Source organism: Phaseolus vulgaris, chromosome 9 (genome assembly GCF_000499845.2).
Source record: "Phaseolus vulgaris cultivar G19833 chromosome 9, P. vulgaris v2.0, whole genome shotgun sequence".
In the NCBI taxonomy this organism is placed as follows: Eukaryota; Viridiplantae; Streptophyta; class Magnoliopsida; order Fabales; family Fabaceae; genus Phaseolus; species Phaseolus vulgaris.
This window is the reverse complement of record NC_023751.2, coordinates 22,029,775-22,096,939: the sequence shown is the minus strand read 5'-3', so window position 1 is coordinate 22,096,939 and position 67,165 is coordinate 22,029,775. Positions and strand designations below refer to the sequence as shown.

General features: G+C 32.0%; 5 protein-coding genes and 1 long non-coding RNA gene across 8 annotated transcripts in view; 4 read left to right on the top strand and 2 right to left on the bottom strand.

The window, feature by feature from the left end:
- The first annotated feature begins 1,373 nt into the window (after positions 1-1,373).
- On the top strand, positions 1,374-2,401 carry LOC137822596 (RING-H2 finger protein ATL78-like). The gene has a single exon (XM_068627505.1). It carries the CDS (start codon positions 1,543-1,545, stop codon positions 2,221-2,223), a length of 681 nt encoding a protein of 226 aa, XP_068483606.1. The 5' UTR covers positions 1,374-1,542; the 3' UTR covers positions 2,224-2,401.
- Positions 2,402-21,698: 19,297 nt separating this feature from the next.
- On the bottom strand, positions 21,699-24,689 carry LOC137820091 (carbamoyl phosphate synthase small chain, chloroplastic). The gene is made up of 10 exons (XM_068623894.1): positions 24,374-24,689; positions 24,042-24,174; positions 23,857-23,945; positions 23,706-23,766; positions 23,544-23,611; positions 23,309-23,437; positions 23,126-23,235; positions 22,695-23,042; positions 22,276-22,441; positions 21,699-22,047 (listed from the first exon to the last, which is right to left on the bottom strand). The coding sequence occupies exons 1-10, from the start codon at positions 24,492-24,494 to the stop codon at positions 21,959-21,961; spliced, it is 1,314 nt and encodes a 437-aa protein (XP_068479995.1). The 5' UTR covers positions 24,495-24,689; the 3' UTR covers positions 21,699-21,958.
- A 16,884-nt stretch (positions 24,690-41,573) lies between these two features.
- Positions 41,574-44,224, top strand: LOC137820572 (trihelix transcription factor DF1-like). Its single transcript, XM_068624717.1, has 2 exons — positions 41,574-42,188; positions 42,383-44,224. The coding sequence occupies exons 1-2, from the start codon at positions 41,959-41,961 to the stop codon at positions 43,695-43,697; spliced, it is 1,545 nt and encodes a 514-aa protein (XP_068480818.1). The 5' UTR covers positions 41,574-41,958; the 3' UTR covers positions 43,698-44,224.
- Positions 44,225-49,911: 5,687 nt separating this feature from the next.
- Positions 49,912-52,187, top strand: LOC137822012 (uncharacterized). The gene has a single exon (XM_068626886.1). The coding sequence runs from the start codon at positions 51,373-51,375 to the stop codon at positions 51,961-51,963; it is 591 nt and encodes a 196-aa protein (XP_068482987.1). The 5' UTR covers positions 49,912-51,372; the 3' UTR covers positions 51,964-52,187.
- Positions 52,188-53,601: 1,414 nt separating this feature from the next.
- Positions 53,602-59,913, bottom strand: LOC137821419 (uncharacterized). The gene is made up of 7 exons (XM_068626006.1): positions 59,549-59,913; positions 59,327-59,356; positions 58,188-58,286; positions 55,915-56,002; positions 55,025-55,325; positions 54,869-54,923; positions 53,602-53,866 (listed from the first exon to the last, which is right to left on the bottom strand). The coding sequence occupies exons 1-7, from the start codon at positions 59,672-59,674 to the stop codon at positions 53,792-53,794; spliced, it is 774 nt and encodes a 257-aa protein (XP_068482107.1). The 5' UTR covers positions 59,675-59,913; the 3' UTR covers positions 53,602-53,791.
- Positions 59,914-65,490: 5,577 nt separating this feature from the next.
- LOC137822555 (uncharacterized) overlaps positions 65,491-67,165 on the top strand; it is a 3,459-nt gene continuing 1,784 nt past the window's right edge. The window contains exons 1-2 of one of the 3 annotated variants that reach the window (XR_011082939.1): positions 65,509-65,941; positions 66,039-67,165. The exon at positions 66,039-67,165 is cut by the window's right edge and continues 86 nt beyond it. This is a non-coding gene — a long non-coding RNA (uncharacterized lncRNA). The other 2 variants (XR_011082938.1, XR_011082937.1) reach the window with 2 other exon arrangements.

The following is a 67,165-nucleotide window of genomic DNA, read 5'->3' as shown; positions in this document are numbered from 1 at the left end:
ATATATAAATAATTATCAAAATATAAATTTTAAAATTTATAAAATAAAATTTACATTTATTGACTTATCCATATTCGATTGATCTCACAGTTTTATTATGTGACTAACTTCCGTACCATTAATGAGTAGAGTGATACTTTATCCAGAGCAGGCAAAGGTAACCAAAAGATAAAAATAAGAAAAAGGGAAGAAGAAAGTAGCATACCCCTTTGACTTGTCTCCGCGTACCTTTCTTCACCACTTTTATAAAACCACACCCCTTAATGCAATTACTTTCCGCCTTTAATACGTGGGTTTTAAGCCTAAAAGTTTAGTCAGACAAACTAAATCAGATCCAGATCAATTTTGGCCTATACATTGCCCAATCAATTCATCAATTCATATCGTTATGGATGTTGCTTTTATCACAAACCACTACTTGTTGCAATATCTAACCACTGGCACACCATGTAAAGATTGTAAAACAAATTTCTTGTGACAACGCAGAAACATCTGGGACCATTTCGGATATAAACGTCTTATGATCTGAGTCTGATAGATGGAGATAGATCACTACCAGACATCCAAACCATACACAACTCACAATGTCAGATTGCAAATACAATAAATGATGCACACACAGGTTGGACTCAAACTTGTATTTCCCTTTCTTAATCTTGTCTTTGTTTTGTTCAAGTTTAGAACCTCCAATTTGTGGTGCCATTGCAACAGTACCTCTAGGTTGTTACACTGAGGCAGAAAGAAAAGATGATCCTTCATCTGAACTCTTTCCTTTGGGCAAGTACGGATAAAATAAAGTATTTGCCTAATCCCTTTTTATTTTGGGGCCCAAAAGATGGGACATAAATGAACATTTGAAGCTCATCCTTTTAGTTGGGACCCAAAAGATGGGACATAAATGAACCTTGGAATCAAAAGCATATATTTTTTTTTCAATTTTGAACTCATCTCCATCAGGAAGCTTCCCAATTCCTTCATGTGCTGGTGGGTCCATTGGGGAACAGCATTATAGAGTATATGAAAACATAAAAAAGGCTCGTTGAGGGATTGTTTTTGAAATAAAAAACCCAAGACAAATCCATGCTAAGTTTAATAATAAAGGTAAACTGTCCTTAGTGAGCTAAGTTTAAGAAAACCTTCCTTCCTCGTATGTAAAATACGAAACTAAAACTGCCACGTGGCAGACCCTGCTGCGTGTAAGGTGGGATTGAAAATGAATGGGACCTTCTTGACAGGGAAAGCCAATCACAAAAGGCTTACAGTGAGTGGAGGATCCTTGTGCTAAGACATCTATCTATCTGCAAGAGGCAACAACTAATTAAAGACAAAGATAAAAACCCTTCAACCTCACCACCACCCTTGGAAATATTCTAATTTACCAACCCAACCATTCTCCAAAAAAACAATACTTTCACATTCCAATCAAAGGTAGCCACCAAAATCTAACCATGTAAACTTCCCTATATATAATTCCCTTAGCCAACCAACCCCTAGAAGCTCTCTGATAACTTTGTTAACACCACACCACACCTTTCAACTAAAATGTATTCTGCTGCAACTTCCTTTACTTCACCACTCCACCATGACCTTCACAGCTTCCACTCAAGAAGGTTACTCCTTCACTCCCCACTCAACCAATCAGCCAAGCCCCCAGCAAGCAGCCACGATTCCACAGAAACATATCTTGGAGATGGAAATTTCGATGCAAATGTTGTCATGGTACTCTCAGTCCTACTATGTGCACTCATCTGCTCCTTAGGTTTGAACTCCATCATCAGGTGTGCACTAAGGTGTTCCAATTTCGTAGTGAGTGACTCGGTGGCAACCAGCAGCCCTCCAGCAAGAGTTGCCAACACAGGAGTGAAGAAGAAAGCCCTCAAGACTTTCCCCACAGTGAGTTACTCAGCTGAGCTGAACCTCCCAAGTTTGGACTCAGAGTGTGTCATATGTTTGTCAGAGTTCTCAAATGGTGACAAGGTGCGCATTTTGCCAAAGTGCAACCACGGGTTCCACGTACGCTGCATTGACATGTGGCTAAGCTCACACTCTTCATGCCCCAAATGCAGACAGTGCCTAATTGAGACTTGCCAAAAGATTGTTGGGTGCAGTCAGCAGCAAGCTAGCTCCTCTCAACAACCAGTGTTGCAGGTGCCAGAAACCATTCTCACCATAACGCCACTGGACCCAGAAGGTTTGGTGCGTAACTATAGGGAACCTCGCTAATTCACTATACTACTACTCTTTAGTGCTTATTATTGGCTAATGTCATAACAGTTGCAGTGGAAATGGACCCTGGTCAGCCATAATTGGTTAAGACTAGTCAGCCACCACCAACTCAATCATAATTAATGTAGTGCTTAATCATAAATGTATATAATTAATCTCCTTTCATCTCTTTCAATTTTACCCTCCCATCCCCACTTAAATGTACAAAACTAGTTCAAAGTCTAATTACCTTAATACCAAAACCAGGAGGTATAATATCATTCTTAAACTACTATTTTCTTTTATAAGCAGTCTCAGAAGTAAAACTTACTTAACCAATTTCTTAGTCATTATATTCTTTCCAAGTTTTGAAAAATATTTATTAAATTAGTCGCTGATCTTTGGTAAAATATATCAATTTAAAAGATAAATTCGTTAATTTTTAGTTGATGATTGTTTATTGGATTTTAAGTTAATTGGCTAGAAAATTTGATCTGCTTGAAGCAGCTCAATTAAGACGCTGAGCTGAGGAGGCAAGCACCATATTTCGTGCCTTTTAAGGAAATTAAGTGTATGATTGTTTATATGATAAAATAAATAGTACTTTTTGTAGATTTTTATTAGAAACAATTCTCTAAATAACAAGTTAATGCAAAGAGGTGTAAGTTACTTTTTGATTGTATGATGTGCCACTACACTACCCTGAGTAATTCGAACCACATGTATTATTAGTAAGACTAATACCTTCCTTATACGGTACATGTAATTCTAACCACATGTATTATTAGTAAGACTAATACCTTCCTTATACGGTACATGTAATTCTAACCACATGTATTATTAGTAAGACTAATACCTTCCTTATACGGTATATTTAATTCTAACCACATGTGTTTGTATCTTCTATTGCATAACGTTACCATTCTCTTGAAAAGACACAATTTTATTAACCACTGAATTTTACAACCAATCATGTTACATTTTTGTTTAATAAAATTAATGTCTTTTTCAGAACAAGACCCATATCTCATTTTCTTTAATTAATGAGAAGAGAGTCAGATAAATCTATTTAAAATTCACTTCGCCAAATGAGTCATTTCTCACAATTAAGTAGTGTTTTACTTGTGCCTGCAAGAGACACCATTTTTTATTTATTTTGTTTGACCAGAGCCTCTAGTGTCATTACTTATTTAAGTTTATAGCTAATTGAACCTAGTTGTGTTCCGACATCAGAAACATGATCCAGTAAAATAAGTGATATTAAGATAATTAATTTCCTGTAATCAAGTTCATGCATCACCACAAAGTTGTGGGATAAATATTTCAAAATTTAAATAAATCACAAGATAATAAGCATTAAAAATATATATGGTTTCTAACACACTCTCTTATCAGTTAAAGTTATATATACTAAAAAAAGAAGTGTTAAATAAGTTGAAAATCTACAATAAATTTAAATGAATAAGAGTTGTAAGATTTATGATGGTTTAGAAAAATATGATTTGGTGGTATTGGTTGTGTCCCATATGAAAAAAATGTCCCCATATTCCATATTGTGGTGTTGATTGGTAGTTAGAGAGAAAAAAGAATGGAAAAAAAGAAAGAAGAATGAAAGTGGTGTACTTTATACAGTCAATGGAGCATATAATAATGAATGGAAGGTGAGGGTGAAAGCACTAATGAAGTAAGAAATGAAAGAAGTGTACTAAAAGTGAGAGGTTGTAGCATATAGTAGTAGCTGACAAAGAGTGTTTGGTTTCATTGCTAATACTGACTAACCACACTATATATATATATATATATATCCCCAACGATTGAAACTTGATTTGCTATAAAGCTCAACGCATTAAGGATATACTATGTTTGCAACATCATATGGTAAATGTGTGTGCCTATAGGACCCCGATACCTGATGAACACCATTATCGTTAAAGCAAATTGTGAGGATATTATTCTTCCAACCGCAAAAAAATTTAGAGAGGGAAAGGAAACCACCAAATCAATATAAATAAATAAAATTCGTGCATATTGAGAAATCATCAATTTCATCTCAATCAAGGTTTCGATACATTTCTCATAACGTCATCAACTCCAACTCAATTGTGATATCGTCAACTCAGTCTCAATTACGATGGTAAAACAGGCAAAGTCCAAGAAACCGATATGCCGGTCTGTCACCATTTAGGTGTGACAGGTTAATTTTTTGAATCTGGCAACTCGTATTAGTCTGGTCAACCTAACCCGTCTAACCCGCCAACACGGTGGATTACGGTCGGAGTGGGACGTCCACCTTTCTATATATTTTGATAGTTTTAAATGTTTTTAGAATTAAAATTGGTGGTAATTAATATTTTATATAAAACTTTATTTACATTAATTTCTTTATACATCATTTTATTCATTAAAGTATTATTATTATTTACTTTATTTTGTTAGACATTAAACCTTCTTTGATTATAATATTAAAAGTTTACTTTAATTTTATTGTTCTTCCTTGCTTTTGATTGTCCAAAAGGTGGTATCATAATTATAACAAAGTAAATAGATTCAAAACAAAATAATTAAAAAAAAAAATGTGAATCAACCTACCCTCTAACAACACGGTTACTAATTTCGGCCTGTATAACATTTATAGAACAAATTAACCTGTTTTATCACTCCTAATCTCAACCTTAATGTCATCAACTTGATATTTTTTTTTGTTTAAGTTACTTAACAATTCTTTCATATAGTAGTAGATCAAAGATATTTATTGGTCTATCTAGAATAATGGTATTTCTCAATTAATATATGTAATGTTTTTCTTGCTTAAAATGGTCGTTTAAATTTTATGTCAATATCAAATTTGATTTTTTTCGTTGGCAATTAAAAATATTTTTTGTTATTATTAGTCAAAAGTTAATTTTCAACCTACATTTAATAAGAGTTTAATTTTTGCAAACATAATTAAGGTTATTTCACTACCAACGTTAGGTAATATTTTCAATCAACATTGGTATGTCTATTTTTTATTTTTTATTTGGCTTATGTGAAATAGGACTTTTATTGGCATCAATGAGACTATTTATTTAATTAGTAATAAATGTTAATAAGCATTATTTTTAAGTTGACTTTGTTGTAATTATTTTTTCGTTGATGTAAACTAAGTTATTTTATGACCATATTAGAGAGATTTAGTTTGGCTAATGTAAACCTGACTAAGTTCACATCTATAGAAGTTTATTATTTTTTTATGTCTATAACGATTATTTTTAATCGACATCACCATAATTATTTTTCGTCATAATTTGGTAAATATGTTATTTAAAATGTGGATTAAGAAAACTTATGATATAATAAAAATTTGGTTGAAAAATTACTAAAAAAATATATATTGACCCCGATTATACAATCTTTAACTTATGATATAATAAAAATGATATTTTTTTATTTCATATAAAAATTGAAATTTTAGGTAGGGTTGTATAGTGAAATAAGATTATCAATGTATATATTTTAAAAATAATATTTATTAATGTCGTTAAGTGAATAGTTCTTGACCCATCGATTAATCGTAATAATTATAGCTGATATATTAGCTTAAAAAATTAATCTCATCTAATCTAAGAGAAAAAAAATTGTCGTTAATTAAAAATATCTCAATAAACATTAGTCGAAAAGTAGTTTCAATAAAAGATTAACCAAAAACATCACTTTGAAAAATATTTTTAAATTAATAAATATTATTTAATATTAAAAATAAATGTTTGTATTTGATGGTGATTCAAACACTTTATCCAAACAAAATATTAAAATTGAATTTAATTAATTCATCTAAATAAAACATTTAAAAAAATAAAATAACTTGAGTGAAAATAATTAAAATTTAATTGTTTTAACTTTTAAAAATTTTAAAAGTTGTTATTCAAAAATAAGATAAAACAATTTTTCTCATTTATGTATTGTTTAATTCTATAGTTTTAGGCAAAAGGGAGACTTTAACTAATTCTTGAGATAAAACCAAATTAGATTCTTACAGTTTTGAGAGTAGGGTAGATGAGATAGGGTGAAGTAATGGCGGCAAGATCTAACTTATGATTGAGCCTCGTATGAATGAAAAAGAGTATATTGGAATAAACTTTCATAGCATTCCCTTTTGCCTTCTTTCCTCACTTTTTACACGTGAAAATCATCATAACGACATTGAGCACAGGTAGATGTTTAAAACTATAATGAATTAAAACACTACTAGGGAATCGTATGTAATGTGGATGAGATGACTCATACCTACCTATGATCTATGCACTAGCACGTAGAATAGGGTAAATAGATTATGAAATTAAATTAACAACCAAATACAATGCATAAATACACATGAAAAATCAAAACCGGCAATATTCTCATACATTATAGATAACATCAAAATTATTGGTTAGGGATATAGAATGTTTTTTTTTTTCCTTCTTCGATTCGATTGGGATAAGATAATTATTTGATGTTATCCTTAATAATACTAATTAGAAAATTTAATATGTGGTTGATATTAATTTTTGGAATGATATTTTGTTTTCTTCTAGATTATATCTTTTATTAGAGGTGTTTCTTATAACAATTGGATTAAACTTTCTTCTAATATTGCACAATCTTGGTTCCTCTTGATCAGTCTCTTATTCCTTTTCTATTTTATCTACAAATTTTAGAATTTAAATTATGTAGTTATCTCTGGTGGGAGGGATGTTCCCAATTGGATGTTTGAAGATTAAGGTATTCTCAATCAGAAAGTTGCTCGGTCTTTTTTCTCTGATACTGGGACTTATATTTGGTCTTTTTCTATCCCGCCAACCAAGACCCTAGTTCTTTGGAAAATTTTACATAAAATTTGTGCTCACTGATGGAGAGGTGCAAGAAAGAGGAGTGAATCTTTGTTATAAGTGTTCATTATGCAATAATCATGAGGAGTCTCCTTCTCATCCTTTTTTAGATTTCCTTGTTGCACAACAAGTTTGGTCTTGGCTTTAGCAAATTTTTTCTACATTTGTTTTTTCTTCTGTTGTATAAGAAAATGATAAAAAAATGGTAAAAAGAAGAGATGTTTCTTATTCTCTTATGTGTATGGTTACATCACCTCCATGTATAGGAAATATATAGGGAGTTTCTCTCTCCAATTAACAATCTAAGTAGCAGGGATACTAATCATGATAATCATGAGATTCTATCATTATTAAATTAATTGCATATAATTGGGTACAATATCGTACAATATTGCATACAATAATTGCATATAATTTGATAATTATTATTTCCTTAATACTCCCCTCAAGTTGGTAGGTGAAGATCATGAACCCCCAACTTGTGTCGTAGCGTCAAAAACCGTTCCTTGCCTAGTGCCTTTGTAAAAATATCTGCGAGCTAATACTGAGTCGGTACATATGAAGGACTAATTATCCCAGCTTGTAATTTTTCTCGCACAATGTGACAGTCTATCTCAATGTGTTTTGTGCGTTCATGAAATACTGGGTTTGCTGCTATATGTAATGCCGCTTGATTGTCACAAAAATGTTGAGCTGACAAGTTACATGGCACCTTTAAATCCTACAACAGATATCGCAACCAAACTATCTCCAAACAAGTATTGGCCATCGCGCGGTATTCTACTTCCGCTGATGATCTTGATACGTTTGTCTGTTTTTTTTTACTTCCATGAGATAATAGAAGAACAAAAAAATGCAATATCCAGATACTGATCTCCGAGTTGTCTGACAACCTCCCCAGTCTGAGTCGCAATAAGCTGTCAATGTCAGATTGTTTTCGGATGGCAATAGCAATCCTTGTCCTGATGATCCTTTGATGTACGTTAGGACTCGAATTGCGGCATCCCAATGAGGTTTCCGTGGATCCTATATATATTGACTTAGGGTCCGAACCGAAAATGCTATGTCAGGCCGAGTAACCGTGAGGTATATTAGTCGTCCCACGAGTCGCCTATATTTGACTGGATCCTTTAATAACTCTCCATCGTCCGGTGTGAGTTTTAGGTATTGTTCCATTGGAAATTTGTCTGGACGAGCACCTGTGAGTCCCATATCCTACAAAATATCAAGAGCATATTTTCTTTGGAACATGTAAATACCAGCTTTGGAACGGGAAAATTCAATCCCTAGAAAATATTTTAGGTCTCCAAGATCTTTAATGCAAAATTGTTGTAATAGACAATCTTTAACACGCTGAATTTCTGTCAAATCATTTCCTGTCAAAAGAATATCATCCACATAAATCAAAAGGGCAGTAAATGATGAGTTATTTTCTCTTGTGAATAAAGAGTAATCTGTCTTGGACTGTTGAAATCCTACAGATTTAATCACATGAGAAAATGTTGAAAACCATGTTCGAGATGCTTGTTTGAGACAATAAAGGGATTTGTTGAGTCGACATACAATGATCTCCCCTGTCGATGATGCCCGGGTGGCAAGTCCATGTAAATAATTTCATGCAATGTGCCATGTAAGAAGGAATTTTGCACATATAGCTGGTGAGTAAACCAATGTATGGTTGTTGTAATGGTGAGGAGACACCTCAAAGTTGTTAATTTTGTTGTTGGTGAAAAAGTTTCAGAATAGTCGACACCTTCAATCTGAGTATACCCCTTTGTGACAAGGCGCGCCTTATATCTGTCAACGCTACCATCTGAGTTGTACTTTATTTTATAGACCCATTTGCATCCGATGGGTTTCTGCCCAGCGGGTTACGGTGTTAAGGTCCACGTTTGATTTAGCTGCAAGGCGAAAATCTCTTCGTCCATTGCTTTTTGCCTGTGAGGATAACCAATGAAGATACATTGTCAGGCGCGCAGATCAAATTTTTGCTTAGGTGAAACAACAGTTGCGTAACAGAGGCAATCAAAAGTTTTTAGCTGAGAAAGTGAAGGTGGTTGATTATATAGTAGCTCAAAAGGTGATTTATTTTTTAGTAAAGGGGATGGCAAGCGATTAATGATATATGTGGCAGTTAGAACGCATTCTCCCCAAAATTCTAATGGTAAATTGGACTGATATAGGAGGGTTCATGCTGTGTTTAAAACGTGTCTATGTTTGCGTTCTACTATTCCATTTTGTTGAGGAGTGTAGACGCAAGTGCGTTGACATTCAATACCTTTTTTGAGAAAAAAATCATACATTGAAATAAATTCCAATCCGTTGTCAACGCGGATGGTTTTAATAGATGCCTGAAATTGATTTTGTGCAAATGTAATGAATGACTCTAAGAGATGTTGGGTTTCAGATTTATGATTCATAAGAAATAGCCAAGTACATCTAGTATAGTCATTGACTATAGTGAGAAAAAATGTTTTCCAAAATGAGTTGGGGTTTTATGAGGACCCCAAATGTCACAATGCAATAGATTAAATGGAGAATGAGATTTTATTGTGCTTAAAAGAAAGGGTAGACTTGTCTGTTTAGCTTTGGGACAAATACTATAATTATTATGAATGGAAATGAGATTTTTACTGATAGGGATAGGTAGTAAGGAAGATACATGTTGTAAACACGCCAGAGAAGGATGTTCGAGGCGCTTGTGCCATAAATCAGGGTCGATCGATATTTGAGATGCGTGAGCTTGGTTTGGAAGAGGGGACATGTAGTATAAGCCTGCGTGTTGTTTACCTGAGCCAATCATCCTTCCCGTAGCCAAGTCCTGTAAAACACAACCATGGAGTAAAAACGACACAACAATTTAGTGAACTGGTTATCTTACTAATGGACATGAGATTTAAATTAAAAGAAGGAACACAAAGAACATATTTGAGAGTGATTTTTTCATTGAATTTAATTGTGCCTGTAGATGAGATGGGCACAGTTGAGACTGTGGGCAGATTAATGATGAAGTGTGTGTGAAAAATTGTGAATCAGATGCAATGTGATCGGTTGCTCCGCTATCCAAAATCCATGGTTTCGTAGTAGAATTAGAATAGGAGTTATGGACAAGCAGACCTCTGTAGAGCTAACAAACGTGTTACTTTTACCGTTATTGTTGAGCGAGTAAATAGCCTTTGTCAATTGCTGAATTTGCTCGGTACTGAAGCCTTGTACGAGATTTCTATCGGACTCGTTACTGATGTCTTCTTTTCCAGACATGATTTTTTATTTAGGGGATAAAAATGAGATCGGTGCTCTGAGACCATATAAGAAAATGATAAAAAATGGTAAGGAAAGAAGAGATGTTTCTTATTCTCTTATGTGTATGGTTACATCACCTTCATGTATAAGAAATATATAGGGAGTTTCTCTCTCCAATTTACAATCTTATTAAATTAATTGCATATAATTGGGTACAATATCGTACAATATTGCATACAATAATTGCATATAATTTGATAATTATTATTTTCTTAATATGTTGAGGATTTAATCCATTATATTAAATCTCCTGGAAATCCCCTACTTAAACTTATTAGACTTGCAACTATTACTTTTTCAGTCTGGATGATTTGAAGGATGAGAAATCATATCAGGTTTCAGCAAGAAATCAATACTCATATGGTTATTGAGATTATAAAGAAGAAATGTCAGCCTTTTTTCCACGCTTTTCCACTCTTAAATACAAACGGACCCTTAAAATTTCTTTATTTTCTAGTCTTCTTATATTTTTATTTTATATTATTTTTCATATGATGACACGTATTGTCTATCATAAATTTTATATAAATAAAAAAAAATAGAAAAGTAGAGAAATACGCTTTGCTATAAAAAAAAACACTCAATTTTAATGAATATATATATATATAGAATTGTTCTCTCTCATTAAATAAATCTTAAAATTTAGAGAATATTAAGGTTAAATTGGATAATGAGGATAAAGATCAAACGTGCAATCATTTCAATACTATATCGTTAAAGTGTCACTGATTCATTGTGATGATAGCTTAGAGATGGCCATAAAACAAAATTATGGCACCCGATATTAGGTCTTATGTCACTAATAAATTAGTCATAGTTTATTGTTCTTTCAAAAGTTTTGAAAAGAAAGTTCTTTCTTAACTTGAATAAGTGAATAGTTCAAGATTAATTATCCTCATACTCTATTTGTATTTTAAAAATAAAATATTAAAGTGCTTATATTCTTACAAATGTCATCACTCTTGCTAAACACCTCGTTAATTCTATTGAGAAATGGTGTAATATTTCATTATCAATATTATAAAAGAATATCATTTTAATATATAGTGTAAAACCAAACAATGATTCAACAAATAATTTCTCATAATATTTTTGTGTCACTGTACGTTTAGAACTGTATATTAATAGAATTAGAAGATAATAAAATTGATACTAATATTCCCAATTATATTTCTTATAACATTCATTTAAAAATGCAATAATAAATATATTTTGAAAATCATCTAGAAACGTTACACTTATTTTTTTATTGAGGAATTTTTATTAAGTGTATTTATATTGAAAACACTTTGAAGAAAAAAGTATTTTTTAACTATATTTAGATGAAAAAAAACACTTTGTAAAGAAAAAAATGTAAGTATATTTAGAATAAATAATTGTTGGGGATTTCCCACACTCACCATGTGCATTCACATGTGATCCAAACATCGAATTATAAATTTATAGACTAAGTAGGAAGAACTTAGATGGTTGAAGACTTCCATGGAGGTGGAGGGATGGAGGAGTCACGCCACTTGGAGGAGAAGGAACCCAAGATAAGTGATGATTGGAGTCGTCACTTGAAACATCTTTGTCAAGATAAGACTCAGAGAAAACTATATACTCATAATTTCACTCAAGGAGAGTTTCTTTACTCGAAATGTGCTATGAATTACAAGAGGGGTGGCCACCTATTTATAGTGTAGGTGTCGTGAGTTTTAGGGAGTGCAGAGAAATTAAAATTAAAATTAAACATGTTTGGACTCCCTAATTTCGTGCCACTAAAAGTGGATCTAAGAGAGTCATGCTTCTCACATTTAAGCATGTGCTTGTGTTTGATCTGATTAAATCTGAAGCAGTTCCTGCAAAAATAGCATTTATATTGTCCAAAGCTTCTTACAGCAGTAAGACAGTTTATTACACATTCAAGGTATAAAACATGATAAACAATCGGTTGTTTACACGAAACAATCGGTTGTTTCTATCAGTAGCAGCAGAAAACACTTTTATATCAGAGATTTTAACATTTTATGCAATACCAGACAAAGATATACAAGAACCAATAATTCTCCCCCTATTTGTCTTCACAAACAGACTTTAACATGTACCAAAAACAGATTTAAGAGAGATTATTAAGATCAAGAATACCTAACTCATCTCTTAAGAAGAAAAACTTCTCTTTTGGTAATGGTTTTGTGAAGGTGTCAGCTAACTGCAGTTTGGTCTCCATAAACTTCACTTCACAGTTCCCATTTAGTACATGATCTCTGATGAAATGATGTCTTATTTCAATATGTTTGGTCCTTGAGTGCTGAATCTGATTTTTGGTGAGATTGATTGCACTTGTGTTATCACACATCAAGGGAACCTTGCTGATTTGTAAACCAAAATCTGCAAGTTGTTGCTTGAGCCATAGAATCTGTGCACAGCAGCTACGAGCAGCTATATATTCAGCCTCAGCAGTAGTGAGAGCAACACATGCTTGCTTCTTGCTATGCCATGAGATTAGGCTTGAGCCAAGAAGGTGACAAGTGTCACTTGTGCTTTTTCTATCTAGCTTGCAACCTGCAAAGTCAGAATCTGAATAACCAATTAAATGTATTGGAGAGTGAGAAGGATACCATAGTCCTACAGATGATGTTCCTTTGAGATATTTCATAATTCTTTTTGCAGCTTTGAAGTGTGACTCTTTAGGATTTGCTTGATATCTTGCACATAGACACACCGCAAACATGATGTCCGGCCTACTAGCTGTTAGATAAAGCAAGGATCCAATCAAACCTCTGTATTTTGTTTGATCTATACTCTTTCCAGCAGCATCCACATCCTTGTAACAGCTTGATGGCATTGGAGTGCTTGCTTCTTTGCAATTCTCCATTTCAAATTTCTTGAGAATCTCCTTGCAATATTTTGATTGACTTAAGAAGATCCCATCCTTTATTTGTTTAACCTGCAATCCAAGAAAGAAAGATAGTTCTCCCATCATAGACATTTCAAACTCACCTTTCATTGCAGCCACAAATTCTTCACACAGTCTATCTTGTGTAGCACCAAAGATGATGTCATCAACATAGATTTGCACAAGAATTATTTCTGCATTTCACTTATTGATGAAGAGAGTCTTGTCTACCATTCCTCTTTCATAACCATGAGATAGCAGAAAGTTGCTAAGCCTCTCATACCACTGCCTTGGAGCTTGTTTCAGTCCATACAAAGCTTTCTTCAACTTGAAGACATGGTTGGGATACTTGTGATCTTCAAAACCCGGTGGTTGATCTACATAGACTTCCTCATTGATGTAGCCATTCAAGAAGGCACTCTTTACATCCATTTAGAAGAGTTTAAAACCACTCATACATGCAAAGGCCAGCAGCAACCTTACAGCCTCCAATCTAGCCACAGGAGCAAAGGTTTCACCATAGTCTATGCCCTCTTCTTGATTGTAGCCTTTGGCAACTAGCCTTGCTCTGTTCCTCGTGATCACTCCATCCTCATCTAGCTTGTTCCTAAAAACCCATTTCGAACCAATAATATTCATTTCATTAGTTTTAGGGACAAGAAACCATACCTCATTCCTTTCAAACTGATTTAGCTCTTCATGCATAGCTTCAACCCACTTCTCATCCTTGAGAGCTTCCTCAATTGACTTTGGTTCAATTTGAGAGACAAAAGTTGTGTGTCTGCAGTAGTTTGAGATGGAGCTACGTGTGGAGACACCTTCCTTTATCTGCCCTATGATGTTATCCACTGACAGATCTCTAGGAATCCTCCACTCTTTGGGCAGCTCACTCTGTTGCAGAATTTCAATCGGTTGTTTCTGCGAATCAACCAGTTGTTTTTCTGCACAGATTTCCAGCTTCTCCAAACTGATGCTCTGTTCATCTTCCTCAGCACTGATCTTTGGGATCTGACTGATTCTGCGATCTACCTCATCAAAGACAACGTGAACTGATTCTTCTACAGTCATCAACTATTTGTTGTAGACTCTATATGAAAATACCAAGGTCAGCTTTTTCATCAAACTTTCCCAAGCTTTCCTTTCCATTGTTGAGAACAAAACAGCTACAGCCAAAGACTTTAAGGTGACTGATGTTGGGCTTCCTTCCATTGAAAAGTTCATATGGAGTTTTCTTCAAAATGGGCCTTATAAGTACCTTATTCATCACATAACAAGAGGTACTCACTGCATCTGCCCAAAAATACTTAGGAAGTGATGATCACTAAGCATTGTTCTTGCAAGCTCTTCAAGAGACATGTTCTTCCTCTCTACAACTCCATTTTGTTGTGGTGTTCTTGGAACAGAGAAATTATGTAGAATCCCCAACTTTTCAAAGAACTTGACAAACTTCTCATTCTGAAATTCTCTTCCATGGTCACTCCTTATAGAACCTATGCTACTGCTCTTTGTGTTTTGTAGTCTTCTTGCTAGCTTTTTGAATGCAGCAAAGGCATCACTCTTTGATTCCAAGAACAAGGTCCAAGTGTACTAACATTACCTCTTTGGTGTTGGGTAGACAGATTTTACATGTGTTTGTCTTGAACATCACTTGATACCCCTTGTCACAGAGTTGGCTAATGCTCAGTAGATTATGCTTTAGGCCTTCAACAAAGAGCACATCATGGATTACCAAGTTGTCCTCATCTCCTATGGATCCTCTTCCAAGAATTCTTCCTTTGTTGTTGTCTCCATAGGTGACATGACCCTCTTGCTTGAAGGATATTCTCAGAAACTTTGATTTGTCCCCTGTCATATGCTTGGAGCATCCACTGTCCAAGTACCAAAGTTGCTTACTCTCCTCCAAGATTTCCTACAAAAGAGATTTTCAAGTACAAAGGTTTGGTCCCCTTATGAATGTGGGTCCATCTAGTTTATACTCATCAATAAAAACTTTATTTACCTTGGGAATCCACTTCATAAGCCCTTTAGGAACAACATGTTTTTCGATTTTACAGAATCTCACATAATGACCTCTTTTCATGCAATAGAAGCATGTAACAATCGGTTGTTTCGATGGTCCAATCGATTGTTTTTCTGGCATTTTCGAAAATGATTTTGAAAATCTATCTTGTTTGTTTTGTGGATTAAAACCCAATCCAGATTTTCCAAAAACACAATTTTGAGATGCTAGCACACTCTCAAAGTTTGATTGGCCTTTAGAAAGCTTATCCACTGTTTTAATAAGATAGTGGACCTTCTTTTCAAGATTTTCACAATTTTCACAAACTAGAGTATCACACTTGCAAGAGGAGTTTTTTGTAAATGATTTCCAAATTTTCAAAATCCATTTTTGAATGTTCTAAATCCTCTTCAAGTATTTTTACTCTATTTTCTAGCCAGCTGTTCTTTTCTTTTAACCGATTGTTCAAGAGAGTCAATCGGTTGGCTTCTTCATGCGTTTCTTGAAAGGCTTGAAGCAATTGGCCATAATTTTCAGAGTTTGAAGAGTTTGATGAACTTACACTACTTGAGTCATCCTCTTTTCTGGCCATGAAGCAAAGATTGAGGCTTTTCTTATTTTGTCTTCTCTTTCTTCTTGCTTGACTTTTTGTCATTGCTTCCTTTGGTTCATGAGCAGCCTTGAGTGTCTCCCACATTTCCTTAGCAGTTTTGCACTTTGATATCCTGAAAAATTCATTAGTATCTAGTGCAGAAGCTATAATGTTTTGAGCATACCTATCAAGCTGAGCCATCTTACATTCATCATCTGTCCATTTGGACAAAGGTTTTGCAATGAAGGAATTATCCTTTTTGAAATTTGGAATGTAAGGACCATTCTCAATTGAGTCCCAAATTCTTTGATCAATAGATTCAATAAAGATTTTCATTCTTGCTTCCCAAAACTTATAATTCAATCCACAGAAAAAAGGTGGTTTGTAGATTGAAGCACCCTCCTCAAAAGATAGTTTTCCAGCCATAAAAAAAATTTTAGATCAACTTGAATAACTTTCAAGAACCAAGCTCTTGATGCCAATTGTTAGAATATATGGCCTTAAACGAGAGGGGGGTGAATTGTTTAAGAAAGATTTTAGTAAACTTTTAAGCTTAGAATGAAAATTCTTTTAGAAAACCTTGATTAAGGATTCAGTTTTTCAAAACAAAAAGAAAAAGCACAAAGCTGGAAAAACAATCGGTTGTTTTAACGAAACAATCGGTTGTTTATACCAGTTTTTAAATGACAAAACTGAATTTAAAGAGTTAGAGATAGAGAGATTATACACAGTTCTTTGTACTGGTTCACTCCAAACCAGAGCTACATCCAGTCTTCTTAGAAACCCTGAGGATATCCACTAAGCAACCACACCTTGATCACTTACACAACAACCAAGAGAATGACCTTGAACACCTCAAGAAACACACTCTCCTTGGCCAACACTAAGATTGTTGATCTTGAACACCTCAAGAACACACAGCCAATCTCAGCAAGCACAGAAACAAATTGTTCAACAGAGTACAAAGATTACACTTGTTACAGATGAATATCTGAAATCAATACAAGTAGAATCCTATTCCAGCACCTTGATCAATCACAAACTCTTAGCAATCTCAGCTCTTTTAAAAACTCTTTAGAAAAACTTTGTCAAAAGATACTTAATTCTCAAATTTGTTTTTCTTAATATATTCAAAGATGTAGTTTGTTATCAAATCTTAACAAACTCTTAAATTGCATTAAAAGATTGGTCAAAGCATTTAATGACTGGAGCGTATACAGTTAAAGCATTTAAAGCTCAGTCAAACACAAAACAGTTTTTCTGTTATGATTCCAAAACAAACAATCGGTTGTTTCCTCGAATCAATCGGTTGTTTTGGTACTTAACAGTTTCAACCATTCAAAAACAGTTTTCAATCTTTCTCAAAACACCTAAGTATAAACAATCGGTTGTTTTGACAAAACAATCGGTTGTTTCAACTTAGTTTGAAAAACATTTTACTTTCATAAAGATTGAGATTCTAATTGCTTGAGATTTAATCAAAGTGTGGATTACAACATATAAACTACCCTAGAACAAAGCTTAAACCAGCACAGCAACATCAAGCAAAGCAGAGGCTTCAACATCCTTCAAAGGATTTGGATTCTTCAAAACATTGAACACCACTTGGTTCAACATATGGGTCATGAACAAACCCAAATTTTATGTTTTTAACACTTCCTATTAAAAAGATTTAAAAAAAAGAATAGTTGATATCCTAGCCCATGTTCTGGTGTTCTTCTGTTGCTGATCTTCTGAGGGATGGTGGTGCCTTGTGTCCTAGCCTGAAATGTTTGACCTACCCTTGAATAGTCTTTTTTTACTCTTTGTCATCTTCTCGTAAAGTTAGGCTAGTTTAGATGGTGATGCTCCTTTCATGGTTACATCAGAATCTCTCACTCCAAATTCGAAACTGAAATCCTCAATCGAGAGTTTTGCATACCCCAACATTGAATGAAGCCACATTCCCATCAAGAGCTTTGCATACCCTAACATTGCTTGTCAGAATAGCTCCATTGATGAATAACACTGTTGTGACACCCTGAATCAGTGGCGAGTTGAAGAATTAAAGGACTCAAATGTTTATTTTAAAGGAGACCTTTAGAGCCATCATTGGTTAGTGTCTTCCTTCCTTTCCTTTTGCTTCATGCACGAAGCGCATTTGAAAAACAACAACAATATGAACAAGTGCAAAAACAACAATAACTGCCCAACAAATAACAAAATGAGCATGAACAACCTCCCAACCAACAACAAAATGAGCATGAAAAATACCAATATCAAGATAGTGATTATGCAGATTATTTGGAACTTCATTTTGGACCATATTTTTACTTTATTTGGATTATGTTTAGATAATTTGCCTTTAAGTTTTGGATCTTAGTAATGTTTAAAGTTCATTTGGATTGTGGATTATATTTCAACTTGACTTGGATTCGGAATTATGTTATGTTTGAATTTGATTATGTTTGACTTGAATTATGTTATGTTTGAATTTGAAATTAATTTTGGATTTTGTTTTATGATTAGGTCATTGTATTGGTTAATGTTTGATTGTTGTAATTAATATTATAAGTGCCATTCATAGAATTAGTGCAACAACTTGTTTCAAATTAATTTGGATTATGTTTGAATTTGTATTGTATGTGCAAATGAAAAGGAATAAAATAAATAATAACATGGATGCTCGCAAGTTTTACCCACGAAATTTGGTTTGGAGATGTACCTATAAATTTGTATGCATGGGTAATATTATTCATGGATGCATCCATGGGTAATTATGAAAATTCTAAAATCCAAGGATTAATGGTAATGGAAAATTTACCTACAAATGTCAACTTGTTGTTAATTGATCACAAATTGTGTGTATTACCTACAAATGAGGGGCGGTGGGTATACATTTACGTATGATAGTGATGTGAGTTGATTTTAGAATTGCACATGTTTTTAGAGTTTTCACTTGGCTTATGATTTTTTTTATTAGCAAGCTATGATGATAATTCAGTAAAGATTGTCACTAGACACAAACTTAACCAAGTGGTTAAGTAAGTGTGAAGATTCTCTTAAAAAGAACAAAAATAAAACACACACTCTATGATGAATGATGAACACGAAACTAAATTAAGACATAATAGAAGGAATTAACCGAATAAAATGAAATAAAATTGAACAAAGGAATGAAGAACATTGGTGGAAAAGAATGGCAAACAAAGGAAAAGAGTAAAGAGATGAAGAAGCTTATAGAGATGGAGAGATGGAGGTGATTCAGGCTACTTGGGGAGGGAGATCCAAGATGAGTGAGGAAGGAAGTCGCCACTTGCAGCCATCTCTGCCAGGATAAGACTTAGAGGAAAATTTAGACACTCGGGAATCACTGAAGCAAAGTTTCTTTACTATTCATTCAATGTGATTTACTAAAGGTAAGGCACTATTTAGGTTTAGCCAAGGTTGTCGCACACATGGAGAGGTTTCTAGAGATTAGGTCAAAAGTGAGAACATTGAGAAGGGGCGGCACATGGGGACTTATTCTAGAAACTAGGTCAAAATGTGGGCTTTGGCATAAACAATTTATGCTAATTAAATCCTAATCTACAAAAATAAAAAGCAAATAAAATAGATGATGCTTAGGTCCAATCATGTGGGCTCTGCTCTTGATAATTCTCTGAGATATAAAAGGCTCTGAGTCACTGATCATGGATTGAGTCTGATCTAGCCCTAAGTCATGTGTCATGCTCCTAGTTTGGTCATCCTTCTGGAAGGTCGGACTAGCTCAATGGATACTCTATCAAATGGGATTTCATCATATAGGTTGTAAAAAATTACCTAAAAAATGTAGTCGATATATAATATCACAATTTTTATTTCTTACAAACATATCATTCATCCAAAAATTATCTACACCCAATATTTATTGTCGGTAATCCACAAATAATGTTAATTTAATTAAAAAAAATTGTTATTTTCTACAAATTTCTATTGTGGAAAATTTTGAATTTTTTTAATGTGTTTTAATTTTGGTTCTTTATAACTTTAGTATGATCTAGTAATGGGGTATAACTTTAGTATATATTGAAAAAACTCATAATATTTATATATTCTTAAATTGGTGTTGGTAACCAAAGTTAAGGATTTTAAATTTTAATAAAAAAAATTATTTAACAGAGATTAAAACCAAAATTCAAGTACTTTTTGAAGATTAAAAACAATGATGTGAAATTTTACAAAAATGAAAAACAAACCGAAATCAAACTTCTTCATTTTACCATAGCTAAAATAATATTTTAAGTTTAGTATAAAAAAATATACTTAAGCCCATAATATATGTGATAATGATAAATGACATAATAGTTGTTAAAATTTATATCGGTGTGATTTGATCTATTTCACACAAAAAGAAATTCTAAATTTCAGTAAAGTTTTCCAATTTTCTGATGCTATTTCTTCCGAACATACAAGTTTAACATGGCGAGGGACGCACTTCTCTCTAATGGGACGTTAACTTGATAGGCTTATCAGCTATATAGAATAAAGACTCACACGAATACTACGGATTCAAAGATACGCATAATTTTTAAAATATAAGATACAGAAATATAAATTTATATATTATATAATTATAAATTATATAAGTTGACAATAAAAATTTATATACATTAAATATGTTTCAGTTTTTTTTTTAAACAGAAAGATATTTTTCATAAATGGTTCAAAAGGATTTGTTTATTATTTTTATAATCATAATAAAAATTTATACAATAAATTTAAATTTTTAGAAAATTAATGTATTTTTTATTTAAAATTATATTAGATCCGTACTAGAATTGTCAGAAACCCAAAAAATATTTTTTGAATTTGACACTTTTTTTATACATGTCATATGTGTGTCCTACGAGTGTCAGTGTCTGATACGTATGTTCAACAATGACACTGTTTAAGAGAAATGTCTAATCTTCACATATTAGTATTAAAAGAGTCTCATTCTAGATAAAGAGTAATCACGTAAAATTTTACATAGAACGCTGTTTTTCTGGTTTTTTCTTCTTACTTCAGGAACAATTTTGTCATACTACTCGTCTTCTCACACTTTCTTTTCTTACGCACATCATCGGATTCAAATGCATAACGCACTCACCAATCCATTCAGATGAACAGTAGTCACATAAATGCAAATAGTGTTAATCTTGTTAACACTCTTTTCTTGGAACTTAAATTATTTTTCATGTTTTAGGATGCATTTAATTAAAAATAATAATAAGATAACTTAAACTAATAAACTAAAAAGCGTTTTTTAACCAGCCACATAAGTCAAGAGTTAAAAATTTAAACGCATAAAAACTAGCAAATTGAATTTTGATTAAAGTAGCTTATAGAAATATGAATAATAAAACGGGTTAGGCCTAATAAGTCAACTGTCCAACCCAAAAAAAATGGTGGAACAAACTCAGTGATTACGTGTAATGTTTAGTTTTCTTACTAATCTCACTAATCTACTAGCCAAATTGAATTGTCTCATTAATCTATTATATATTAATGAATGTTCATATGGCAAATGATTCATCATTTTAGAATTCCAAGTTAATTGGAAGACTAAATCATAGCTTATAAAAAAATGTCAACCTAACATTGATTATAAAAAAATAATTACAAGTCAATTGGTAATTCAGTCCTTAGACTAAACAAATAATATTTAGTCTCTTATTATTTGATAGGCTAACAAGCAATCAACCCATGTCATTCTTGCTATATAATTATATATAGAAGGTAATGAAAAACACTAATCAGTCCAAAGTCCAAACCCTACTATATATTCAAAGTGTGCACAATTTGCCATGATTTGAGGGAAATTTTTCTGAGTTTTCATTCATGAGTTGGAGAGAAGAGCCATAAGACCTGTTTTTGAAAAGAAAACAATTATTAATCTTAACATTAGTAAAGCCAGGAACCAAAGTTTGATGCTGACCGCGAGAAGTAGAAGAATAAGCCTTGTTGAGGTTTATAACAATCATGACCATGCTCACACTCGCACAGAAACTGAAGAGAAAATCTTAATTTATCCCTACAAACCTTAACAAACTCATCTACAAAATCATAAGACACTCGTAACTTCGTAGCAGATGCTTTTATTCTTTCTGCCCGGAGGAGAGCAGCTTGCTTCAACCGCTATGCAGGGTTGAGAATTGGGGTAGACTTTCCTTTGTTCTGTTTTCTCTTTGCTTCATTAGCTCTATAAACTCCTTAAAAGCTGCATTACCAACCACCAATAAAGGTATTTAATTGTTGAACAAATATTAATTTAAAATTTGTGTTATGAAATGAAAAATGTGGGTTTATTGCAAAAGATACATCCTAGATAGCTCACAATTCAGTTAATGAACCTAACATTTCTAAAGACTAGCACATATGGATTAATGATCATATCAAGCCTTTTTTTACTGTATTTTTAATGAACAGAAAGTTCCAAGTGTCTCACCGTAGTCAGAATCATGAGGCCCAGGGGATGCTTCAGGGTGGTATTGAAGAGACATAAGTTGCTGTGCTGGGAAAGCAAGACCGGCACAACTTCCATCATTGAGATTGATATGAGTAACCTTGACTCCTTCCGGAAGTGTGGCAGGGTCAACAGCATAGTTGTGGTTCTGCCAATTTTATATACCAATTTATGATCACACAAGGCCATGAATAAAATAACAAAATACTTAACATGAAAACACTTTTCTTGATAAAAAGAAAAAAGAAAAAATCTCAAGTGATCATGATTTTGAGGCAAAAACATAGGTCTAAAACAAATTCACTTACCTGAGCACACGGCCTAATGCACTCCAATGGATTTTTAAGCATAATTATGGTAAAAATAAGAAGAAACAGATAACCATCCTTTAGTTCACATACCTGAGCACTAATTTCAACATGGCCAGTTTGAAGGTTGCGAACAGGATGATTTCCTCCATGGTGACCAAATTTCATCTTGAATGTTTTCCCTCCTAAAGCCTGGCCTAGCAATTGATGGCCCATGCAAATTCCAAAAACAGGCACCTTTCCAATTATATTCTTTACTGTTTCAACAGCGTACGGAACAGCAGATGGATCTCCAGGGCCATTGCTGAAAAGAACCCCATCTGGCTTCATCTTCAAAGTTTCTGATGCTGGCCATGTAGATGGCACAACAGTGATTTTGCAGCCATAAGAAGCTAGGCGTTTAAGAATATTATGCTTGATTCCAAAATCATAAGCAACTACCTGCATTTTCATTCATCAGCATTCAATATAAATTACCCAATAGTCCACAAAAGTCAGTACTAATAGCATACTGCATTACGTACATGGAAAGTCTCTCCGGGCACTTTACCGGAACTAAACTCCCATTGTTGCTTTGTTTTATCAACCCATTCATGTGGACTTTTGCATGATACTCCACTTATTAGATCAACACCTGGAAAATGAAATAGCATCCATATAATTCCAATTTTAGAAACATGTACATAAACTCAAACTCACATACTTACCAACAATGTCCCATGACTTAGACATCTGAAGCAATTGCTCATCTGTTTTGGAATCGTCCGTGCTCAAGACACCAATAAGACTGCCATCTTGCCGCAGTCTGCGTGTGATTGCACGAGTATCAACATCATCTGTTGCATCACAAAACAACATCAAAATCAGAAACCATAACTTAAGTTATGCAGATTGCAGAGAACAATATTCTTTGGAGAACATATTTTTACATAAACTACTCACAGATTCCCATGATATTCCTTTCAGCTAAGTAATCACCCAGAGATTTCGCACATCTCCAGTTAGAGGTACTGAATAAACAAGCATTGCAAAGAGACAGAGAGAGTTAGTAGACTATGTAAACCTCAGTCAATCATGAAACATTTCAAAGCACGAGAACAGAACCTGATGCTCAAACTTCTAATTACAAGACCAGCAAGGAAACACCGCATCGATTCCTCATCATCTGGCAACAATGAACCAAAAGACAGTTTTCAAATAGTTTCCAAGCACAAAAATTCAGGACTCGCTCAAATTATTAAAAGAAACAACCAACCAAAATTAACGCCAGTATTCCCAATATGAGGATTTGTCATCAGCACAAACTGGCCAGCATAACTAGGATCTGTCAAAATTTCCTGATACCTGAGAATCGCACACACAACAAAGACAACCACAATTTAGCTTGCAAGCAAAGCCATGACAAAGAAAGACACATCCCAAGATTCATAGTTTCCTGACCCTGTCAGTGATGTATTGAAAACAACTTCGCCAACTTGAGTCCCTGAAGCACCAAATGATTTCGCTCTCCAAATTGAACCATCTTCTAGCACAAGTCTAGCATCTGAGTTTTTCCAAGGCCTTTCTCCACTACCTATGTCACATTTAATACAACAGCATCAATCTATTTGAACCACGGATAGCAAATTAATAATACCAAAGGGAAATAGGTGACATTCACATCAAAGGGGCATAAGAAATAGTAATCTTCATGTTACGAAATGCAACAAAAAATGGGTCCTTTAAAACATAAAGCGCTTTGAAGGTACTGAGGGAACCCATTAAGAGGTTACCCGAAGAGCATCTGACGGTAAAGACGGAAACTTTGGCGACGGCGGCGCGTGGCGGATTGGAAGAGAAGCAGTTGGTGAGGTCATTGAAGGACAGAGCGAAAGACAAAGCTTTTGTCGCCATTGACAGTCACAGCAGCAGCGTTACAGATATGTCTGTGAAACCACTCCTGTCGTAGTGCACACAGCCTTCCGTCACCTAGGTTTTTATTTTGCACAATTTCATTACTTCTTTTTCCCTTTTCTTATTTTTTAATAATTATTTTTCCTCCATGCAACTGGTAACGCCACTTTAGTCGTTTGTTTCCCTGAAATTGATACTCTCCATTTGAAATTAATTTTATTTTAAAGTTTTCTTAAATAAATTAAGGAGGTTATTTAGGCTAATAACATTCAAAATACTTTTACTATTTCCCTTAATTTATATAAATACATTATCAAGTATTCTGAGATAATAATATTCTTAGAAAGAAATTATAGTATTTCGTTAAAGATTAAATATATTTTTTATATGAATAAACGTACATTATTAAGGCTATTTCATATGTGGATTTATCTTCTTTTTTTTTACTACTTAACAAATTTATAAACTTTATTACTGTTAGTAATGTTTGATAATAGGATATCAAATCAACTCGTTCCAGTGTTTGTCCACATATTTGTATGATTTTGATGAAAAAAAATATATTTTTTAAATTGAGTATAAAAATAAAAATAAATGTGTACATATTCGATTTATCCTCGTCTTTATATTTTGTTTTAATACTTATTCTCGTTATCATATTATTTTTGTTTTTATTAGATAATTATAAAATTTATGTTAACTTCTCTTTAATTTTTAGTTTCGTAATTTATTTCTAATTTATATATTTGATATTTTATTTATTTTTAATTATATGACATTATATTTATCTAATTATTATTTAATATACAATTATAAGTTTTTTTTATATTTGATATTAGAGAAAATAAAATATTTACTATTTTAACATTGAATACTTAATAATATTATGTGTTTATTTGTTATGATTTTTATTTTTTATAAAAAATTATTTAATTAATATTTAGAATAGTCAAAGACGGGTACATATATACTCTTTTCTCTATGTGATAGGCATGAGACAAAAAGTTCACACCCATTAGGTATAGGAATGGATATGGAAATAAATTTTTACTTCAAAGGTGAAGATAAAATAGTCAAACTTGCACCCGCCTCTCCTAGTTGAGATCTCTATTTGATAAGAAGTTGTTTTTAGCAATATTTATTTTTTAAAACAAAAACTATGTTTATCAATTTGAAAATAAAAATATTGTTTTGTTTGAAAACGAAAACTATGTCTATCAATTCCAAAGATATTCAATATCATCCTCCATGACCATCTACCACGGCTAACCTTTTATACCTTCGATAGCCTTTTAAAAGCTTTTAAGCTTTGAACCGTCTATCTCTCCCACTGTTGTAAAATCATAGCTGGTATGATCATCCTCCTCCCCCTTTCACATGTAAGTTGATAGTCGAAGTTAACCTCTCACTTTTGGGCATTCTTGAGTAAAAGGTAGAAGATTGGTTTCCATTGTCTGACACCTCCAAATGGTGTGATCCATCATCAAAGGTTTAATCTTAATGTGGATTTTCTACTTTCGCTTCTTTGGATCTTTGCATATCATAGCATTCGAGTTTCATCGAATGTGACATTCTTGTTAACAAAGCCTTTAGCCTCTCTAGGTTCCAACTTCAACAATTTATATCCCTTCACACCTTCTACGTATCCAACGAAGATACACTCCTCAATTTGTGCTTCTTATTTATCTTTCTTGACATGTGCAAATGCCAAATTGTCAAACACCCTCAGATTCTAATAATATGCATGGCTTTCACTCCATACTTTCATAAGAGTCTTACATCTCATCCTCTCCAAAATGGTTATGTTCATCCTCTTAATCAACCCATTTCTTGTGGTATCTTATGCCTTTTTATACCTTCTACCTTGCAAAATTCATTGAACTCCCTTGAAACAAACTCCAATCCATTGTATTGATTTTCTATTCAAGTGAATAATTTTTTTGTTTAAGGTTTTTTATAGAAAATCAACCAGTTGTTTTCTCGAAACAACGACTTGTTTATACTAGCAGAATATAAAACAATGTTAAAAACAATGTATAAGAGAAGAGATGGAAAAAATCACACAAGAGGCTTATAGTGGTTCACTCTTAACCAAAAGCTACAGTTCTCAGCTAACCACTGAGAATTCACTATGTAATCAAACCTAGATTAGAAAACACACACTAAGAGAGATGATCTTGAACCCCTTAAAAACACACGCCACTCTTTAGCAACACCACAGTTTTCATAAACATTTTTTTGAAACTGCCTTGCACACAAACACAAAAATTACAATGTTCAAAGAGAATAGAATACACATGGATTTTACAAAGCTATAGTACAAAAGTACACAAACATCCAATCCTATTCCACACACAAGTGATGATCCAAAGCTTTTGATTTCTTGAGAAACGTTTTTAATAATCTCTCTTTTTTAGTTTCTTGAAAAGAATATCAAACAACCTTTATAAAGACTGAAGCAAGTGGTCAAAGTTGTTAGATCAGAAACCAAAAGCCGTTGACAACATTTAAAAACACATAACAAAATTTTGTTATAAAAAAACAAGTTGTTTTCCAAAACAACAGATTGAAATAAAATTTCTGTTAAGGTTTTCATAAAAACAACCAGTTATTTTAACGAATAACCGATTGTTTCTGTTTGTCAGCAAAGAAAAAACAAAGCTAAACTTTTCCAAATATTTTGAAAACCACTAAGTATCAAACAACAGGTTGTTTCAACAATTCAACGGGTTGAAATTTCACAGTTTTTTAAAAAACACATCTTTTCAAAAAGACAAAGAATCAAGTGAGCTTGGATCAAAACAAGGAGTGAATTTACAAGTCAAAAACTACTAGACAACAAACACATATAACAACAGGGTCTTCAAGGTTTCCATACAGATTTAGAAGCATCAAAGCACCTTGTTCAACACTACTTACTCGCCATGGTGTGTTACTCCTTAAACATCTTAAAAAGTCTCAGTATTACTTTCAAGCTATAGATTCACACCCTTATTGAGTAATCGTTCGTGATAGTGAGGAAATAAGACCATTCATCATGAGTTTGAGCTTCAGTTAGACCCCACAAGTCTACTGAACACATACTTACTAGTCTCAAACTTCAATCTATGAGACTTTTCCAATACGCAGTGATCATAAAACTTTAGCCCTTCATCTTATAACCTCTTAGTAGGTTTTGCTTCTCCAACTCCACCACGCCCCTTTCACTAATGTGTTTCATCCTTACATGCCACAACTTTGTCTTATCTTGCATTGCCTAACTAGCTACAACACATGCACAATCACTGTTGAACCATCTAGGGTGTACAAGTCATTATTTTTCTCCCCCTTAGAAATTGTAGATGCTCCCTTTAGAATCTTTATCATTTTTTATTCAATCTTGGTTATTATTAAACCAATTTGATCAAACATAATTGACAAAAGATTGCTCGAGCTCTAGAACATACCTTCTTGCAACAACATATCCCTCAATTATCAAACATTTTTAATCTGATAGACCTTATGCCTTGACCTAACAAGCTTTATTTCTCCCAAGAAGGACCATTCCACCTTCATCCAGTTTCAAGGTCTCAAAGAACTCCTTTACTAAACACATGTGATAGTTGCATCCTAAATCCATGACCCAACTCCTTTCTGTATCAGAAGCAGATGTCACCAACACTACTATAGACTCATAACTATCAACTTGAAGTAGCGTTCTTTTGGCAATTGTAACATTCAACTTCTACCAGATCATGATGAATATCACTTTATCTTCATCCTCTTAAACTCCTTTTCTTCCAAGCTCATTTTCTTTCTTTCCCTTCAACTCGGGAACATTCAAACTCAACTCGTTATCATCTTCCTTAGACTCTTAAAACTTATGAATCAAACATCACAATAAAAAAAACCAAGTATATTATCATTTAACGCGTGCTAATATATTATTTAAGTAACCGAAATGTATCAAATTTACATAAACAAAAATTAATTAAAATATAGTGAAAGTTATACTCTAGTATATTGTTACATATTGTATATAATAACTACTTTTGTACCGTTAGAGACCAAATGATCCTAGAACCTACTAGTATCTGGCATCGACTAACCATCACAAGAAAAATATATTAAGATAAAAGTAAATTAACGTAAGTTAAACTGTAAGTAAAATTAAGTAATACAAATGTCAATCGTGGTACATGTCTAAATCGTGGTTCAATAGTAAAAGAATCCAACAAAAATCTTGTAGATATGCACAATAACCAAAACAAATGTATATTATTATTATATCATTTATTACATCCGTATACTAAATACTTATTTAAATATCGAAAAATCTTTCATTACACTCCCACCTAAAATCAAATATCGAGCTCGTGAAGTCAGAGCTGACCAAAATTAAATATTGTCTTGCCTTACAAAAACAACTTCTAAAATCACACCCATGATTAAACAATGTAAAAACATTACACCAAAACTAAAAATAATAGAAAAGGTTACCTATGTAAGTAAGATAAGTGATGTGTTGAGGGATAAAACAAAGAGGTAGCATAGCGTGAAGATTGCACCCAGGATAGATTCTGGAATGATGCCCATCGCAATCTTAGCACCAATTATTTCGGAGAGTCCCACATGCAACTAGTGTCTGCCTACCACTTAATTTATCGGGCTCCTTTCAAATGCAACCATTCCTTCCACTTTACAATCTCTGGGCCCTTACTTTCAATGCAAGAATGTGATCCCTGCAAATCAACTTTTCATTCAAATTCAATACTATACTGTGCAAAGTGCAAATGTATCCACTTTCAGATAACTTCCAAAATTATAAATTAAAAACAAATTAAGAAATATATCTATTTATTATTCTTTAACAATAATACACACACGTAAGTCTACACCAATATAACCATATCAAGAGGAATATTTCCCTTAGCCCTATACGACAGAAAGACAAAATCTCCATCGTTGTTAATACCTTTTTTTCTTAAATGACTAAGATAATTAACAATGACGTAAGTATATATATATATATATATATATATATATATATATGTGAATAAGTTTGATGTCAATTATTTTATTATAACCTAATATATTATCAATATCCTAAATTGTTTTAGTATAAAAGTGTACATTAAACAAGTCATTTCGAACATACATATATACACTGGATTTGAAACTAATATAATATACACACGATCCTACTAGACTAAAATTCCAGCAAATTTCAAACCACAAAATTTTATTAAAACCAAAGATTCCATCACTTTAATTATTTTTAATAATTCAGCATAATCTCTTTTACAATGAATTAACCAAACTTCACCAATATCCAGTTTGACATAAATATCATTTTAAACTTAATTTCTAATCATATCCAACAATAAAAGATAGTTTGAGACGATTTTTCATTAGAACTTCACGTTTTAATGATTTCGTAAGAAGATCATATTATTTTCCAATTTCTAAACTCACAAAAGAAATGTCATTATCTGAAATTGATTTTAATAAAATAAAATATTAGTTAACTATAAGTAGTATTATATTGACTTGTGTGAATTCGCAATTGTTTTAAATTAGAGTCATATTTTCATATGGAAAGAGTATCTTAACTTTAAATACTTAATATCTTTACACAAGGAATGAGATTAAAAAAAAAAAGGTGTTAATATTAATAAGCAACATTAAGTGAATAGTTGATCAAATAACATTTATTTTTTAACTTTAAATTTGCAACCCTTGCTTCAAATAAAGTTGACTTAAGGTGTAATTATAAATATATGTGTAAATTCTATTATACTGTATCAAATAAGATTTATTATGGCTTAACATTACTGTATCAATTTCTTTTACACTTAAATGCAAACACTTTTATTCGTAAAAACACATAATTGTATTTACTTATATTAACTATGGTATAAGGTGTATGCGATAAGTGTTAATCAATTCAATCTTAAGTAAATATAGATTTTATCATTTTATTATAAATTTTATGAAACATTTGTACGTATAATGATTTTATGTTTATTATCATGATTTCAAAATAATTTACTATAACTGTTAATGGATAAGTACAAATTAACAATCGATATTATCTTAAGATTTAATTGATTGTTTATGTTTTAATAAATTAAAAATGATCATTCTTTTAGGTTTATAATCGTCAATGTTTTATTTCATTAACGAATAATATTTATTCATGAGATTTCCAAAGTATTTAATAATGAATATATTATTCTCTTAATATGTAAAGATAAACAGAGTAAAGCTCATAAACCTAAATATTACTTTTTATTCCATTAGGGTTTAATATTCCATATCATTCATAAATTATTATTAAGCATCATTTATATATAATTATTAAAAATAATTTAACACGTGTGTAGATGTGATGCAACCCACGTTGCTTTTATTTTTCAACAAAAATCTTATTATTATTATTATTATCTACAATAATATATAAAGATTCTTCTTGTACATATTTCGTATTTTTATTATATTTTTAAAATAAAAAATAAAGATAATTATCTAAACGTTAAAATATTATGTACATATAAAAATCATAATATATTATAAATTACTTGCATATTTCAACATGATAGTATACCACAAAGTACCTACTACTACGTTAACATTTTTATTTATTTTATTTTATTTTAAAGAAATATAAAAGTATTATAAGTGTTCTTAAATATAATATTCATTTTTTTAAGTTTCATAGTTTTCACTCTAGTTTTTATAATTATAGAAAAATAAAGTTTAAGTATACTTTTTTATTGATACATATACTATTCTAAAACTCTTGTAGTAAAATTTGGGGGAAGAGAGGTTAAAAGAATAAACATGGAAGAATTAAAATTAGTTAAACCAACATGATTCCTTATTTAATCAAAATGATCAGCCTTGTTCAACAAAAATATGAAACAAAAAATAATATATTTTAATCGTTAGATCTTGTTCACTAAGCTCCAATGATATAAAAAAGATAATTTTTTTTATCAACAAATAATAAATAAAATAAAATGAGACACGTATATATCAACCCTTATACAAATAATCACAACACAAGCTTCTTATTCCCCAACCAGCTTGAGATATTACAACACATCAGTTACATTAACTTCATCAATATACAACTACATCAACCCTCCAAAGGAACATATGGTCAAGACAAGACACAAAAGTCAAACAACTAAACTCGGTCTTTGTCAGCAAATAAAAGTAAACCAAACACTCAAGCGACAAATCCATCAAATCGACCCTGCGATGAGGATATAGAAGTCAAAAAAACTTGCACAAAATACACCATGTCTTCCAAATATGGACAAATCGTTAAATAAGAATCACCAAACATCAGTCTCTCAAATTTCTCATATAACATAAAAGTTTCAAACTCTAATATGGGTCGGATAAATCAACCAATCTTTCCTTTACTATAATAACCCAAGACCAAAATCTTCAAGTCGACCATGGAAGGAAGAAACAAAAGCCAAAAAAACCTGCACAAAACACACCACAACTGCCAAATCTGGAAAAAACGTTAAACATAAATCACCAAACATCAATCTCTCAAATATTTCATACAACAAAGGGGATCCAAACACCAATCCGAGTAAGAGAAACTAGCCAATCTTTCATTTACCGTAATCCAAGACCAAGTCTTCCTTTGTACCACAGTAAAAACCTCAACTAGATCAACACATCCATTCTTAAAAACCACCCTATTCCTATGATTCCAAATTTCACCTATAATACCTACCCAAATCCCCCTAGTGCCTAACAATAGCATGTTTCAAACCTATAGGTTTAAACATCTTAAAGTGCATTTGTGTATCACAATGTAATACCGAAGAAATCTCCAGACAATCAAGACACAATCCCCAAATTCTCCAAGAGACCCTACACAAGAAAAAAATATAACTTACCGTCTCTTCTTCCACACGACATAAGGGACAACGGTCACACACTGGAGAAATGTCACGCCTCAAAAGATTGTCCTTAGTGGCAATTGCTTTAAATAACACCCTCCAAGCCGTAATTTGTGTCGAGGGTAAGATCTTTATATTCTAGAACTCCGTGAATAAGTCTCCATACCCTGCAGACTCCTCCCCCAAAAGAATATTATAGGGTGCTTTCACAAAGAAGTTTGTAGATTCTACATCCCTCCAAAGCCATTTATCAGTCGTACTTTCATTCTTTCTTAATAACCTTTTGTTATCAACACCTGCGATAGAAGTTCAGTCTGACTAGATTCCCACACAAAAAAAAAAAATCATTCTCCAACTCAACTTCCACAACCATCTATTATTATTCCAAATTCCAACTTGTAACAAAGTACGACCAATATCTAAGGAGATCGAAAATAGTCTAGGAAATTTTTGCATTAAAGGAACATTATCCACTCACTTATCCTCCCACGATATAAAGATAATGAAAACATTGCTTACAAATGTTGTCCAACAAGACCAAATTCTGGCTCAATGCACTTGTGCAATGTTTTTCCATTGGTCGAAAAATCTCACATATGAGGAAAGGAAGACATTTTTTTTTAGCAAAGAATTAAAAAATTAAAGGGACACTTTAGGGGTGTCCCAACCCTTATACAAACTCACTAAAAATGAGCTATGAAAAGAAAGAAAAAAAACAAACAAAAGAAAGCTTACCCTCTTACAGCAACTTATAAAAAACTTGACAGCAAAACTAACATAATCTATGCAACCCCACAACCTTAAAACCATACAGCAACATAAAAAGCACACCCCAAAAGCCACTATTACATCCTGACATTACAATGCATCATAAAATGGCTATTTGCCTGCTGCACAAACCAGATTTGGTTTCCAAAAATCTAACATCTAACATCTAATGTCATCCTAATTATCTAGCTCCTTTAGCAGGACACCACACGCAAGATACATCAATTCAGAGTTGATAACAGCTTGAACGAGACATAGCTCTAGAATTCTCCCTATGCCCCACCTTCCATCAACAATCTTCTCTCTTCCACTCCCCATAATCCTCTAATATCTGATGATATTAGCTGTTGTCCTCCCTTTTTCCTTCACCAAAAGAAAACACCTTCCCCACCTTCCCGGTAACATAGGTATTGAAAAACAGTTTCATCCCGTTGGTCTTAGACAATATAATTTAAAATATCCATGTGCTACAAACATCCCTGCTTGCAAAATTGGCAAAGATAGAAAACATTCACTCTTCATTCACCACTACGTGATAGTAATACTCCATACTTTTTCCTATTTTTCTTGAAAAAGAACTTTGCAACCTTCTAGAGAGTGTTCTTGGAGTATTTTACACTAAAAAGAACTGAAAAAGATTTGCTCAAGATTAATTGAAGGTCTTTTTAACACGCTATAAGTTTTGTGTTGTAATCCTTTCAGAAATATCTATCAGTTCGCGTGATATATTTCCTTTCATTCTACTTCACTAAATTCTAATAAACTAGTATGTTGGGTGGTTAGAGGCATTTATATGTTTTCCATACCTTGTATTTCTTCTTGGAAGGTAAATGGTTAAATTTTTTATTGTTTTAGTTGCATAAGAGTTCTTGTAACTAAATAATTCAAGAATTTAGTGGAACAATCTAGTTAAGGTTGCTTGGATTATACTAGACGTAGATTTTTGTGGAATCGAACTAGTATACAAATATCTATGTGTCTATATTTTCATCTTCACTACAATTTTCATTAATTCATTGAAATTATTGCCCTTTGTATCAAAGTTTTTAGGAAGAGTTTTTAAATCACAAAAAGGTCATGTTTTTAATCCAATTAGTTCCCCTCTTGGTTGTGATATGAGTCATATATACTTTATTTTACAAAATGAAGCAAAAAGAGAAAAGGTTAAGACACCCATCCTTTGAAGACTCCCTCCATGACTATCACCTCCATTTCTTCTTCATCTTTTTGTTTGAATTTCATTTTATTTAACACCATAAGTGATTAAATTCTCTTTTGTTGGGGCTAAACATAATCACTAAACTCTCTTGTATATTCTGATTAAATTTGCTACATATTTCTCTTTCCCAATGATGCTTAACCTTAATGTTTATTGTGGTTTGATCAACTATAAACTGGTTGAAGTTCTAAGAAGTTGAAAAATTCTTACGAGTTATTAGCCTAAGATAACACAATCATAAACATTTTTATGGGGATGAAGAATAGCTCATTAATCATCTTTAAATTCTTAAACTTAATGCAATTCAATATGATATATTTGGGGTTTGCTTTAAGAGATTGAAATATAACTTTTCATGATAGGGACCGATGGTAATGAAGAAGAGGAAAATTTTAATTTACGAGCTTGTTAGAAAAAAGTATAACACCTATGATTTTGATTAAGTGTTGATAACAACAAAGTATAAAATATGATCATGTTTTGTCTTTAAGGCCCAAGTGTTTGTTCAAACAATGAATGATATAATACATAAGTGTTTTATCTATCAAACGATACAATATTGTGTAGTATTGTTTTACGTTTGCTAAGCAATGTGTTTGGTCGGATGATACTCACATAGTCTTAAACTAACATAGTACTTCATGAATATTTGTATGTTTTCTTTATGTTGCAGAGAATGTTTGTTTCCTTCATCTGTCAAAAGCATCCGAAAAAACATGTCATATAAAAAATGTATTTGTAAATGAGTTAAATTTGTTTTACTTCAACAACTTCCAAGTGTTTGCCTTGTCGACCCTGAAAAAAGTATATATACTTCATATGACTATGTGTTTTTACACATATTCAAGTAAATACACTTTGTCCAAGGAGAGATAAGTACATATAGATATCAAGATGTTACTTAAAGAAGAGAAGAACATTTAACACACCCATCTAGCACATTTAATGCATCTTCTACATCTAAGCTGCTTAGATGCAAGAACGAATTTCAAGTGAGTTTGAAGTTATTCAATAGACAGAAAATGATTTGCAACAACTTTTTACTTTAACGCTTATATAAATTTATCCTTTAAAGAGAAGAAAAAGAATCTAAAACCACATTTTGCAAGTGAAGTGCTCCAAAAATATTTTCTATGCCTTGATAACTTTGTAAGAATATTCTTGATTTAACAAATTAGTAGAAAGAATTTAATCTTATAAATATCGAAAACACAACCTCTCTCTAGTGAGTGATAACTCAAATTTTGTACTCATATTTAGAGGCCTAGGACATTTCCTAAGTGTTTTTATCTTTCTTATTCTTGATTCTTAACATGAATTTTTATTTTCCATAGTATATAGGAGTTGTAACATTTGGTATAAATATTATATTTGTTCCGCTGAAATTATATATTTTCATACACTGACATGTACTTATTCTTTTATTTATAATTTTTTCTATACATGGTTGTTTCAGCTCATTTTTGTTGTATTGGATTCCTTGCTTTCGAAACTTCAATTTAGACACTTCTAACATAACATTTGGAGTTCATAACTAGTTTCAATAAATCAAAAAACGTTTGAACAAAAAACTAGTTTTGTAGTTAAGATTGCTTTGTAATTTAGGCCCATTATTTTTTGTTAAGAATATTATAAATATAGTTAAGTTCAAGAGACAAGTACACAAGTATACAGGTAGTCATAATTACAGTTAGAAAATTTGTCAATTTACAGTTTTATACACTTTTCAGTTGTCTATTTTTGGCTTTTGGAATTCTCTGCACTTTTCTCTCAAATTGTTTGTTTCTCCTTTCCTTATTTTTCTACGCTTTTTTTTTCAATTCTTGATACCAAAAACAATCGAGTAGAATTCTCATAAATATGATTAAATTCTTGAAGTGAAAAATACCAAGTAATAAAGTGTGTTAACTAATTCGTTTATCCTACTTTGAGTTCTATATTTGATTCTTTAAAATTTCAGTTTTTCATTAAGAATTGTTGTTTACGTGTATATAATTCGATTGAGTTGTTTTTTTTTATCAACAACATAAAATAAATAAATTATAATCATTTAAGGAGTGATCCAATCCTTGTACAAAACCGCACAAAAATGAACAACACCTCCCCTAGACACTTGTCATTAACTTCCAAATAGGACAAAAACTAGAACAAAAGTACAATCAACAAAGACCGAAAAAACAAGCTCAGGAATAGGTTCAAGAACAGACTAACACCTCATCAAAACCTTCTAAAAATTCGATTGAGTTGTGTTTTCATAGTTAATCAAGGAATTCAAAATGAGTATTTGAGTTTCTTGTAAACAAGATCGAAGGAAACTTGATCACAGATCTTCTATGATGTTTGAATATTTCTAGAGTGAAATTCATTTTCTCAATACCATTTTCATTCATTCATCTCTTTGAAATTTTATTTCTGTGTTGCAAGTGGTTAATTCAATCCAATTCAATTTCAATTTACATTCATTTTGTTGAAGATGGTTGCTGCCCCTTCAAGATTGTGTTTGATGAAGACTTCTATGTACATTTCATGTGTATTTTGCTTTGCTTTAAGTGTGTCTTAGGTAGTGCTTAGAGGTTGTCTAAGAGTGGGCTTTTTGCTAAGTAACTCACCTCATAACCACTGGCCATGTGATAAGAACAAGCATAAGTTTTCTTAAACTATTTTTCACATGTTTTACAAAAAACACGTTTACTGCATAAAAATAAATCTGTTCTTTTCTAAATAAACAGATTAATTTTTACACTGATGCCTTGGCTAAGTCTTGTGAAAATTAGATTTTGTGCATCATGTTTTTTTGACTAAGTCTTCTATCTTTCAAAATGAATGTGTTTCAAATAGTTAAGCTTTTCTGTTTTCGTTTTGAAAAATAAATCTGTTCATTTGTAAATGAATAGATTCTTTTTGTCTCTGGTGCCATATCTAGCTTAAACGTTTTTCAGTTTTATCTCTACACTAGAATGGTTGACTAAGTCTCCTCACTTAACAAATTCTCTAACTGCTTTTGAAATAAATTTGTTCATTTTATTTTCAATCTGTTCATTTTATAACAGCTTTAACTGTTTTTCAAAATTCTGTTATAAGTTGGTTTCTATAAAATGAAAACTTGTTTCTGAGTTTAAATATCGTTCATACATTTGTAAAAAGAATTTTTATAGCAGAGAATTAAGAGTTTACAAAGGATTAGCATTTGTTCTTCAAAGATTTCGAAAATCACAAAGTGCTTGTTCTTGGTTTGGTTCCAAAAGCTTGGTGTGAGGTGCTGCTACTGTTCTAGCAATCTTGCCTATTGGTTTAAGGCAGATCTTTGTATCCTCAATCAGGTGTAGTCGTTTCACTTTTCATTTCTTGTAATAGTTTGGTTGAACACTCTTCTTGATAGGTTTTCTTGAAGAGTGTGTGTGAGCTGAAATAGGTTTTTTCAGCAAGAGTACCTAAGTTCTTGTAGGTTTCAAGAACAGTGGGAATTGTGTTTGTTTGTATTGTGATTTAGTGAATTTCACCTTGGTTTTAGGTGAAGACTGGATGTAGCTCAGTTGAGTGAACCAGTATAACTGCCCTGTGTTCATTCTCTTTCAATCTCTGCAATTAAGTTTCTGCATAATTGATAAAACAGCAAAGAAATAAATCTGTTCATTCATTAATAAATCTGTTTTTTCTGAGCTCGTTTCATATTGTTCTTAATTTCTGGAAAACTGGTTGATTTCAATAAGAACACTTATAATCTGTTAAAAGCCATTAGAACAGGTTGATTATAATAGATCACTCAATAAACTGTCAAGCCATTAATTGAACCTTAATCACTTGCTTGAAATTGAAGGTTGTTGTTTTGGTGATTCACTGTTTTTCGTTCTAATATCAGTGCGTGTGCATCTGGAAAATCTATCTGCATAATCTTGTGATTAACCTTGTTGTATAAACGCTTTTCAAACACAGACAGTGCCAAAATAAATCTGTTCATTTTCACATAAACCGATTTATTTTCTGTAAACTATGTTAAACACTGTTTCTGCGAGAAGGTTTTAAAAGGTCAATTCACCCCCCTCTTGAACTTTGACACTATTAAACCCAACACATTTCAATTTCAAATTCAGTTTACAAAATTTTGTACTCACATTTAGAGACTTAGGACATTTCCTAAGTGTTTCTATCTTTAGTATTCTTTATTCTTAACATGAATTTGTATTTTCCATAGTATATAGAAGTTGTAACATTTTGTACAAATATTATATTTGTTATGCTGAAATTATATATTTTCTTAACGAACCATCACTACTTATTCTTTCATTTATGATGTTTCCTATACATGGTTGTTTCAACTAATTTTTGTTGTGTTGGATTTCTTACTTTCGAAATTTCAATTTAGACACTTGTAACATGCCATTTAGAGTTTAAAGCTACTTTCAATAAATCAACACCTCCTCCAGAGACTTGTCACTTTCTTGTATATAGGAGTTGTAACATTTGTAACATTTTTAACATTTTTAAAAAATATTATATTTATTCTGTTGAAATTATATATTTTCTTACCCTAACCTGTACTTATTTCTTTGATATATAATTTTTTTTATATATGGTTGTTTCAGCTAATTTTTATTGTGTTGGATTCCTTACTTTCGAAACTTCAATTTAAACACTTGTAACATGACATTTGGAGTTTAGTGCTAGTTTGAATATATCAAAAAAAGTTTTAACAAAAAACTAGTTTTGTAGTTAAGATTGCTTCTTAATTTAGGCCTATTATTTTTTTCTTAAGAATATTATAAATATAGTTAAACTGAATAGACAAGTCTACAAGAGGTAGTCATGTTATAGTTAGAAATGTTTTCAATATTATACTTTTGATTTTTACAGTTTTCTATTTTTGGCTTTTGAAATTCTTTACACTTTTCTCTTAATCGATTTGTTTCTCCTCCTTATTCTTCTGTGCTTTTTTTTTTTTGTTTTCAATTCTTGGTAAAAAAACAATCGAGTAGAATTCTAACAAATATGATTGAATTCTTAAAGTGAAAAACATAAAGTAAAAAAGTGTGTTAACTAATTGGTTTATCCAACTTTGTGTTCCCATCTTGATTTTTTAAGATTTCAGTTTTTAATTAAGAATTGATATATATATATATATATATTTATCAACAATAGTCTACGTGTATATAATTCAATTGAATTTTTTTTATCAGCAACATAAAATAAAATAAATAAATAAGAATTATTTAAAGAATAATCAAATTCTCGTACAAAATCGCACAGAAATGAACAACACTTTTTTCTCTATAGACTTGTCACTAAATTTCTATTAGGACAAAAATTAGAATAAAAGTAGAGACCTTCATAAATCAAAAATAACATCTCATCCTAACCTTCAAAAAGTTCGATTGAAATGTGTTTTCATAGTTAATCAATAAATTCAAAATGATTATTTGTATTTTTTTATTAAAGATCTAAGGAAACTTTATCACAAATATTCTATGATGTTTAAATATTTCTAGAGTGATATTGTTTTTCTCAATACTATTTCCATTCATGCATAGTTCAATTCAATTTCAATTTACATTCATTTCAATTTAGTTTATGGAGTTTTGTACTCTATCTTCAGTGTATAAGGTTAATCTAGTTAATACTATTAATTCTGTTTTTCAATTCTTGAGTTTTGATTTAGTGTATTGTTTTTACTGTTTTCAATTTCTGTGTATGTTAACTTTTTTAATTCAATCTCGTTATACTCCATTTCAATACTAATTTACAATTTCAGTTTTGTGGTTAATTAAGTTTTACCATTTTCAGTTTTTTCTAGTTAAAATTATTTACGGGTTTAATCCATTTCTGATTTGCATGGTTCTACCTTATTCAATTTTAATCAATTGTTCATGTTCATTACAAGTAGTTAATTTTGTTTTTTTTTTTACCGTTAAACTGTTACTGTTGCTTTGAGTTAATTCTATTTTTATGGTTACTGTATTTCTGATTTGATAGAATGTTCAACAATTTAATTCTACAAATTCTTGTTGCTTTAAAATTCAATTTTCTATATTGAATTTCGGTTCATGGATTCATTTATCATTGATGGAATGGTGCATGAAGCAACTGGTAGGACTCCGGTCACATCGCACCACCTTCCTCTTGCGGTGTTGGTGGTTTATAAAAATAATAAAATTTTTAAAAATATGCATTAAAATTTTAGAAAAAAAAAGTGATTTTCTTGTCATTTAAGATTTTATTTTATATTAATTTTAAATTAAATATATTGATGGTATGTAACAGTTAAGTATTTATTTATACCTACATGTATGTCACTTTTTCTTTCAATCCATATTTTAAATTATGCTGATATAACCCTAATTAACTATAAAGTATTTGAAAATGTTAAAAAGGATAGAGAGAGCGGCTTTCACACTCTAAAAAGTAATTATACATGCTTAACAACTCAATAAATTAATATTTGAATTATATTTATTTAATATTTTAATTTAAAATATTAATATATATTATTAGGGTTAATGTTTTGAATGTGAAAATATATTTTTTGGAAGATAAAGGAGAAAAAGAGTTTAAGAAAAGGACGAGACTGAACCTCTCGGCGTGAAAAGTGTTGGAAGGGTTTACGGAACTCTTTTGCGATGAATCAATGTTGTCATTTTCTACTGTAACCATAAATCCCATTTTCAAAATAAGAAGGGTTAGTTAAAATCAAGAACCACACCAGGCCGATAAATTAGACCATCAATTATACAATCATATAATAAACAGTGATAATTTTGAAAAATTATTTTAATTTGAATATCAAATTGAAGGCTTATTATTGGTGGTCAATTATTATACCATCCTATCCCGTAAACTCCAAAGTCATGCATTGGTATTCCGTGACATCCAATTGTGCCCTAATTGGTGCAATGAAATGGGAAGAAAAAGAGATATTTTTGTTTTTAACCGACGCAGAAAAATGCGGTGGTCGCAACTGTAAGTTTCCTACACACGTAATTGTGTTGTATTGTGTGTGGCGTGGGACAAAGCCAGCGGGGAGGCAGAAACGTACAGAACAAGAATGTGGGCTCTGTGGGCCTTCCCTTACGAACCCAACTCCATTACTACCACACAATAAAAGAAACCCACTTTTCTTCCCACCACCAAATTTTCCCATTTTACCCTAAAAAAAGCCCACATATATTGACCCTAGCTGTCAAATTTTAATTTGCCTCCCTGCTGCAAAGGTCAAACTTACACAAGTGGGAAATTTTGTAATGACGCTTCAACCAATGCCACGCCGCCATGTATGTACCTCTACCGCCATGGAATCTATGTCATCATATCATCCCATCCCATTTCACTTCTTTTTAAATTTTAAACCTTTTTTTTATTGTTTTTCATCTTTCATAATGCTCGCCCTTTTTAAACTTGTAAATAACAACAATGCTATAGTAGCCCTTCAAATTTCAAATACATCAAAACAAACACTCAACACAACTCCAGTTATTACAGTACCTTCATTTTTTTTCCCCAACAAGCTTTCACCAAGGTTGTTTTTTTTTCTCTTGCCCCCACCCTCAACTGTTTCCCACCTGTAACTTCTCTCAAACCGATGCTGCAAATCTCTACTTCACCGGAAACCCCTCTTGCGAATCCGGAGGGAGACGCCGCGCCGGTCTCCGAGGGCCTGAAACCGGAGCACGGCGAAGACGGTGACCGGAATTCCGCCGCGAGCCGGTGGCCTAAAGAGGAGACAATGGCTTTGCTCAATATAAGGTCTGACATGGACGTTGCTTTCAGAGACACAAACCCCAAAGCCCCTCTCTGGGAACAAGTCTCAAGGTAAGTTCCTCTTTCCGTTTTCCCTCCAATTCCCATTATTCTCAAGCTTGTTCCTTAATTAGTAATACTAATGTTACACATAAATGTACGATGTAGTATACATTCTTGGTAGACATAGTTAAGTTGAACAATTTGTTTTTGTCTTAGCTATAAGAATGTGGTGAATGAATAATTAGAAGGTTTTGTATATTCAGGAAATTAGCTGAGCTAGGATATATCAGGAGTGCGAAGAAGTGCAGGGAGAAATTCGAGAACATTTACAAGTACCATAGGAGAATCAAGGAAGGTCGTAGTGGCAAATCCAACGGTAGCAAGACTTATAGATTTTTCGAGCAATTGGAAGCTTTAGAAGGACACCACTCACTTCTCCCTCCTTCTGTAAGCGACCCAGAAACCACTACGACAACAACAACCCACGTGCCCCACAACAAAATCAACCCCAGCAACAACTTTGATGTTATTTTAGATGCGGTTCCGTGTTCCGTAAGTGCTTACGCGGGGGAGCATTCTAGTTCGACGACTTCGTGTTCGGGGAAGGAGTTTAGGAAGAAGAAGCTGACGCGGTTTCTGGAGGGGTTGATGAGGGAAGTGATAGAGAAGCAAGAGACGCTGCAGAGGAAGTTCATGGAGGTGTTGGAGAAGTGCGAGAAGGATCGAGTGGCGAGGGAGGAGGCTTGGAAGAAGGAGGAGCTGGCCCTGATTAAGAAAGAGCGGGAGCTTCTGGCTCAGGAACGCTCAATCGCGGCGGCTAAAGATGAAGTCGTCCTTGCTTTTCTAAGAAAGTTCGCCCAAGCTGAAGGCACGGTGCAGTTGCTGGAGAAAATTCAGGTTCAAAACGACAAGCACAGGAACATGCAACAAAGTGGGAATATTAATTTTAGTGCTAATGGAGGTGGTGATGTGAGTGATGTGGATAAGCGAGAGTGTGGAAATAATTTGAGTGTTAGGAATTTCGTGCATATGAGTAGTTCGCGGTGGCCGAAGGATGAAGTGGAGGCTTTGATAAGGCTGAGGACTCAACTTGATGTGCAGTCCCAAGGGAACAGTAACAGTAGTAACGGTGTGTCAAAGGGGCCTCTTTGGGAGGAAATATCTTTGGCCATGAAGGGCCTTGGCTACAATCGCAGTGCGAAGAGGTGCAAAGAGAAATGGGAGAACATAAACAAGTATTTCAAGAGGATGAAGGAGAAGAACAAGAGGAAGCCCGAGGATTCCAAAACATGTCCCTATTATCACCACCTGGAGGTTTTGTACAGCAAGAAGCCCAAGAGGGTGGATGTAAATGATTTTGGGAAGCAGTTGAAGCCCGAGGAGCTCTTGATGCATATCATGGAAAGTCAAAGTCAAGAAGAGAGACAAGCGCAGGAACAACAACAGCTACAGAGTCAGTCATCATCTGAACATGACGAGAGAGAGAATAGGGATAAGCATGAGGAAGATGATGAAGATCAAAATGGGTTTCAGGATGTGATGGTTGAAGATAGTCCTTCCATAACAATTATGAGTTAAAAGATTAGTAATATCCAGAGATTCTTTATTGCTAAAATTAAACTTCTCTGACAACCAACGTGGGTTCCTTTGACTTTCCAATCATTTATCGAACCTGGATCGAAGACTGTAATGAGGGGTCGGAGTCATGAACAAGGAGTCATGAACAAGGAGTAGGTTGGATAGTAATAGTAAATACAAATCAATCTCAAGGTGTTGTTGTTTTTGTATGTATTACACTGTCTCTTTTCTATTTTTCATCATATTTTTTTAGGGAACATGACAGAAGGAACACGCGCACAGAGAAAGAAAAAAAAAGAAAAGAGAAAGAGATTAGTGTGGCTGTAAAAAATAAAGTGACTGGACGTGTATTCTAATATTATAGTGATTTTTTCCCTAGAAGTTTGTAAACCCATGTGTGATCAGGTGGAAGATGGTTGGATTTGTTTGGTAGTGACAATAAAATGGCAAAGTAGACTGTGTACTTTCCCATCACAGCCTTAGTTAGTGGTGAACTGCAACGATAATGAAAGTACATTTTTGTTTTAGTTATAATATTTTTACGATAAAATTTTATTTCACTGTTGTGTACACATATTTGATCCCTTTTAATGGTGAGATAAATAGTAGGAAGTATATTTCCATTTTGGTTTGAAGTAGGGGAAGGGATGATTCCATGAGGTGGGGCAAAGGTAACTGGCAATGATTGGAAGGATATGCATCTTACTTCATACCAAAGTTGGGCTTAATTCGTAGCATTTTTGGGTAAATATAATTAGGCAAGCATTATTGGTTTTGGTAGGGTATAGGAATAGTTGGGGATTTATAGATAAGACTATCTACGTAATCATCTTGTTCACTCCAATCAATACTAGCTCTAATAAAGGTCAATCATCTACTCCAACTCACATTAAGGATCACAAAATTGTAGTTTAAATAAGTTAATTTACTATTTTACTTTGTTTAAAATTGAGGACAAGTACTCTGTTTATGTGATAACATCATTATCATGTATTTTAATAATTACTAATTTTGTGCATCCATAAAATATTTGATTTTATGTTTATGTTATATAAATAATTACTAAGACTAGATATTATCTCATGAAACAATTTTTTTATAGATATTATATTATATCAAATATAATATAAGAGTGTAACATTATGACAAATTGATTTTCGATACATATATCATAATTAATGTTATTTATAACAATTCCTCCTTAATAATTATTTCATTGGAATTCAATTTACGATTTTGGCTTTAGTACCGATGGTTGGATTAAACATTTATTACTAGACCAAAAATTATATTTGATAGTTAAAGTGTAACTCTTTCTACTTCAGAATGTATCAATTCAAACTTCACAATTTAAACGTGATTTGACCTATCTAGCTTACATCATGAGACAATTAATGCCAATTGCAGCATGACTTATTTTATAAAGTGTTTAACATACTAAAAATCAACAAAACTCTACATTGGATTATAATTACTATATTCTAAAAATTACTATCAGCAATCAAGTTCGACAAACAATGCATGACTTTTTTTTTCTAGGAATGACTTTAGGAAGACATTCACTAGGTTCACCTTAGTTTCAATCTTCTTGACTTCAATCCTCTCATCAATGCGAAGAAAATGATATCTTACATTGATATGTTTTATGCTACCATGTTGCATATGATTGTTACAGAAATTTTGTACTAAAAATATCATAGAAGATTATTGTCTTTTCCTGAACAAAACTTAGATTACCTATCAAACCCTTCAACCATATTCTCTCCTTAGTTGTCTTTACTTACATTATATATTCTGCTTCAGTGGTCAACAATGTTATTGTTGGTTGGATGAATGTGTAGCTTGTTGTGGATTTTATAAAGTTGAAGTTCACAGTAAAGTTAGAATTAGATAATCCTAGTACAATATAGTATGAGTCACCTTTAAGATAATTTTGATATTCTCAAACCCCTTTAGGTATCTTAGAATTTATTTCATAACATGTTAGTGTTCCTTTTTTGGTCCATACACTCATCACTTATCTCCATCTTCTTGGTAGTGTAGTCTAGAAAAGCGGTGCATATTGGCCTTACTACTTAAACAAAACTCTTATCTTGATTCTTGTCAATAAAATTAATGATCGAAGTGATACTCATTTTCTTTTAAGAACTTATCATTATTGAAATTGAATATTAACTCTCGTACTAATTTAGTATCAATAAAAAAGCCATAAACAATGAAATAACTTAAATCAAAACACACCAATTGAAATAAAAAAAAAATCAGAACTAAAAAAGAAAAAATCTTCTCATTCTCATATATTAAGCAATAAACATTATTATATAGTCTGTACATGTGTCTTCGTTTTACTGATTGTATTACACAAATGTGTACACAATACACTTAAAAAACGTGTAGGTAATATATTATAAAGTTTGTTATACATTCTCATCATTTTAATCACTTAAAACTAGTTTGATTTTATTATATTTCTTAATCGGTTTTATAAATAGTCTTAATATGTGGTTATTACTTTGGTGCCTTTACACTAGTGTGAATAAATTTACCTGATAATTATGACATTGATTGATTTATGAGAAATTGATATAAAATTACACATGCTACCAATTCTGTAAATATTGGGGTCGCATTTTGTATTAATTGTCTTTATAATTGATATACAAATAGATACTATAACAACTATATAACAAATAGTAATGCAGTATATATTTTCTACATAGATTTTCTACATCAATATGTAAAATTTCTTTTATTAGACATAAATCACTACTCTCGTTTTTTAAATATTATGTAGCCAACTTTTCTTACTTCTCCCTTTAACTCACTCATCTCTTCCCTACAAGCTTTGTTGGACATTGCTTCTTTTGTTCCCTTTTAAGTCTCCCTCCTTTACCTTTTACATTATTTAATTCTTAAAAATTGATTTGAAACAATTGGTTTCACTCCATTTTATTTGTGATTTATTTGACTGAGCTTTTATTAAATTTTGTTATCAACTACTATTTCAAAATAACATTCGTCATTTAAAATATATAAAACTATAATCATCTCTTATGCTACTTTGTTTTCTCTTGCATTTTTTACCGATTTGAAATTTATACGACACTGAAAGAAATTATTTTGATCCATTTAAGAAACGTAAAAGATAAACCATCAAAAATTTCAATAACGGTATTTGTTAATTTTAAATAAAAAGCGATCATAAATTTAAATGTGGCGAGTTAACAAATAAGAAGGATTTTGTGTAAGTTTTAAAAGTAAGAGATATTTCATATAAAAAGTGTAACATATAAATAACTTCTAGTAATTTATAATACTCCCTTTTCTCTATCCTTTTTATTAGTGTACTTGGATGAAGTGATTGAATTGTAGCACCTTTAAAAGCACAAAACAATTTCTCATATATTTTTTGTCTCATAATCGTGTTCTATAGTTTTTTTCTCTAACCTTTGGGCTTATTGTCTCTATGTAAATTATGAAACAAAAAGTAAAAGAACTATGGTGTCGATATCATTATTGGCACAATCATTTAAAGAAGACAACAATTATTTGGATTTTAAATTATTAAAATTCAAATATATTTGGTCCATCATTTATTTATGCCTGGTAAAAGCCAGTTGGGCAGATAGACAGATTAAATAAAAATATTTAAAATAAAAAAATCATAAATATAATGACTTGTCTTGTTTGGCATGGTAGACCCATTCCCATCATTCATAGTCATTGACCCAAATTCTCATTACAACTTTGACTGTCCTCCATATTTTGTTTTAGAATAATAATTTTCATTTTGATATTCGTAATAAAATGAATTTACAATTTTCATACTTATAAAAATTTAGTTGTGTAATTATTTTTCAATTCAATAATTTTGATTCACTGTCGATACTTATTTGTCGTTAGTATTTTAAGAAAAACTACTGAGATATTTGTAAGTAAAAACAATGTTTGTTTCCTATTTATCTGATATATTAATAGAAATATCTATAATAAATTCAACATTTGATATAATTTTTAAGTGATAACAATCTTCGTCACTTGTTCATCTAATACATTAATAATTTTTTTTAATAATAACTCATTTATAATACTAAAATCACATTAGTAGTTTTTGTTAGAAATTAAATGTTGTACTAATATTAGATTAAAATTGTTTAGTTTTAGAATATTTGGATAAATAAATATGTTATTAGATTTTTTTAATAAATGGGTAATTGATGACACATTTTTTTACATTTTATAATTTTATTGTGTATTAAAAGCATATTTTATATGTTTTATGTTCAATTGTTAACATATTTTCTTTTAGTAGTAGTTCTACATATTTATTTTGATTTTGTATTTTTAGTTAATTTAACTTTTATTTATTATTTTGGTCATAATTTTATAATATATATATATATATATATATATTATTTTGACTGATTCTAATTACATTAGATTCTACATTTTCTTATTTTAAAATGCACATACAATTTGTTAGATTTGAAGTTCTTTGTTTTTTTTTCTATGACTTTTAGAAGTTGAAGTAGATTTTATGAAATTTTGTAAACAAACTTGTATGATTTTGTTTTTCTTTATACTTTTGTAATTGTAGTTCTAATTAAAATCCATATTTAGTTCATGTTTACTTCATATGTTAGAATATATATAGGCTAAATGTGCTATAAACAAATAAACATATTTTTTTTTTAGTTTTCAATTTCAAAAATTCTCTCCTCATTTTTTTTTCAATTTTCAAAATTGATTATTCCTCTTCTTTCATGTGTGTTTTCTTTTCTTCATCAATGTATAATTAATTCTCCAGTATCAATACATATAATCAAGATAAAACAAACTGAATTGAGTTTTACACCAGTAGTATGATGCTCTGAGTTTGTTCTTCTTGTCTCTAATTTTTGTTTGACACATTATTATGATTGTAATTCATATTTCTAATTTTAAAAATCAAATTAGAAATCAATTAAATATTGATTTCATAATTAAATACAAATTGGATTAAATGATACTTTGATTTGATTTATATAACTAATTTAATTCATTAATTGTTCAAACCTAGATTTAAATTTTTAGAGAATCGTGGTAATAGAAATTGTTTGACTCTTAAATTTTTGAACTGACCTTTCAACTTCTTATATTTTTTTTCTTTGCTTTGTTTCATTTTTCAATTCCTACTCCCCAAATTTAATTTGTATCAAACGAATATTGAATATAACCAACGTGTCATATGATAATCAAACTAGGTTATGTTTTATATCTCAAATTTTAGAAAAAATTTAAAATTCTTTATTTCAAGAATGACATTGGAAATCTATAATGTATTTGATGAGTCGTTTGAGCAATTTTTACCTTGTTTCATGAGTATTATAATCCTACAATTTTAATTGAGTGAATTGAATTTGGTAGTTATTAAAATTGTGGTATTTTTTTAATTTCTTATGTTCTCTTAGTTCACAATTTTTGTGATTTTATTTATCAAACATATCATGTCACTGTAATTCACTTGATAAAAGGACTAAAATTATATTATTGTGTTATCTCATAATGCAATTAAAATTTGAGAGAAATAAAGTTACATGTTTTACCATATATGAAAAACTCAATTGACACAAATGTAATATTAAAGTGGCATGATTGTACTAAGGGGTGTGTATTAATAAGGTTTAAAGTAACATTAAAAAAAAAAACATACAACCCAAGTGAGATTCACAAAGACACATTAATCTATTGTTGGGCCCAATTCCTATTGGGTTGCACTTTCATCTCTTCATATTTGTGGGCCTTTATCCATTTTGTCTGGGTCCCCCTCTTGTGGACCCTTCGTCTTCTTCTTTCATTATCGACTTAATTAATGCCAATGGAATGTTGAAGATCAACAATATATTTGGAAAAACAAAACCATGAAAAAGTTACAGTGTTTAATAAGAGAAAATGAAGATATGTCTGCCATAATTATAATAAAGTATTTAAAATCTCCGACATAAAATATATTTTTTAAACAGAGTATATTAAGTCAATAAAACAGTCGTGTATTATTAATTATGAATTTATGGTACAACAATAATTTATTCATCATGCACTGTACAAATAACTCTGTCTGAAGTTTCCATGTCTTTTCCACCAAGAATATATACCAATCATTATTGCGTAATAATTCATGAATAATTTAACATTTTAATAACATTTTTTATTTATTTTTTTACTTGTTAGATAAAGAAAACATTTTGTATTTAATACTAAAAAAGTATAAAAATAAAAGACGACATGGAATTGTTTTAGCTAAAATTAATTTCTTAAATCAAATTTATTACATGTTAATCTATTCATTATAATTAATGTATGGTTTCAGTCTTTCTATAACTTTATGAGCAAATTAACTTTTCTATTATTTAGTTCTCACGATTAAGTCCACATATTACTTGTTTTACTTAAAAATTTGCATTATCGTTTTTAACTCCATTTTTTTAAGAATTGAGTCAATTAAATGCTTTTAAATCTTTTTTTTTTCAAGAATAAAAAGCAAAACCATTAATTTCTTTCTTCACTCAGAACTATAAAGTTTTAAAAATTATTAGTTTAATTTTGAAACTATCAAACTAATATATTTTAGAAAACGGCAAAGACGAAATTTAGTCAAGCTAAGATGAAAATATTGTCCATTAATTCTTAAAACTAAAAAATATCAACAAGTTCTTAAATTTATTTTTATTTCATTTTCTAAATATAGGTTGATACTATCATTAAAAATACAAATATTTTAGTTTTAAAATAATATAATTTTTTAGAATATGACATCACTGTCTAATTTTAAAGAAAAAGTCACTTATTTCTCTTAAAAAAGAACTTGAAGAAGGTAAACTGACAGAGACAATTAGGATTTTTATGAAACCAAATTCTGATAAATTTGATGTTTTCATCATTTGAAAATGTGACAATTTCTGACAGATATGAAGTTTTTAAGAGAGAAATGAAGACCATGGAAACAATTCTTTAAGAAGTAAAGTAGGTGATTGATTAAAAAACTAAGCTTTATTAGTTATGGTAAAAAAAGAAGTTAGTGTAGCTATGGCAACACGGATATTCAGCCATTACCATCTTTATCTAAGTTCCTGCCATGCCAAATGTGCCACAACTCTCATTCACACCTACCCACCTACCCTCTTCTCTTCTCTTCTCCCATTGCTAAAGTGCTTTCATCTTCAAAAACACTGTCATCATCACTGTTCATTCCTCACTCCTCTCACTGTTCTAATTCCAACCCTCGAGATCTCCAACACTCACATGACATGCCTTTACACTTACACTATTCCCACCATAACCAAATCAAATCTCTCATGTAATAAACTGCTCACAAACCCCTAAATAATACTATAAAAATTGAATGACATAAAAAAATACTACTAACATGGTATTAGCATTTAGTATACTATGATGGTGGAAGATTTTAAATCTAGTTAAAAAAATCTTTATAATTGCAGTGGAAGTTGTGATAATAAGTAAAAGAGTTACCAAGAGCAGTGGTAGTTACTGTGACAGTGAGAATGAGAAGGACTAGGTTTTTTAACCTTTGGGTTTGGATTGGAAGCAATAATAACCTCTCCCAACAAAAGATGTCCCAACGTTCTTGTCGGGACAAACACAAAAAGACCCACCTTTTCTTCCTCCGCTTGCATCCATGGCAGACTACGAGACCAGCCACAACCACAACCACAACCACAACCACCACCAACAACAACCGGTGTCTAAAGAAACAGCGTTTCAGGCGCTGAACACCATAATCCAGCTCCACTTCGAGAAGACCCTGGAGAAGAAACGGGCCATAGACCTTCAGAAGAAGGAGCTTCACAAGCTCTTCCAGATTTTCTTCATCTTCCTCGCTCTCCTCTTCCTCGCCCAGTCCCAGTCCTCGCGCCTCCAATGCCGCCACTGCTGGATCCCCATCACGCTGCTCTCCATCGCCCATCTCATCTTCTACGTCTCCGTCGCGCAGACCCTCCGCTGCATCAACGGCTTCAAGTACCAGCGCCGCTGCCACAAGCTCACTCTCGGCCTCGCCACCGAGAAGCTCCGGGAGATCAAGATCAGGCTCAGCGCCGCCAACGGTGACTACGAGGGTGTTGCCGATGAGGAGTTCGAGATTCACTACCAGGAACCCCCCGAGAGCTACTTCGGAAAGTTTAAGAGGAATTGGGCACTTCATTTTGGGTTCTTGATCTTGATCTACGCTTTTATGATCTCTTCCTCCGTTGTTCTTTTGTGTTTTTAATCAAGCGTACTCTTTTATTAGTTTAGTGAGATTGATAGAGAGGTGCCAAATTATGATAATGGGTATAGATTTTGTTTGATTTGAATGATGGAATTGGTTTGTTTCCTCTTAAGTGTTAGTTCTGAAATCAAATCCATTCTCATTTCAATCTCTTGTCATTCCCTACGCATGTGTAATTCTTCTTCTTCTTCTTTTATTTGGACTAACAGTCATTTATATCTTTATAGTAGCCTATGAGTACATTCTATTCTCTATGTATCTAGTGTTTGAAAAACGAAATGAATGCATCTTTGAAAGTGTCAACCAAGATGGTGTTTGTCAAAAAAGAGGGGGCGAAGATATTGAATCATCTTGTATGGCAGAGATTCTTGCCGCTTTGCCCTGAGAGGGTGAGTGCATAAGTCCACACAATGTAAATTCGTGTTTGAATTGAATTCAAACATGATCTACTTATGGATAGATCACATCATGAAAGCATGTATGGATGACAGCTCGAAGTATCTGTGTAAATGTAAACTGGTTGCTTGCTGGGGCCTCAAGTTTGAATATTACTTGCTCCATCATCCATCTTACAATAACTAAAGGAATGGACTTTGCTCAATAAATATTAAGGCACCAATTAAAAATGGCTTTTTCACCCAACAAGTGAAGAATTAGCTTTTGTGGAACACGCAATGATGGAGTTGTAGCAGATAGCAAAAAGGGACCCCCCCTTTGTCCCGATCCACTTTCTCAAGACCATCTTGCCCTCTCTCTTTTGTTGCCTTGAAATATCATAGAAAATATCTTTTCTGTGCTTGTCGTTTGGCAAACTACTGCAACATAACCAGCAATGGATGAGGCCATTTTTCTGTTTCCTTTTTGCTGATTCTTCTATTTGAGATTTGATTTATTGTAAATAATGGTGAAGACTTTAACACTATCAATCACTTCATTTTCCATTGTGATACAATTAAGATAACGTTTAGTCAATCTGTTGCGACTTCATTTATACATTCTGTTCTATATTAAAAACAAAATCTAATTTTAAGATACAATCTAGGTAATTTTTTATATTATCAATAGTTATAAAATTATTGTAAAAGTCAAAGTTTGATAAACCTTACTGTTGAATAAGCCTTAAACTGGCCACATACATAAAAGTTCCCTATTAATTGAATGGTAATAGCCTTTAGACTCCCTTTTTCTTTTCATTTATCATTTAAGATTATTTTGCTCAAACTTAGAAATACAGTAATTTTCCTTGATTTCAATAAAATAGTTCTGCAATTTCTTATTTTACCCTTTCCTCTCTACATCTAACAACAAATATAAAAATTATTTAAAAACTAGAAAACACATAAGGGTATAATAAAAAACATATTCTTAAAACTCTAGAAAGACAGGTGAAAAAGATCATTCTATTCCAAAATTGAGACAAATATTGAGCAAAAGAGGAGGTAAGATTTACAAAATAAAACAAATAGCCATGAAATTGTATGCCTGATGAAAGAAGAAAAAAAAATAGAATGATTCCATTGCATTGCATTCTGTTAACAGGCCCGTCTGAGATGACTGATATTTGGTTTGTTGTAAAAAATAGTAATGTCCAAAGATTATCACATAAAAAAAAATCACATCACAATATATAACTCAGTATTTCAAAATCCACCCTGTAGGAGCGAAAAATTAATTTCCCTGACTGAACAATCTTCCACTTCTTTCGTAAGAGTGTGCAGTTATGTAACATTCAAAATTGCAAACAAAAAAATAAATTTAATCGAACAACATTGATCAATTATGGTGGATTTCTTTACTGACTTGAAGCTGTAACAAGCCATATGGCCATCTAAGATGGGGAGAGAGCATTGCATAATGTTTTGTATGCATTTACACATAGTTTGAATTTTTCTTCAGCCATTGCCTGCCATCACATAAAGGGAAAGTGCAAGTATGAGACCAGATAGCACATATAATATAATAACCAAAAAGATAAAAAATGAAAGGTTTGCTTTTATGGAGCACCTCCAAAATACTTGATAAATAAGTTTTTACAATTCAGAGTAAAACCTATATTCTATTTGTCCTTCATCCTAAATATATGGAAATAAATTTTCATTTGTCCATTTGCAAACATTGAAAACCAATGACCATCAGATCTGCGCAAAATTGATGGAAAACCAGTAAACATGAACTACTGCATTTTCATGTCTGATGCAGGATTCCAACGAGAGCATGAGAAGTTGGTTGATGGACCAAAAACACTATTCTCAACCTTTTTCTGCAACTGGGCACAATCTCTGATTAGAGAATCCTAAACCACATGATATCCCGTACCACATCACCAGAAAAATGTTACCTGTAGTTGCACCAGCCCTCAACCACAATCTAAACAGAGATGCACAGGACCTATTTGCTCAGACAGACATTTGTTCCTTTCCATTTTTCCTTTATTTTGAAGAGATGGTAAACAATTTCCAATTTTTAGGGAGACTTTTTATAAATACCAATTTAAAAAAAAAATATGTTTAACAAATTATAAGTGGTGAACTGAGTATTAACCTTAGATGCAAGAGTCATTTTTCATCAAGGCAAATACTAGTAGAACTAGTGGTGCATTCTTCGTGGGAAGGTACACCATAAAAGCCACTAGAGATACAGATGGCTGTTTATTCATTTGTTCATAAATGTTGTAGATGGTATACATGATACCAATTTCACAGTACTTGGCACCTACTTTTGTGCTTAAAGTATAGTCATCAGATGGCGCATATAAAAGTGGTAGTTCGGGATGGATCATGTTTGAAGCTAATGCAGAATTTTGAGTCATGTTATACAATGCCCCCCACCCGCCCTCAATAGTCAATTCCATGATTCTAACATGTATTTATAATACAACTTGTTCAAAAGAATATTTCAAGCTCACCTGGGAAGTGCCTTGATGCTTATCAGGATGCCATTTTAAAGCTGATAACCGAAAACTACAAGGGAAATAAACAGATATTAGCAGTTTATATTGTGTACATCATCTTTTATGCCCGGTATAAGATCTTGCACTGAGCAGAAGCCCTGAAGCACTTACGCATTTTTAACATCTTCAATCTTTAATGGACCTGTTGGAGGCAGACCAAGAATAGTTCTGTCAGAACTTGATCCTACAGAACATGAGTCATCATCGTCATGCTCAACGTCACTTTCATTTTTCCACTTGTTTGTCCTATTTGAATGTTCCCTCCATTCAAACCCAGATGTGGAATGCTCAGAAGAAGAACCGCTCCAATTGCTAAAAGACCACGTATAAGATTTGTTACCATATGTTGCTTGGAATATTTGCTCGGGATGGCTATCAAAGTCCTCGGAGAAACTTTCTCTTCTGATTTTTCCTGAACATACAGTGGAGATCGTTGGAAAGGAAAGTAAACAAATGTTAATTTAAAGACAGTCGCACAAAGAAGTCCCAGATGGCATAGCAAAACATCTTCAATGTCTGCTCAGATTGTTTACAAGTCTGCAATGATAAAATAATAAATTGTAATGACTAAGTGTGCCAATTTTAAACTATAACAACTTCACTTCAAAGGAACATATATTGCTGGAAAAGTGTACTTTCCTACAAAAATCCATTAAAAGGATACTTAAGTAAAATACATATATTTCCTGTGATTTGAAATATTACAAATATACCTGAAAATGGGGTATATTATAGGAATACAATCGTTGACTAGGAAAGTAGGGGTGGGCTTTCCATATCAAAATTTATAATAGGAGGTTTTAGTAATTTATACCTTTGCCACACGTGTATATAACATTTCAAAATTTCACAGGGTTCTATGTATTTCCCCAATAATAATTTACTACTAGACTGTCAACTAATCACTAGAACAAGAAACTCTAACAAGCATAGACATGCAATTGAGGGTGGGTTGGGGAAGAAGTGATGAGAAAATTTAAAAAATGAAGGAATAAACTCACGTTTAGTTTTCTTTGGTGGTTTTCCACCAGATCGCTGACCAGACTTTTGTTGTTGACCTTTAGTGGAATGCCTACCTTGGCCTTCATACTTGTACCGGCAGAATGTAAGCCATAAAACATTGTCATCATAAATTGTTGACAGTTAGCAATTGTAATACAAACAAATAGAACACAATGAATCGTATTAAGTACAAGCAAAAACATCTTGGAAATGCATGAAAAAGATTGAGTGGCATTTTTTGATAAATGTGATTTCATTCCTTACATCACTATGATGTTAACTGAAGAGGGAGGGAGTAATTCTGAAAAGAGATCTTAATCTATTTCTGAAGTGGACTGAAATCGATTGACAGACCAACATGTAGGTTTCAATTAGTTTTAACTGCGACTGGAGCAATGGGCCTTGTTTAGCGTCCAAAAAAATCATAGAACATCATCAACATAAAACCATCAAATAACCAAAACTCAATTTGAAAGGTAATCAGATCAGATCACAAAATGTTGACATTTGGCACCTTTCTGGATAGTATGTTAGTTTTATCTTATTAAGTTTGGACAGGGAACTTTATAATTTGGTTGGATAAGGGTATTCAAATTTATTGAATTTTAATTTTCTTGTTGGAGTATTTTAATTACCACCAAATAACACTAGTGGCATTCATAAAAAAAAATCCTATAGATATCAACCAAAAGATAACCATTACAAAATCCAGTCGACATATACCAAAAAATACTCTGCACCAACATTAATTGAAAAAACCTTGACAAACGTCAATCAAGCCTGCCTACATCAACAAATAAATAATCCCAAAAATGTCAGCTAGAAACTAACTCCTGCGAACATTGGTAAAAATCCATAATTTACATTAACCGAAACATAGTTTCATCAGTGTTGATAAAAACCATGGTGGCATCAGTCGAAAAATATTTCTCCCAATGTTTGTCAAGAAAACCCTTATTAATGTTAGTGAAAAAAAAATAACTCTAACCAACATTCTAATTAACGTTGGTCGAAAAACAATCCTAACTAACATCAACTGAAGATAATTTCAATTGACATCAACAAAAGAAAATTGTATTTGACATCAATCAAAGACACCGTTGATGTTAACAAAGAAAAGACTAACTATCTAACTAAAGTCAGTTGAGAAATAAAACTAACGTATATAAGAAAAACTTAGTGATGGTAACAGAAAAAAACACAATAGACTTCAACTTAATAAACTCCCGCCAACATCAATTGGAAAAACGATAGTCAATCAACAACACCCCAACCTAGACCTAATTGAGGGTGTTTAGACCGGCCAGACAATGACCCAACCAAGGCTGAGCTGAAGAAAGAATATGAAGAGAAGAAACATAGATTTGACACCCCAACCTAGACCTAATTGATGGTTTTCGACCAGCCAGACAATGACCCAACCAAGGCTGAGATGAAGAAAAGAAACATAGATTTGAAAGAGAAGAGAATATGATGAATTTCAAATTCTTAATTTTTAGGCAGAATTTGAATTTTTTTAGTTTTAAATAATCAAATTACTCTCATAAATTCTATAACAATTTCTTTTATAGTTCCCTATCCAACGAACATATTTTGTCATTAAACATTTCTATAAAAATGAATTGGCCTCTAAGAATATAATCAAATTTTTCTTATATTTCAAAGGTATATATTACTCTTAGAAAATATATTTAAGCCTAACTCTATAAAAAACAAGTTGTTAGGTGAAATTTGTAATAACTTATATACTATAATTTGATCATATCTTTAGTTAATATGATATTTTCATTAATGACATTGGTTTTGATGAATATCAATGAAAAATTTGAAACCAACAATGAAGTTTGCTATAAAATCATGTAAAAGTGAGTTTTACTTAGACCAGTGTAAATGAATCCCTCCATCCTCTTTCTCTTTACTCAGACACACAGACGAGATTCGTTAATATTTTCTCACTTGTCTTTGAGGAGGGGTCTCTACTATCAGGATACACACATACTCTTCCTTTTTATAATTTCCATCCAACACTTACAGGGCATTATTTTTCAGAAGTCCCATCTAAAGAGTGCAAAAGTTTTAATCCAAAAAACCAGCTTGTTCATGCACTTGCAGCTCTTCTCTCTTTCTAATCCAGACATTCCCAGACAAATCCTCACCCAGAATATTTTAAGGAAACACAGGGACAGTAAGCAAAATAAAAGGAATTAGTAATATAATAACAACAAAAAAGAACAAAGTTTCTCAACATGATCAAAGATATTGGAAAGCATACCTCAAATGAAAATTTAGAGGATCCACTATTGTAAAGAAGACTATTCAGAGCTTTCTTTGCATCAGCACGCTTTTGCCGAGTAATGAATTTTATTTGACTCTGAAATTCACATTTCCATCATGAGTAAAGCAACTCTATTAATAATTATATTGATGTCAGAGAAGCAGGGTTTTCACCATTATAACAGTATAAAGCAACACGGGGAGAAAAAACTATGTCAGTGCTAAACTACATGCTTAACCAATTTCTATCTAAATTTCTTATGATTTGCATGTCACTAGAAAATTCCACTGCATCTCATAGTTAAAAATCCCTTGAGCTTCAGAAATGAGAAATCGATAAATTCTGAGTAGGAGTGCAACACTCTAATACACAGATTAAATATTTTCCCAGCAATAAAAGCAAGCTTGCACTTAAGTATCATTAACCATAACATTAGAGCAATTGCATTTGAAAGTCATAGGGGTTTATTTATAGAACAGAATGTCATATCGTAACCACGCACACTGCTGTAGTAAAAGAAAACAGTAAAAAAAATGACAAATGTACAATTTGTAATATGAGCATATATCTTTCCTTCTCTCAACCCTTATCTGGTTGTCTTTCTAATTAGGGCTTGAATCGATTATCTATAGAGGTTATATGATAATAGCAGTTTCACCGCATGCCTAATTTAAGGTGTAGAAAATCCTCACCTTAACAGGTTCCAGTTAACTTAGGTATTGTCATGTGTGAATGTGTACAAGTGACATTCAAATAGAAGGCTGCTCTATTCATCATAAATTGTTGCCCTCCATTTGTTTAGGAAATTCAGTAAAAACTTAGATCTAGAACTCTCACAAGTTATCTGTCATTGTCCTAAATAGATGACGATTGAAAATGATTCCAGTGCTGTTCACAAGTGGATTCAGCAAATAATTCACCACAGGCAGCTGGAAGCCAGTATCAATTGAATCTTTGCATTGCAGTTAAACTTTTTTTCTCCAACTCAGAATGCATGAGGCTTCATCGTCATCATCATATTAACATGATAAAGCTTTTGACTTGTATAAACTTCCTATTAAATAAACTTCCTACAATTACCAAAAAAAATTGCAGAAATATATGGGCTAAAGTTATATGCTCCAAAGTATATATACCTTTGATGGTGGTTGACCCTTTTTTATATCCTGCAAGGGAAAACATAAAGCGTTGTATTAATTTCCAAACTTTCTCATAGCTAGTAAAGTGCTAATAAGTGGCCAAAAAGAAGAAACGAGAACAGAAACAACCCAAACTCAATATAATATCGGGAGGAAGAACGATAGAGCTCAACACGAAGAGAAAATCGCCTTTTGAGATCAGCAAAAAAAGAAACTCACGGAGTTGAATTTGTTCTTCCAATTTTGACAGGTGCAAGGAGTGGAATGAAACTCGGAGAAATGCGTGAGAGAGGGAATAACGCGAGTCTTCAAAGACGACAAGTTTCGCCATCGTGATAATTGCATATTGGGAATCAGAGTGAGACCAAAGTTGAAGGAATCTACAGTAACGACGTCGTTTAAAGACAACAGTTTTCGGCGGTTTGAGGTTAGGCCACAACCGCGCCGAGGTTGTCTCGCTAGCCTCCTCTTTCTGGCTCTCCTGTATCGCAGGAATCATCGAATGCCCACACAACATGGGCCCAACTTTTTTACGAAAGATTCAGTTAGGCCCAAAAATACATATTTTAAAGAGCTATGGTCCCTACTATTAGAACCCCGTCATTGTTATTTAAACTTCCCAAACCAATAAAAAAAACCCAAATTCTCTTAAATTATTTTTGTTTTGGCAGATACGAGAGAAACTCGTTTCCTATCGCAACTAAGCCCTGTTTCTCTCTAGATTTGATTTTAAAAAATGTATTTTCATGTATGATTTACAATTATGCCTAGTACACATTAATTTATTCTTTACTTTTAACACAGTTAGCATCACTAATCGAAAAATAAATTTCATATAATATAAAATTTATGGTAATTTTCATATATTCATATACTCAAACTTTCATAGATAATATGTATAATTCGGAAATTAATATTTGGTATATTAGGAATGAAAGTTTGATAATTTACAAACACAAAAAAAAATGTTTAAAAAGTAAAAAAAAATATTGTTAATTTCACATTCACGATAAACACTATTAATATTAGAGTTATGATATTTTGACAATCAATCTATTACATACACTCATTATAAAATTTATTTAAATTGTAAAAAAAAATTATTTTCATTTATTATTTATTAGTTAACTTAAATATAATATTTTATTATTAAAGTGAAGTTGCTTATATAAAGTTAGATAAAGTTGGTGACCAAAAGTTAATGCGTATTTTATGTGTGTAAATGATGCTTGGATCACATCCTTGATCCTCTTAAATTAAAATACACATGAATATAAAACTCCCATATTTTTTCCCCAATTTAAACAAACGCCTTAAAGCACTAGTCACTGCATTGTCTCTTCCGAATGATATTTTGCAAATTCTACATCTTTTAATGTCATCAACTACTAAGTAAAGTTGGAAATTTTATTATTGATTTTATTATTTTAGAAGAGGAAAAGGAAATGTAAATACCCCTATCATTAGTTTTTTTTTAAATCATTGGTTTCTAAAAAAAAACATTAGAAGTTTAAATAACATGAAGTCAAGTGTAAATATTGAAGAAAAAAAAACTAATGGTCACCAATGTTCTTTAAAATATTAAAATTTTAATTAGTAAAAGATTGAATTGCATTTTTTATTAACAAAAAATTATTTTAAATACAAATATTTGGAATACTCCAATTTCTATACATAAAAAATAAATATAAAAGATCATATGAAAAAATTACTAACCAAGAATATGTCTGGATCAATTTATAATAGTAACTAACTTAAACCACTTCAGTGACCATTCACCTTGCTATACCATCCAGTATATAAAAAAAAAATATCATACAAAAGTCAATATTTATGATATATGTTTTGAATGTAGGTGTTGGTGTAGTCTAATTGTTAATATGGATATGATGATTATATTGTTGAAAAACATCTTTTATAAGAATGCGACGATTGTAGTTAATCGTAGTGTATTGCTGGTGATGGTCATGTTATTGGTATAGTTGACCCATTGTAGAGATTATTCTTTGTTTAGAGTTTGTCTCCATTCATAATGGTTGTATCTTGATACAATTACACTAAACTCTTTTTGGATAAAGCGTGTTCTTGATCACTCTTTCCTCGATAATCACATTACATGTGCTCTACGCATTTGATCTTTCTAAAGGTGTGTTTGGATTGCTTACCTATCAAAAAACTCTACATATGTGTCCAACATAACATCAACAATATTATAGACCTTACTAGTTAACCCTTCGGTCCTATGCCTTTGAAGTTATTTACATAATTGAGTTCAATACCAAGTTCTTGTGTTATCAAAACAACTATCTACTTAACTTATCCCCTCATACCTCAAACTTCATCCTATACTATATGTTTGCAACACTACCCCGACATACTTCATATATCCTTTGACAAGGCATTTCCATATGTAATATTTATAATCCTTACCCAGCACTAGTGCAAAAATGGTGTTTAACGATAATTGTACAATGTCGATTGAGAGCCAAACATCGTCCATCAAACACACGGTGACCTTTTTGTGATTACTGCAAAAGTATAGGTATTGGTCCCCTATAATCGTTGCCTATACTCAGTGTGAGCTAATAGACACCAATTATAAAGAGAATTGTCGCCTATTTGAGGTGGAATAGGCGTCAGTTCCTTTTATAAATGATGCCTATTTGAAGGGGTACTACAATAGGCATCAATTTTAGTGAACAACCATCGCCTATGGTCTTTTTAATAAACCCCCCAAAACCTTTTTCCCTACACGCTCATTTGTTTTCGTATTCTGAAAGTTTTGCCCTCGTTGTGGTTCGTCAATGTTGATTTTTTTTTATTAGGTTGTTGTATTTTTGTTACATTTTTCTTAATGGGTTGTTGTGTCTGGTGTAGATATTTTGTGCTTGGTTTTGGTATTTGTTTTTTGTATGTTGTCGTTGTCACCACCTCCACTGCTGATAGCAAAGGTCCCAACTCAAAACCCATTACTAGAACTATGGCAAGGAGGATACAAGAAGATTGGAACTTACTGATGGCAAAGACACCCTTTTATATATGTTCAAAAATGCCATAACCTAGTGTAAATTTTTCTATAATAGAATTTATTTTCGTTCTTAAAGTAGAGAAGGAAATTTACTTGTAATTTTTCTTTAAGTAAATTATGGTTAGGGTTAGGCATCTAAACCCTACATAGGCCAATCATTTAGACCTAATTAGGTCACATGGAGCACACTTGATCATGTTTTCCATGTGACTTTAATAGCGCCTAATTCAAATGCTAATTAGTTTTGCTAAACACTTCCTTGTCTAAAAGTGATATGGCCGAACCAATCAGTCTCTCTACCCTTCATGCACCTACAAGGAAACTATAACTTTATTGGAGCTCTCCTTTATACATCTCTTCCACAAAGCTTCCGCAAATTTCACTCAAAAAATCAAGAAAATATGAAACCGGTTGAAGGCACCTATGAATTGTCGTCATCTTTTCCGCACCCACCAAGTTGGTTTTTTTTTTTTAAATTATGTTTTATTTATAATGTATGAATTTTAGTATTGCATGTATTTTAGATTTATAATTAGTATTGTTTTAGTTAATTATATTTTAGTTATAGAATTAATATTAATAAAATGTTGTAATTAATATTAGATTTTATAGTTAGAGTAATAAAAATCAATAAGTAACTTTAGAATTTATAATTAATATTATTTTAGTTATACAATTAAGATTATTAAAATTTAATAATTAATATTATAGTTTATAATTACAATAATACAAATTTATAAATAATTTTAGGATGAATAATTAAAATTGTTAATTTTTTTGAATTGCATGTATATTTATAATTCTTTAATATGTGTTGGTATTGAGTTCGGATGTGTTCGACCCTCGACAAATTGTTAGATTTTGGATTGAGAGACAATTACAGAACATACATATGGATCGAAATTGAATTATGTTATCCTGCATAAGTGATGAGTCCAAAAGAGGAGTAGAAGAATATATACAATTTGCACAACATAATGTCAATCGTTGTGGTGATGGAATAAAGTTTTGGTGTCCATGCGTTAATTGTTTAAACAGGAGGAAATTGGGTGTTAACAAAATTAGGCTTAAGACCTTGTATGTGATGGGTTTCTACGATCTTATACAACTAGTAATGGAACCCTGAGAGATAGAACCACCGCTGAGCTAGCTCAACCTTACAGAAGGATGGCCAGGAGCATGACACAGGACCCAGGGCTAGGTCAAGATCAGTCCATAGCCAGTGCATCAAAGCCTATCATTCCTCATGGGATTACCAGGAGCAGAGCCCATATGATTGGAGTTGAGCACCATCTAATTTATTTATTTTTAATTTAAGTTGATTATGATGTACTTAGCGTAAATTGGGCTTGAGTCAAGCTCAACTCTCCCTAGCTTCTAAAAGGATCTTGGACCGCCCCCTATAGTCACATTTTACCTTAGCTTGGGCGACACACTAGACTTAACCTTGTTTTTAGAGGGTCTAACCTTGGCCTCCCCTCCCCCTCTCTCTTTCCCTCCAAGACACTCTCTCCTATAAATAGGGTCCTTGTCTCTTGTATTTTCACATTGAATTTGAATATAGAAAAGAAACTTTGTTTGAGTGTTTAGTGAGCTATGTTCTTTTAAAAGTTCTTGGGTCTTATCTTGTGAGAGCCACTTACCATTCATCCTTTCAAGTGGCGTGACCACCATTCATAAGCTTCTTTTATCCTTCTCTTTTTCTTTCTTCCATTTCACCATTTCCATTACTCTTTTGCTTTGTGTTCTTTATTGCTATTCTGTATTCGGTCTCTATATTGAGTTCTTGTTATCCTACTTTGTTTTCCAATTATGCAATCAACATCATGTTTACATTATATTGTGTTTTCTCTTTTGTTCTCTAGAAAAGAACCTTCACACTTACTTAACCACTTGGTTAAGTTCGTGTCCGGTAACAATTTTTTTTGAGCTTCTCACCATATTATGCTAATTCAAAATTCATAAAAAAAAGTGCAACCTCTAAAATGAACAAATCTAAAAATCAACTCATATCATGTGGTAATCAAAGCATGATTTTAATTGTGCTTATCTTTTATGAGTTGGTTTTATGCTTTACTATTTCATCACATTTCAATTATGTCTTTATCTTCCAACAATTTAATTCCGCTTTCCAATTCAACATCTTTCAATTTAGTCTTTAAATTCCTTGTCATTTACAATTTCATTTTTAATTCATTAAGCAATTTAAGTTCTGCTTTTGAATTATTTATGTTAATTTTCTTTTCTTACCTATTTTTCTTGACTCTTTTGTTCTTAGTGTTTTAGGAGTCTTTCACCCAGTATGCTTATTTTGATTTAGTGATAGTTGATTTAGTTCCAAACAAAGAATTCAAGTGATCATATGAATTGAATCCCAACCATTTGCAAAAATTGAAAGGGAATTAAAAAAATATATGCATGCCAAAAATGTGGACATTTAGAATCCATAAGGACAAAACAATTTAAGTGCAATTCACATTTCAAGTTAAAAGTGCTAAAGAGGATTTTTTTTTTGTGTGGCAAATTCTTTTCATATTTGTGGAATTTAATCCTTCTTTCTTTTACAATTTCCTAAAAAAATTAAACTTCATAGTTAAAAATTTATGTAAGTATCTTTGAGTTTTAAAAAATGATTTTCTTGTTTGTATTGTTTAAGTTTTGTCCTCATCTTTATTCCATGTTGGTTTAGCTTTCTTTCTTTCAACTTTTCTTGCCTGTCTTAAAAAAATTTCTTTAAAGTTTTGTTGGAGTCCTTGTATGAGCTAGTTTTTGATGAAAATCATCTAACCTCAAAACTTCTTACTAAAAGGATAAAAGAAGATTGAGACCTACTGAAGAGATTGTAAAGTCTTCTTCTTCTTAGCCTTGTAAAACTGTATAAAATAGTTAGAAAGTTTTGGGCCTTGTATTTTGGGCCAAAGTAGAAAATGATGTAAATAGAAAAGAAGTAAAACATAAAATAATAAAAGAGAGCTTTTTTTAAACTTTCATTTTCTATCACTACTTTTTCTCTTGTGTCTTTCTCCTCTCTATCTTTCCTTTCTTTTTCCTCTCTTTATAGAGTAAATCTCTTGACTGCTTTTGATTTTCATTTTTGAGTTCATAAATTACTAGTAGATCCTTAGCAGTTTTCTTTAAAGTTAGGTTTCCATTATCTTCTTTTTCAAAACTTATTTTCGAAAATTCTCGAAAATTTTCCGAAAATTGTTTGTGGTTCAAAAAGAAATTTTGCAGGTGTGAACAGTATTTTGAATCTGTTTGTGAAATCTGATTAGATCTGTGGTGCGAATAGCAGTTATGAATCTGTTTCTGTTTTCAAAATTTCACGAAGTCTGTTGCGCCTTTGTTCACGTTCATATGCGTTTTCAATCCGATCATCTTCTTGGAGTGATTTTGAAAACGTGTGAGTTGAGTTTGGTGCGAAACCGAAAAACGGAAGACGAAAAACGAGTTTGATCGAAGAACGGTGAGGGTGCAAATCGGTTGTGAAATTCTTGTGCGTTTCTTATTTCCGTGATCATCTTGTGTTCTTTGCTGGTGCGATTTGTGAAAACTAAATCACACAAGAATCAAATCGTTGCACGGTAAGGAGACTGAAATTCAATTTGCGATTTTGCATTTCTCTTCCATTCTCGTTTCTGATACTGGTTCTGCGTTTTTCGGCAACCTAAATCGGTGAAGAAAAGCAGTGTTTTCTGGTGAACAAAATTGGTGAACGGTTTGCGTTTTTCTTCATCTTAAAAAAGTGTGCGAGTTTGATTGGAGAATTGTTGAACGGTGCATTTCCTGTTTTGTGAGTTTTCGGTGACCTAAAACCGATGAACGGAGGATTGTTTCGAATTCTGGCGAATAGAAAACACTGAACGGTGAATATAATTTGCTTGAAAATACTGATCGAATATTGATGTTGAAAATTGTTTCTGGAGAAATGGAGATTGAACGAACATGAACCAAAGATGAATTCGTATGAATTGATTCTCGTTCTGCGTTTGGTGTTTTACCGTGCTTCGCAAGTTTTGACAAATTCTGAATCGCTATGTCAATGCTTCATGTATTCTGCCTTGACATTAGTGTGTATAACTGAATTGGTGGATTTCTTTTTTGTTGTTGAATTGCGGTGACTGAGTTTTTTGTGTTGCAGCAGAGAATTAAAAAAAAAGTGAAATCTAGTGGATTTTTCTTTTCGGTGCAAAATGGTGACATAATTGTCCAAACGGTGCAAACAATAGCTTGAAGTATCTTGTTGTCATTGAATTTGGTTTGAAGCACATAACGTGTTTGATAAATTGATTCAGTGAAAAAATATCTGAACTGCTATGACAATTATTTGATTCAAGTGGTGCTGTTTTTTTTTTCTGGTTCGGAAATTGCTGGTTGGCACTTTTGGTAATCTCTGGTGCGCTGGAATTGGTGGAAGTTGAGTTCGTTAGCAGCCTAAAGATTTCTTTTGAATTGGTGTGCTGCTTGTCCTAGAAGCGTTGGTGCACTCAAACTATTAGTCCAAGTGTTGTCTTGGTGCAGATTTTCCCAAACGGTGTTGAACAATTTTCTTAAAAAAAAAATCTTCACATAATTGGTTGATGCACTGGTTCAGTGATCCAATTGAACTGCCCATTGATTTGGAAATCTGAAATTTGCGTGAGAATAACTATGCAAGAGTCCACTATTTTGTTTTAAAAAAACGCTGAGACTTGCAATAATCGGAGGTAAATTGGTTTAACTGTGCAGACTTGTGTTGGTGAAGTTTCCAATTTCAATTTGGAGTTGTCACGTTGCAGGACCAATTTGATGAAAACGTGACTTGGCTT

Coding starts and splice junctions, on each gene's coding strand:
- LOC137822596 (XM_068627505.1), top strand. CDS start 1,543: ATGTATTCTGCTGCAACTTCCTTTACTTCACCACTCCACCATGACCTT.
- LOC137820091 (XM_068623894.1), bottom strand. CDS start 24,494: ATGGCGACAAAAGCTTTGTCTTTCGCTCTGTCCTTCAATGACCTCACC. Junction 23,946..24,041: donor TTCAATACATCACTGACAGG/GTCAGGAAACTA, acceptor TGCGATTCTCAG/GTATCAGGAAATTTTGACAG. Junction 23,438..23,543: donor AAGGAATATCATGGGAATCT/GTGAGTAGTTTA, acceptor GTGATGCAACAG/ATGATGTTGATACTCGTGCA.
- LOC137820572 (XM_068624717.1), top strand. CDS start 41,959: ATGCTGCAAATCTCTACTTCACCGGAAACCCCTCTTGCGAATCCGGAG. Junction 42,189..42,382: donor CTCTGGGAACAAGTCTCAAG/GTAAGTTCCTCT, acceptor TTGTATATTCAG/GAAATTAGCTGAGCTAGGAT.
- LOC137822012 (XM_068626886.1), top strand. CDS start 51,373: ATGGCAGACTACGAGACCAGCCACAACCACAACCACAACCACAACCAC.
- LOC137821419 (XM_068626006.1), bottom strand. CDS start 59,674: ATGCAATTATCACGATGGCGAAACTTGTCGTCTTTGAAGACTCGCGTT. Junction 56,003..58,187: donor CCTCTAAATTTTCATTTGAG/GTATGCTTTCCA, acceptor TGCCGGTACAAG/TATGAAGGCCAAGGTAGGCA. Junction 53,867..54,868: donor AGCATCAAGGCACTTCCCAG/GTGAGCTTGAAA, acceptor ATGTGATGGCAG/GCAATGGCTGAAGAAAAATT.